General features: G+C 45.1%; 1 protein-coding gene and 1 long non-coding RNA gene across 2 annotated transcripts; one reads left to right on the forward strand and one right to left on the reverse strand.

The window, feature by feature from the left end:
• Positions 1–255: 255 nt before the first annotated feature.
• Znf697 (zinc finger protein 697) lies at positions 256–36548 on the reverse strand. Its single transcript, XM_021632362.2, is given in 5 exon segments — positions 256–5258; positions 5260–5767; positions 8087–8364; positions 11012–11159; positions 36348–36548. Coding segments are annotated over 5 exon segments (2052 nt in total). The 5' UTR covers positions 36532–36548; the 3' UTR covers positions 256–4324.
• Positions 5765–13624, forward strand: LOC132656966 (uncharacterized). Its single transcript, XR_009594806.1, has 4 exons — positions 5765–5893; positions 7586–7959; positions 8332–8469; positions 8990–13624. It is a non-coding gene; the product is annotated as an uncharacterized LOC132656966 (long non-coding RNA).
• Positions 36549–72089: the final 35541 nt, after the last annotated feature.

A 72089-nucleotide genomic window follows, 5' to 3' on the forward strand; every position in this document is an offset into this window, starting at 1 on the left:
AAAGAAAGAAAGAAAGAAAGAAAGAAAGAAAGAAAGAAAGAAAGAAAGAAAGAAAGAAAGAAAGAAAGAAAAGCAACACAGGGGTATTGATACTGGTGGACTTGGGCAGGAGGCCTCAGTTGAGGGGCTTTGGAGATTTTAAGGGGGTAAAAATTTTCAAAGTGTCTGAATTTCTTAGAAATGGCACAACTTTTTAAATTATAATATTAGCTATTACTAACATCCACTATTAACTATATAGACATCAACACAATCTCAAAGACTAGAAAAATGTTTTAATAGTGGTGTATTTGTGTTTCAAGGACAAAGGGTCAATTGTGCTGGTTAGGTTTTTTTGTTTTTTTGTTTTGTTTTGTTCTTTTGTTTGTTTGTTGTTTTTTCAGTTTGACACAAGGTAGAGTCATCTGGGAAGGAGGAAATGAGAAAATGCCTCACAAGATTGGCCAGCCGGCAAACCTGTGAGGCATTTTCTTGATTAATGATTGATGGTGGGGGGCATCCCACTGTGGTTGGTGCCATCCTAGGGCAGCTGGTTCTGAGTTATAAAGCAACTCAGAGCAAGCGGAACAAGGCTCGGGGAGCAAGCCAGCATTCGGTATTCCTCCGTGGCCTCTGCTTCAGTCCTGCCTCTTAGTTCTTGCCCTGACTTGCTTTCACGTGGGCTGTGATTGGAATAACTTAGCCATGTAATCCCTTTCCTCCGCAGGTTGTTTTTGGTCATGGTGTTTTATCACAGCCATCAAAAGCAAACTAGGGCGCCCTAGTGTGTGTGCGCACATACGTGTGCATAAATACATATGCGGATCTTAAAATGACAAATTCGGATCAGTGTCTGACTACATAGGCCAGGCTGGCCTCATACGAGCATTCATCCTGTGCCAGCCTCTTGCAGCGTGCCCACTACACCCCCCACTACGCTGGTAAATAATTTAGTTATGCCCCCATGTGATTTCTGTCATGATCACTTCACTTCGCATGAAAATGTCCATAGACAGTTTGTAAGCAAGCCTGTGTGGGTGAAACTGCATTTCAGCAAAATTACACGGACAAAGAGTCAAACGTGTGACACATACTAATGCATGATATGATAAATGACTGATAGTAATTTAATGACAAATGTCCCACATCGGCTGCTGAACACCAAAATCTGTTCAAGGAACCATCATTAAATAAAACAACCTGAAAACAAAGCAGTTCTCACATACATAAGCATACTCACACAGACTCTGGTATTCTTAGGATCATTAAATTACTCACTACTTTAACAAACAGATGTAAAATAGCACTACAATGGAAAGTGTGCACAAACTTCAGAAACAGTTCAGATTGTCTATGAACATAGTTTTTTTTTTTTAATTTTTACTTCTCACACACATGTACAGCCTCTAAACTGTAAAGAGACAGCATGGCTCAAAGGGTTGCTGTTCACCTTTTCTTTCTGCCTCAGAATGAAGTCATTTAAGCTCATAAAGTTCTCTCACTTTTACTTAGTAAAGGACAGCAAAAATAGCCTGCTTTTGACCAAATTCCACAGGAAATAAATAGTACAAATGCCTCCAACATCAGTAATGAGTTGGATCAAGGAATCTTTAACATTTCAAGCATGAACCACAGTCACAAGGGTATCCTGAAAAAGAAAATCAAACAAACAAAAAACAAAAACACACTATTAATTCTAAGACAGAAGACAAGAAATAACCACCTGGGCAGATGGAATCTCACTTAATAATGTGGGCATGTTCGTTCCCTGAAGAAATACGAGAAATGGAATCACATTTTAAATACACTGATGGCTGAACAGTTTCTTCCACTGTGGGGTTTGGCTCAAGAAAAAAATAACACAGTAGCTGATCCTCTTATTCATGGCAATAGAAAGAACAAGAGAGATAAGTCCAAAGACTTCCACTGCCATTTCTTCATACCAACTTGGATATCTACTCCCTACCAAACCTACTCTCTAAAGCTGCTGTTCCATAACATTTGATAATGTCTGTCCTGTGTGTAATGACGGTGACAAAGGGCCAAAACAAAAAGCCCATAAACTGGCTTAAAAAATACATGAAGACTGAAAAGTTGGATGAGATTTCATTGGCACACACTCGAGACAACTTAAAAACAGCTAGAAGAGGTAGATGTGAAACAACAAAAAAAGCTGGTCGTAGTGGCACGTGCCTGTAATCCCAGTCCCCAGGAGGCAGAGGCAAACTCTCTGTGAGTTTGAGGCCAGCCTGGTGTCTACATGGTGAGTTCCAGGACAGCTATGTAGAGTGACCTTGCCTCAAAACAAACAAAAAGAAGATGAAGATTGCCTACAAATTAGTTGTATTGTTTCAAGTGGATCTCACACACTGGGCACCGAGACTGCAAGAGTTAATAAATAATGGGCACAGACTCTGCATGTGCAAGTCTTCACTAAAGAATGCTGGAAGAGAAATAGTGTTTTGCAAAACTACTCCTCGTGTGAGCATTTGTTTTCTGTGAGCAATAAACAGATTAAGTGGATAAGATCAGCAAGCGATATACAAAAGCTGGGATGTTCTCCAGATTTTTTAAAGTGTTCTTAGAATGACAAAACAAACAAACAAACAAAAACTTAACCATGCTTCCCTACAGTCCTCAAAAAAGCTCGTTATTAAAACACAAATAATCAAGTATAAATCACTAGCACTCGCAGGAACAGCTAAAACTGTAAAAACAATTGTGTAATTTTTTTTTCCTCCCACTTCAACTGCATCCAACAATTAGAGACTCCCGTGAACAGCACAGAGTCATACGTGTTAGTGATGAAAACTTTACTGCTTGCCACAACACGGACTTCTAAAGGCTAATCTAGGGGAGCCGCTTCCGGGGCAGGCAACCAAAATCTGTACAAGTCATTTGCCTACAGCTCCCTACTAGAAATAGAACATAGTGAGGACACTGGAATCAGGTGACAAAGGCCAGCTTTGTCAATAAGGACATCTTTGGTCCTTCTAGGCTTTAATTCTTCCATCAAGCACAGGAAGGCTCAGTGTTCTTTACCATATAAGCCAGAGCACATAAGTCATCCTAGCAACCAAGCTTGAGAACTCAAAAGGTCAGACTCCATCATCCACAGTCCCGACCTTCAAGAGGTTTGCCACACTCCCACCCCAGACCTTTCCCAAATCACAGCTTGTAACACTGATTTACCTCACAGGCATGTAAAAACACTAGCAATCATTTAAAAAGCATAAAGCACTCTGCAAATGCAAAAGTGCCATTTTGGCATCTGTACAACTAGAAAACATTCATTGTTTGTGCTATTTGGCAATTTTGCATTTCCACCTTGCCCTGACTGTGCCTTCCATGTGTACATCTTTGTCTCTTTTATTTATTTGGGGTGGGGGAAGGAACTCCTGTTTGGATCACCTGCCCTCATTAATCTGTGCAGAAGTTGGGGTTCAGGGTACTCTTATGCAAATGAAGGCATCCCATCCTGTGAACTCCGCCTTCGCGTTCCACACAAAGCCAGCAGAAACAGCTTGTTGACTTTGGTGAACAGGTTTCTGAGGCAGCTGTCAACGGTCTTCAGTTCTGAAACCTACCCTTCAAGCCGAACTGGGTGAAGACAGACTAGGTGGTCCTGACTTACCTGACTTAGGGGTTAGGGTCATCCATCTGCCTAGGCAACCCTGACCCGACATGAAGCTTGAGTACTTTTAAGAATCAGTGAAGGACCAGGTGCAGGACTTCCTAAGAGATCTGAGAACCAACGACAGGTGAATTTCTAAGGTTGCTCCTTGAAGCAACTGTGCAGTTTTTCTGTTCAGTTCCCCCTGATGTCTCGAGACAGCAGCTAACCGAGGCTCAGAGGACAGGAAGTGGATACTAAGCACCCTCTTCCTCAGGGATGAGACCAGAGCTGGTATGCGAGGTGTCAGGGCAAACATGCGCTTACTACTCCTCAGGTGTGACAGACTTATTCCTACCCGCGTTCTACTGCACTCCTGGAACTCTAGGCAAACCAGCTCTCCCGGTTCCCACAAACATGGCAGCCCAACTCTCTCTACCCAGGCCCCAAACCCCTTCCTCGGGATCCCCCAAGCCTGCCCACCCAAGCTTTTCACTCCTTACAGTGTGTGTCTAAGTAAGCCATCGACTCCAGCGCATCTCTTCAAGAGTTACTTCAACGGTAGAGATGGGCACCTCGACACAGAAACTCTTCTTAACCGTCCCCTAAGGGGACCCCACACATCAAAAGGCTTCCCCCAGACACTCTCAGGCCGCCCCTCCCGCCCCTTCCCCCGACATCTACAGGATCAGTCACCAGGCCTATGGCTCCCAACTCGCTCGGACCCTGGCCCTAGCACAGGTGCAGCTTCTGATGCTGCGCAAGGTGCGTCTTGTAGCGGAAGCCCTTGCCGCAGCCGGCGCACTTGTGGGGCTTGTTGCCGGTGTGGATGCGGCGGTGGCGGATGAGGTGGGAGCTCTGGATGAAGCTCTTGCCGCACTCGAGGCACGTGTAGGGCTTCTCGCCCGTGTGCGTGCGCTGGTGCTGCGTGAGCGTGGAGAAGTCGCCGAAGCGCTTCTCGCACTGGGCGCAGCGGAACGGCTTCTCGCCCGTGTGCACGCGCAGGTGGTTGACCAGGTGCGAGTTGCGGCCGAAGCCCTTGCCGCACTCGCGGCACACGTAGGGCCGCTCGCCCGAGTGCGTGCGCTTGTGCGTGAAGAGGTGCGAGCTCACGCTGAAGGCCTCGCCGCACTCGGAGCACATGTAGGGCTTCTCGCCCGTGTGCACGCGCTGGTGCTTCACCAGGTCCGAGCGCCAGCTGAAGCGCTTGCCGCACTCGCCGCAGCCGTGCGGCTTCTCGCCGGTGTGGATGCGCTGGTGGTTGGCCAGGTGCGAGCGGCGCACGAAGCCCTTGCCGCACTCGCCGCACGCGAAGGGCCGCAGCGCCGCGGGGCCCGCGCCGCCCGCCGCCGCCGCCGCCGCGTGCGCCCGCCGGTGGCTCAGCAGGTGCGAGCTGAGGCTGAAGGCCTCGCCGCACTCGGGGCACGGGTAGGGCTTCTCGCCCGTGTGCAGGCGCCGGTGCTTGAGCAGGTCGGCGCGCCAGCTGAAGCTCTTGCCGCAGTCGCCGCACAGGTTGGGCCGCTCGCCCGTGTGCAGCCGCAGGTGGTTGGTCAGGTAGGTGTTGCGGCTGAAGCCCTTGCCGCACTCGCCGCAGCGGAAGGGCTTCTCGCGAGGGGGCCGGGCCAGCGCGGGCCCCGCCCCGAAGCCGCCGGCCACGCCCATCACCCCCCACCACCCCTCCGCACTCGCCCGCCAAGCCGAAGGGCTCCAGGCTGGCCACGGCCGCCGCCTCCGCCAGGCGGTGGATGCGCTGGTGCTGCAGGAAGGCGGCGCCGGGGCTGAAGCTCTCCCCGCAGTCCGGGCAGATGGTGGGCGCGTCCATGATGCTGGCCATCAGACTGTCGAGTTCCCCGAGGTCCACGGCCATGGGGTGGTGGAGCCGGTGGAAGCGGCGATGAGGCTTGTCACCCAGGTGATGGCCGCCCAGGGAGAGGTGACGCCTCCAGGGAAGCACCGGAGCGGGCAGCTGCTCTTCTTCCTCCGTCAGCCGGTTCTCCCCGGCACTTTCCTCCTCTTCCTCCTCCTCCTCCTCCTCCCCCTCCTCCTCTCCCCGAGGACTCCGGGATATGCTGTCGGATTCTGACAATCCTGGGAACAGCGCCATGTCAGCCACACCGGGCTGGGCGTCCTCTTCCTCACGGAGAACAGCCCCTTCTTCCTCACACAGCAGCCTCTCTGCAACAGACAAGTTGGCAATGGCGTCAACTAGACCTGGTGTTCAAAGGTGTTCTAGGGGAACTGCCTACAAAGAGTGTGAGCCCTGCCTTAAACTGCAGCCTCTTCCCCAGCAGTTTCCTCAAGGTAAGACCTAAAGGATAGTGCACACTGCCCCACTGCCAACCAGTCTTTCGGCAGAGCCCGCCTACTATACACCCCAGGCTCTGCTCTGCCAAATTGCCTTGCCGGAAGCCTGTAGATGGCCAGCTTTGTACCAGATGGGGACTCCGGAGATAGGTCTCCGGAAAAGAAAAGGGGAAAATTATTTTTTTTCCTCAGCCATACTTTCTATTGCTAGCGCCTCAAAACACAAGTCAGGTGAGTCACGAAAAGTAAGAGAGCAGTAGGACTCATCAGGTTCCGGACAGATCTTACAACAGAAACAAAACCATTTGGTCAGTCTGGAACAGCTTGAGATCGTGACCAGCCTCTGACATTGCAATACTGTGTTGCTGTCTACAAAGTTTATGCTCAAAAAGGAGTCAAGTGTTAAGGAAGAAAAAAAAAATGAAGAATGTGCGCTTATCTCTAAAACAGTGGTTCTCAGCCTTTCGGATGCTGCGACCCTTTGGTACAGTTCATGCCGTGATGACCCCAACCATAAATTATTTCCGTTGCTACTTCATAACTGTAATTTTGCTACTGTTATGAGTCATAATTAGACCCCCTCAAGGAGTTATAACCCACAGGTTGAAAACCGATGCTCTAAAGTGGTGTGCAGGCATGAGGACCGATTTCCATACCTAGAACCTAAAAAGCGGACTTTTTCCCCTCCTTTTTGTATTCTCTTCCTCTTCCCCTCTCCCCCTCCTTTTTGGTGGGAGGAAGAAGTCACCAGGGTGGGAGAGCAGATTTGGGAGGACTACAAAGTGAGTGTGATGGGGTACATGATGTGAAAATTCCCAAATAATCAATAAAAATATTATGTTGAGGGGGAGCCAAGTGGGGTGGCTGCTGTTTGTAATTCTTGGGAAGGCAGAGACAGGCAAATCTCCCTGGAGCTTGCTGGCCAGCCAACCTAGCCTATCTTGATGAGCTCTAGGCCAAAAAGACCCCATCTCAAAATTCTCCTAAGGAATAATGCCTGAGGATGACCTCTGTCTGACACGCATAACAACACACACACACACACATGCACACGAACACACACAATCTCATGTTTTAATTGTGTTTACAATTTTTTGTTGGGTCACATTCAAAGCTGCTCTCAGCAGGAGGCTGGACACACCTATGAACAAACTGAACTCAGCATTGGTGAAGGAGAGATGGGTAAGGAATGACAGACAGCCCAGAACTAGTAAGACCAATCTAGAAACTGGCAGAGGATATGCCAGTCTATGGCTGCTTCCTCAGCCACAGGGCTGTGAGCCCCATGGAGCAGCAAGGACTCTGAGACTTTGCCATGGGGAAAGGAATGTAACCACACAGTCCTGGCCATAGAGTGTTTCACCTCTTTTCTGTCCCTACTGTATACCCTGAACAGGAAAGAGCAACCAGTGCCCAAAGACAAAAACAAGGAAGTGGCTAGAGAGCCAGCATTTGCTTTCAGGTCAGAAATAGCAAGGGTGGTAGCCAGGAACTAGGGCGCTTGGGTAATGAGCCTCATGAACACAGGTAGGTCACTTAACCACCTGCTTATCTAGAAGGAAAGTGATGATTTAACTGGAAATACCAGTGTACTTTGCCCAGCACTGTGCTGAGTCGTTCTTGAATTTTTTTAAGAAATATTCATCTATTATGTGTGCTTTTGAGTTTGTGTGTACCAAATTTTTGCAGGTGCCAGCAGAGACCAGAAGAGGACACTGGATCCCCTGGAACTGATTCCAGGTGGCTGTGAGAATGGTACGGGTGCTTGGAACTGAACTCAGGGCTTCTGCAGGATTAGGAAGCACCCTAAACCACTGAGCCGTCTCTCTACGATCCTACGTTCCTCTTTAAACCCAAGTTGTCATGGTGCTTCCCCTGACATCAGTGAAGGAAGCCCCGGCATTGCCTGTGATTCCATTGTGGTGTTGTTACAAGTGACCACCTGAAGCAAAGGGCAGCACCCTCGATTGACTCCTTACTCATACTTACCAGAGTGGCCTCAGTAGTGGATTGAATTAAAGAAAATGGTACTCACAGGACCAACATTAGGGAAGCCAAGTCAGGTAAGAATCCTGCTCAGTGGCCTCTAGAGACCCTTAGGTCTGCAGGGTGCTGGCCCTGCTTCTATGCCAGAGGAACCAAATGCAAATGTGGGTACCACAACTTCAACGGATACTCCGGTCCTCTCACCTGAACAGACAGTGGACACTACTTCCCTCTCTTGTGAGTCCTCTCCTAGGTCAGCATCCTGTGGGATGGAGTCCACCTCCTCCTCCAGGTGGCCTCTCTCTTCTGTGTCCCGTGGATTAGAGCCCATTCCTCGTTCTCCTGGGTCCCCTTCCCGGTCCTCAGAGTTCTCAAAGTCAGAACCCATGCCTCTCTCTTCAGAATTCTGGAGTTCACACACACCCTGATTATCTTCCTGTTCCATCCAGCAAAAGAAGGGCAAAGGCGGTAACCAAGGGTCCCTGCTCAGAGAAAACATGGAGAAGGAAACATACTTCAACCTGGATTCAACCCTTTGCTACACGTGGTCTTGAGTTCCTCTTCCAATAAGACATCTAGATTTATAAGTAAGTAAGTCTACTTCCTCCCTTTCACATGTACACTTAGGAAAAACAACTGTGTGTAGGAGGACATTTGGGTGAGGGAGGAGTAGTGTCCACATCCTCAGACCACATGCCCACACTCATGTCCCAGGGAAAACTGGGACCAAAACTAGAGCAGTTCAGCCTGTGAAGTAAATGTCTGAGTGGGTGTTTGCAATGTAATGCTGAAGTAACCACTGCTTCTGTTTTTCAGTTTTACTTTAATTCTGCAGTGCAGCGGGACTGAGCATAGGACCATGAGCTCTGGACCACTGGGCTATAGCTCTAGCTACTTAGTTATTATTTGGAACAAGGTCTTGCTAATTTACCTAACCTGGCCTTGAACTCATTCTGTAGCCCAGATAGGCCTTGAACTTTCCATCTTTTGCATCAGTCTCCAGGGTGGCTGAGATTCTAGGACAGTGACCTTTTTCTTTTAATTGTTTAAAAGGCCCTTTGAGTTCATTTAGCTTCCTGACTCAGTGTTCTTGCTTTCAATCACAAGTTCACCGCAAGGAAAGCAAACTTGATCCTGCCACTGACAGACTTAGCACTCATGGAACCACCACAGGCCATGTTCACCTGGGCACACACTGGTTTGATGTTTTGCACCCTCCTTGGTATAAAAGGTAAGCAATTCTCTTGCCGATGGTTTGGGGTAGAAAAGGCTGTGATGGCCATTTTAAATCCTAGACCACTCTGGATACCTCTAAATACTGTCCCCAGAATTGGAAAAACCACTTTTACACCTAAAAAAGCAAGAAAGCAAGCAAGAAAGAAAGAGAGAGAGAGAAAGAGAGAGAGAGAAAAAGAGAAAGAGAGAAAGAAAGCAAGAGAAAAAGAGAAAGAGAGAAAGAAAGAAAGAAAAAGAAAGGAAGAAAGGAAGAAAACGCACTAATAACAATTCTCCCTATACTGTGGTGTAGACAAGAAACCAGTTTTGCTGTGTCAAAGTCCTGTGCTTTCCTCCTTTTTGTGAACCCTACCCTCTGTAAGCCTCTGACATTCTTACAAGTATTTAGCTAGTTACCGGAGGGCCTTATGGAGCCAAAGGGAAAGTACACGCAGAACACAAGAATAACCAACATTAATATGGCAATTTCTTATCTAAGACTGCAGCCTTCAAAGGCACACTCAAACCTGGCTTTGTGGCAAGGATCCGCTGTATCTCTAGAAGAAGAATACCAGGGCTGGAGAGATGGCTCAGTGATTAAGAGCACTGGTTCCTCTTCTAGAGGACCAGGGTTCAATTCTCAACACCCACATGGCAGCTCCCATCTGCCTTCTAACTTCAGTTCCAGGGGATCCAATTCCCTCACACAGACATATATGCAGGCAAAATATTAATGCACATAAAATAAAAATAAAACATTAAAAATTTTAAAAAGAATGCTAAGATGATTTAATCTGTGGCAGGTTTGTTGGAAGCAGGAGGGAAAGATGCTAGGGACTGCTATATTAGAAACCAAGCCACCTCCATAGTCTAAATACATGCATTGCAATATGCCAGCTATAAACAAACTTTAAAAGGAATGTGTGTCGGGGACAACTGGCAACCCTTCTACAAAAAAAGCCCATGTGAATCTCAAGAAGAAAGCATCAGATTTCTAAGCCCTCTACATCTCAAACACAAAGGGCATCCCTGTCGAGACTGGGTAATTGAGCCAAAAAATTTCCTTCTGCCGTCCCTCCTTTGTGCTTGCCGCTTAGCTCAAGGAAGGAAAGCCGCATCCAGGTCAAGGATCTGAGTCTGCGGTTTGAAGGACACCACGTCGACTGCTGTCCCAGCAATCCCCAAACAGGAATGCAAGAAGATGGCTGTAGGTCTGATCCCTTGCATTGGAAGAAGAGGTGGAGGGAGAAGTGGCTAGAGATGTGGTGCGGCTGACAGAGCACGTGCCTATCACACACAACACAGACCCCGGGCTCACTCCCAGGCACCCCATAGAACCACATGTGTTCACCTGTAACTGTGATCCCAGCACTCCGGAGGGGGAGGCAGGAGGATCGGAAGCTCATACAGTGACTCAAAGGGCAGCTGGCTATGTGAGAGACCCTGTCTCAATAAATAAATAAATAAATAAATAAATAAATAGCTAAACTATAAAGAACAAAAAAAAAAAAAAAAAGATGGTGAGCAAGGGTGTTCCATCTTGGCAACAAGCCTTCCATCCTCTACCCAGGCAGCCCTGGCTTTGACATAAAAAGCAGGTGTTATGGATAGAGGAAATCCCTCCAGGGGCAGGGAGTAGGGGCATCACAAGGCAAATCAATTAGCCTCTCATCGTTTCAGAAGGAAACTACTCTCATCAGTGGGAAGAAGGTGGTGCTACTTAACCTCTCTCACAGGGAGGGTGTCAGGAGGAAACTAATTAAAAAGCACTCTGGGAAACATGGAGAGAGTTCCTTAATGCGTTCAGCTTCGCCGCTGTGAAATACGGCATTATTCCTCTCAGCACAGCTCTCAAGGACACACCACCCCAACAGCCAACAGCATCACTAGTTCTCTGCAGTGTGATATACTCACTTCTTAGAGTGCAGAGACTGAGCCCTTCCCTGAAATGTCCTGGGGAAGCGGCAGTGTCTGAGCTCAGTCAGCCAACAGCATTCTGCAGGGCAGGCGGGTTCCTTTGGAAGGTGGATGACTATGCTGCCAAGTTTCACACAGATGTTTTCTGATAGGAAGAAAAGGATATTATTTCAGTCATGAACCTTCTTTGAGGCGAATTCCACATGAGACTTCTGTCCCAGGTCACACTCTTTTGCCTTCTGGAGGTTGGGCTGAACAGACAAGTACATCCCTTGAATCTGTACATACAATGCACCTGAAGGTATTGGGGTAGAGATGCAAGATGAGGTTTTCGGATATGGGGGAGGGGCTTAAAAGAGGATGGATCAATGAACACTGCAAGAGAAAAGGGGTCAATAAGTGTATCACCGGAAACTCCCACCCTAAAAAGCAAGGCCAGTTACAGCAGCCCACCTCCCGGAAGGGTGGAACATGGCAGTCCAACCTGGGAAGCAATGCATACAGCTTGAACTCTGAGCCCTTAAAGGACAGCTTCTCGGAGAGCAAGAAGCAGAGAATGATGCTCTGATTGGTGACTTCCGAGCGTCCAGAGAGCAGATCAAATTCATTGGAACTGTTTTTCTAACTTCAAAGAGAGCCAGGGCGTGTGAATTCACAGTTCTGCCACACTGGATCAAGGCAGGCTCTGCGCTCCCCAAGGAATCCTTCCTGGTCCACACCACATGGGGAGGATGGGTTAGGAAGGCTCTGGAAGAGAGAGCTCCCATCACCCACTCTAAAACAAATCTGTGATGTTATGTTATGTTATGTTATGTTATGTTATGTTATGTTATGTTATGTTATGTTATGTTATGTTATGTTAGCGGAAGACTAGAAGTCTGTACCTGCTGCCCCTTCACTTCACACACACCTGCAACGACACATCCAATTCCCCTCACACCGTCCCATCCTGGATTGTAAGCCTACGTCAGGCAATGGTGGAAGCTGTTTAGTGACAAGGAGGATAGGTGGTCAAGATATGTTACCTGATGAAAAGACACAACCTCGTTTAAAGTATCTTATTTTCATTCACACCCAGTAGCATATAGGTCAACACATATATATGCAGGCCCAGAAAGGAAAGCCCTGAGATCATTAAAATTAACCTCTGGGTCACTTCCTGGAGGCCTCTGGCTGTCGACTCTTATCTTGCCAAAATGATGCAGGCTATTTCCAGCTTCACAGACCAGAAATGAGACCAGAAGTGATTATACCAAGGCCCCACACCTGGTGAATGGCAGAGCAGGGCGGGGGATCCAGCCCACCACCGCAGGCAGCCTCTGATACTTTCGGACATCCAATTTTGTGTGCATCTGCATCTCCTACAGTAAACGTGCATTTTTTTGTCTTTTTTTTTTAAACCAGGAGAAACAGCTACCTTTATTTTCAGTGTGATCAAATACGTTAAAGGAAAAAAAAACTGTGATTATTCTAGAAGCAACAAACACACAGGCAGGCCAGTTGTGGTTCTGTTGCTCCTGAAGACCTCATTTTCGGAAGTGTTATGTACTCAACTGTGGGGTAACCAAAGTGTCAGCCTGCAGATATTCAGGCACATTTTGTTCCAACTCCTTTCCTACTCATTCTCAAAAACTAGCAACATTTTTGGAGGAAGGGCATGCTCAGCCAAGGGTGGATAATAACTAGGCACCGTGGCAGACTGGTGACTTTGTAGCCAGACTCACCCATGCTTGAATTGTCTGCTCTCAACCAGCTACTTGACTTTATGTGAGTCACATGACCTTGGAGGAGGTCTAAGTCTGTGTCCATAAAAACAAAGCTGCTGCCACCTCCTTCCAGGGTCACTACGAAGAGCCTGTAAAATCACCATTTGTTAAGGCTGATGACACATTAGATGCAGAGTGAATAGAATTTATAATTAGTTTATTATGAAGTTCCAGGTCAACTTCTTTTTTGAATTAAATTTTTATTTTTTTACATTAATTACACTTTGTATCCCAGCTGTAGCCCCCTCCCTCCTTCCCTCATCTCCTCTCATACCCCACTCTAAGTCCACTGATAGGGAGGTCCTCCTCCCCTTCCATCTGATCCTAGCCTATCAGGTCTCATCAGGACAGACTGCAGTGACCTCCTTTGTGGCCTGGGAAGGCTGCTTCTCTCTCAGGGGGAGGTGATCAAAATGCCAGCCACTGAGTTCATGTCAGAGATAGTCCCATTCCCCTTATTAGGGTACCTGCTTGGATACTGAGTGCCATGGGCTACATCTGTGCAGCGGTTGGTTCTAGGTTATCTCCATGAATGGTCTTTGGTTGGAGTATCAGACTCAGAAAAGACCCCTGTGCCCAAATATTTTTGTTCTGTTGCTCTCCTCGTGGAGCTCCGGTCCTCTCCAGGTCTTACTAACTCCCCCTTCTTTAATATGATTCCCTGAGGTCTGCCCAAAGTTTAGTTATGAGTCTCAGCATCTGCTCTGATAAACTGCTAGGTAGAGTCTTTCAGAGGTCCTCTATGGTAGGCTCCTGTCCTATTTCTTGTTTTCTCCTTCTTCCAATGTCCAGGTCTACTTCTTGACTTAAACAGTTGCACAATAAACTAAGATCACTGTCCACAGCTATGTTCCCTGGTAATACACTTTGGTTTTTTTCCCCAGTTTCAGGCAGAACTTCCCTCAGCCTTGCTGCTGTTAATAAACAACTCACTATGTGAAGACAAGAATCAAAGAAGGGGTGGCTGTTGAAGGGAGCTGGATACAGGGAAAAGTTGGTAGTTGCTAAAACCCATCATAAGGGCTGGAGAGATGGCTCAGAGGTTAGGAGCACTGGCTGTTCTTCCAAAGGCCCTGAGTTCAATTCCCAGCAACCACATGGTGGTTTACAACCATCTATAATGAGATCTGGTGCCCTCTTCTGGTGTGCAGGCACACATGCAGGCAAGAGTACTGTATAAATAATAAATGAATAAATCTAAAACATCAGAAGCACAGGACATAAATGGAAGGGTGGGCATGTGGTTTAGCAAGCCCCAACTTGAGTCCTCGCTAAGGGGAACTGCTCCCCCAGGAAGTTATTAAGGGAAAGGAGCAGAGAACAGGCAGTGATCTAGCAGGGAAGATTAATTCCACATCTAGTTCTTGGGGCTTATGGCAGCAAAGGAGCAGCAAATGCTGATGGGACGGAGTCCCAATGCAGCCAGAACTGTCACTGTGCTATGTGTCCCCTCCCTGCTTCTTCTGTGAATTCGAATGTGCGAGGTGGACGGTGTGTAGAGAGACAGCTCAGCAGTTAAGAGCACTGGCTCTTCTTCCAGAGGACCCAGTTCAGTTCCCAGAATCCACGTGGCAGCTTACAACAGATCCAGGGGATATACACAGCCATACATGCAATAAAAATAAATAAAAAATAAAACAAAAAAATAAACAAAAAAAGGTTGAATGCAATAAAAATAAATCACACACACACACACACACACACACACGCACACAAAGAGTTTGAATGTAGCTGAGTCCTTGACAAACAGGTCAGTTGATTAAGAGATTAAGTCAGTTTTACTGGAGAATTTCATCTCTATGACTCCAAATATGTCCTGTCACCTTCATACAGCTTTTCTCTTAAAGAGAAAGTACCTCCCTAGCGGTGCTCAAATCCAAGTCTAGAATTTATGTATTTTTGTGACCCTGCTCCCAGCGTTTAAAATATATATATATTTATATCTTAAAGTACTCAGGAAAATGCTCAAGAGCTTAACGCAGCCCCATCTGAAAGATATGTGAAATGCTGCCCAGTCAGTCAGTACGCCAAGAAGATGCTCCTACAGAATAGGGGGTGGCAGAGAGGGTGATCCAGTAGCTTTGGGGCTTTCTGCTGTGCTATGTTAACAACATGGTCTCTAGCCAGGGCTGGCCTTGAACTCCCTATGTAGCCAAAAAATAATCCTGGATTTCTGATCCTGAGATCACAGGTACTATCTGCCAGTTGTTTGCAGCACTGAGGACCAAAGCTAAGGGATCAAGCATGCTTCACCAGTCAACTGAGGTGCGTCCCTGAGCACAAATATTTCTAAGAAGAGGAGGAGAGCACTGGAGCCAAGGGGAGAGGTAGCCAGGAGCAGAGAAAATAAGGTTTTGACCTGGGTTTACTGACATCTTTTGCCCCCTGTAAACTATCCCTTTCGACCGGGGTCCCACCAACTTCCCATGGATGAGCCGTCAAGCTCCTATCACCCTCCCATCTTCCTGGATTTTACAGAGAGAAACTGAGACCAGAAATAGCACCGAGTGACAAAGCACTAGCAACTCCCACCCTCCAGTGGCATCCAGGATCCCCAACTGCCCTGTTGCTGATAGAGATCAGAGGCCAGCCATAGTCCCAGGCTGCGAGTCAGGATCCCACCTGAATGGACCTACGTGACTCGCCATGCTGTTGGTCCAGGAAAGAGCATAACTCATTTTAAGTGTCAACAACACAGCTCGGCAGTGGTGACGCACAGCTTTAATCCTAGCACTTGGGAGGCAGAGGGAGGCAGATATTGGTGAGTTCAAGGCAAACCTGGTCTATAGAGTGAGTTCTAAGACAGGCAAGGCTACCTAGAGAAGTCCTGTCTCTCCTGTCTCCAAATGCAAAAACAAAAACCAAACAGAACACTGAGCATGTGTCCCATCTTCTGGGTAGAGTTAGGACTCACCTTTCTCATGGCAAATGGGGGCAGCTGGCAAGAAAGCCTTCTGACTAAACCTGGAGCCTCCTGCCCAGACCTTGGGTGGACAGGAATCATGTGCTGAGGCCACTGACAGGTGGCAGGCAGCCAGGCCAGCAGAGCGGTCTTGTCAGGGACAGGAAGCGATTGCTGGGCAGTGGGCCAGGAGTGGCTCCATTCAGCAGCCTCCAGACGGAAGCGCCTTTCCTGTCTCCTACTCATCTTGGGGCCCCTTCCTTACCTCCTCAAGGGTAAGCCAAGGAGCCAGCAGCAGAACCTAGAAGCTTCTTCTTGCTGCTTCCCACGGCCCTGGCCCACCACTCTCTCCCAAGGAATAGTTTCCATACAAAAGTCCAAGCAAAGACACCCAGTCTGGAAGAAGCAGGTAAGAAAATTTCTGCCAACAGCCCAAGACAATCAGTAGGAACCAAGTAGGAATCCTAGGGTTAATCATTTGCCCATCTTCATCAGCAAGTAAAAGAGTAAACAGAAAAATTGCCCCTTGTGGGGTATGGGTCTCAGAGCCCTGCCTTCTTACTAGCCAGGGGCCAAGAGTCACCTCACTGGACAGAGGATGTCTCTGGTGAGCAAGGAACAGCAGCTTCATCTTCCTCCTATGTGTCACATCCAGAGAGGCCGACTGACCCTCCCTTTGGCTGGCTTTCACAGACCACCCAAACCCTAGAACAGCCTCCCAAGCGGCAGACTGCTGGGCAAGGTGAACCAGAAGATGACTGTAACTAAGTGCTGACTACCCTCCAGACAGAAGCCAGAATAATCTGGTTTTAGATCTGTGGCCACTGCCTTTTCACCTGGAGAGGAAAGCCCAAGAGGAGCATAGCTAGTGGTAGACCCTGAATTCAATGCTCAATGTCTAGACACACACACACACACACACACACACACACACACACACAGACAGACAGACAGACAGACAGATATAGAGAAACACACAATGTCCTTAAGGCAGATAGTTCCTATCTAGGGTAGGACCCCTCAGTTTGCACAACTTGCCACATGTCAGGCCTCCACCATGTAACTACTGTGCAACTCCTTGTAGACAAAATAAAAATTGGTATAATGCAGAGACAGATCCTAAATGATAATTAGATTCTCTGCCTTCATTTTTTATTTAATAATAGAAACCTTAGGCTATGCTCAGCAGACGCAGCGGCTGGCTTACCTATTCAATGTATTTCATAGACTCAAAGACCTTGAAAATCCCTTGAACCTTTATGAGAACAAACTGAGGCTGGGAGAGAGGGAGAGAGAGAGAGAGAGAGAGAGAGAGAGAGAGAGAGAGAGAGAGAGAGCAAATGCCCGGGTTAGAGATAGACAGGCAGATTGTTAGACAAAGTGTGTCCCCAATCTCAGTTTCTTGATGGTCCCTCCAATGCCCTTTACATCCCTTTAATACAAAATGACACTTAAAAACAGACAACTGGGACCAGGTAAGGCAACACACACCTATGATCTTTCCTGGGGTGGCTGAGGCAGGGGGATTGAGATTTTAAGGCCAGCCTACTTAGCAAGACATTCCATCTCTCCCCAAAAGATAAATCTATGACATACTTTGGCCCTCCTAAAGCCCCTGCTATATTAGTCAGGGTTTTTCCAGAGGAAACAGAACCAGTAGGATGTATGGATATTTAGAAAGAGATTTATAATAAAGAATTAGCTTATGCAGTTCTGGAGGCTGACAGTTTCAAAATCTACCCTGGAGAGCAGACACTAAAAGCAATGAGCTGGAAATATCCTCCTGGTTCAGGAAGGTCGGACTTTTGATCTAGTCAGGCTTTTAAATGACAGAAGGAGGCCCTACCACATGGTAGCTGCGAGTCTGCTTTCCTCAAAGTCCACTCTCTTAAATGCTGACCACATCCAAACCCGCCTTCCCGGACTGATTGTATGTATGGAGATGTCAAGATGACTTTGTAGGCTAACCTAAAAAATTAAAACTTACAAACTGCATGTACTTGTTTGCTCTGTGTGAGAGAGAGAGAGAGACATGTGACACACATGTGAGGTCAGAGGAAATCTTGTGGGATTGTAGGAGCAGGTTCTCTCCTTTCACCATATGGGGATGGAACTCAATTCATCTTGTGTGGCAGCATGCACGTTTACCCACTGAGCCACCTCAACAGCCCCCCCCCAAAGAAAACAAACAAACAAAAAAACACCCTCACAGAAATATCCCTAAAAATGTTTGAGCACTTACCTGTGGCCCAGACAAACTGACACAGATTAACCACCACACACACCCTAACTGAAAAGCAGCCTCAGCTAATCCCTTCACATTTCAAATTTACCCATAAAAACTTTTGTTAGTGTTACGAAAACCACAATATATACCTGGAGATAGTTTCTGTATCGTGTGATGAAGAGGACGAGGAGGAAGACTGAAGATTAATCTTAAAAATTTCCCCAGAGAGGCCTGGTATGATAGGCCTGTAAGTATAACACGGAAAGGCTGAGAGATAGGAGAACGTGGCCAGCTCGGACTACATACTGAGTGCGGAGCTACCCAGGTCCACAGAGCAAGATTCTGTTGCAAAACTAGCAAAATCCTCGGAGCAAGGGAGGGCTTCCTAGACATATGTATGGTGCCCAGCAGAAAGAGACACAGACTTGGACTGCATGAGGAGTGTGACTGATGAGACTTGGTCATCAACAGCCTTGTACGAATGGGGAACAAGGGGCTCTGTGCTAAGATTCCTGGGTGGGATCAAATGACCCGGGCAAGTCTTTCCAGATGAGCCTGTGATCCTGCTTCTCCTAGAAGGAATAAGCCTGAGAGAAATGTAGCAAAGAAGGAGAGGGGGCTGTGGGAACAAAGAGTTTGAGGCAGACATTCTGTCACCCAGCTTCCCATGCAGATTCAACAGGAAAAACTGCCATTCCCTTCTCTGCCCAAAATAACTGCATGGTGTTACTGATGAGGAATGGCTGTCATGTTCCAGCTGGGTACATTTCAGCTGGGAATGTGATGCCTGTGCATGTAATCAGCCAGGGGAGCATTTGACAAGCGGGGAGCAGGCAAAGTGCAAGGCTACCTGATGTCGACATGTGCCTGCTTCAGCAACGCTTAAAACTCCACAGCTACAGTATCTTCAACTCAAAGAAAAAAAAAAAAAACCCTCGAATGCACTTGAGAATACTTCTAAAACCGTTACTCACTCCTATTTCCCTAAAAATAACAGGGTACATAAAACCCAAATCGGGAGAAACTATAAAAGACACACGATCCAGTCTCTTTACCAAGACAACAATGACAAAAACAACAAGAAAGGTATAATAAAAAAAAAAAAAAAAAAACAGAAAGAAGGGAGCGAAGCCCAAAGGTCAAAAACTTAAGTCATATATCAACCAACCTCAACACACATGCTTACAGAACCCAACTTAACTTAAGAAACCGCAAAATCAAGTTCTAAGTGGCCGGGCAGTACACGGAGAGACAGTGGCACTAAAAATCTAAGGCCAGCCTGAACTACACAGTGGGACTCTCCAAAACCAAAACCAAAGAAAACTACGAGACAACTAAGGAACTGTGACGCCTGATTAGCTATCTGATATCAAGAATTGTTCGTCTTTTACGACAACTAAAGAATTGTGATGCCTGATTAGCTATCTGATATCAAGAACTGTTCATCTTTTACAAGGCTGGTATTTGAATAAGTTTACAGAATTCTTTATCTTCAATATATGAAATGTGTACAGATGAGATAATAATGTCTAGAATTTGCTTCAACACAATTCCAAGGAAAAGAGAATTAGATGGGCGCAGATAAAACAGGAAAGGCCATCTGTAAGCCACTGCTAAAACGTTGTATACGTCTGAGGCCATTATACTACTCTACCCACCTTTGTATTTGCCAGATAGAGACCTGTTTATACTCACAGGTCAGTGCTGCTGCCGACCTTACCCAGAGAAACTTCTCTCTGCAGTGGGCAGCAGTTAATGCAGAGGCTGATAATTGATTATAGCACTGAGCGTGTCAAGCCCCACCCCACCCCCAAGGCTCAGTGAACATTGAAGAAGAAGGTAGAAAGAACGTAAGAACCGATGGTTGCGGGGGGGGGGGGGGAGGGTGTTGGAGGAAGGATAGGTGCTGTGAAACACTGTCTTCAGGACATGACATGACCTTTGCTCTCACGGTCTCACTGCAGCTACCGTTGCCTGTACTAGGTCAAGTCCCCAAGATCAGTCAGCACCCAATGGGTGGCCACCAAGTGGACTCAGTGGGTTATTAACCAAAAAAGAGGTCAAGATGGGAGAGGGCAATGTGTTAGGGGGTGCTGAGGAGGAGTGAGACAGAAGTGGGGGCTGGAGGGGGAGGCGGAATTGGTACATATGACCAAGATGCAGTTTTCACATGTATGAAGTTGTTAAAAAACAAAAGATACTCTATAATAAAAGAAAATAGACCATTTTTCTCAAGTTGAGATAGGGTTGTATTCATTCAAATTCTGAGCCAAACATAATAAAACATTAGAGATTTCCATAAAAAGAATGGCCTGTTTCTATAAATTATGACAGGGCAGGATTGACCACTATACTTAATACTGAATAGAGCTCCTGGGAACAGAGGCATAGGGACAGTGAAGTAAAGAAACTAGGAGGAAAAAAAAAACATTTGATACTTTCTGATGTTTTATTTTTACATAAGCTATAAAAAACAAAAAAAAAAAGGTGTTGTCAACCTAGAAATACAGCTCAGGTGCTGGCAGCTCTCACTGCTCTTGCAGAGAACCCAACTTCAGTTCACAGCACCCTGTTCAGACCACTTGCAACCACCTCTAATTTCAGCTCCAGTAAACCCAACACCCATGTCTGGCCTCTGCCGGTATCCATATACACGACATACATTCACACAGACATAAATAGATACATAAATAAAAATTAAAAAAGGAAGGAAGGAAGGAAGGAAGGAAGGAAGGAAGGAAGGAAGGAGAGAAAGAAAGAAAGAAAGAAAGAAAGAAAGAAAGAAAGAAAGAAAGAAAGAAAGAAAGAAAGAAAGGAGCCTTACCAGCTGCTATGTACAGAAAATAACTGGGGCCCTGCTTCTACTTTCGGCCACATTTGCATTGCTCAGGAACCCAGAAAAGAACGCTGTCAGCTCGGTGCTCAGGTGCTCACTGGTTTCTGCCACAAGCTCAGCAACTGTGCACGCAAACACCAAGGGGGAGGAAACCGGGTTGAGAGTCCAGGTGACAGCTCTGCAAAGAAAATGCTTTAACTCTGGGACGGTCACACAGAAGAAACAAGGTGAGTGTCCTGCAGAGGAAGCCCACTAGTAACTGACATGATCTTCTAAGTGGATGATGAACGTGCACATAGAAGAAAAGACAGATTATAGCAGTAGCTTGTGAAAAACGGGATCTCCATGAGACAAGCACTAGTGGGAGAGATCTACTTCACTAGCTAAACCTGGGAGCTTTGTTTGTCTTGTTTCTGCGACCAGGTCTCACTGTGTAGCCCAGGCTGGCCTCAAACTCTTGATTTCTCCTGCTTCAGCCTCTCAGGTGCTGGAATTATGAGTGTGTACCACTATGCTCGGCTCCTGGGAACTTTTAAATGTAGATCATGTCCTCATTGGAGAAGCTTAAAGGATAAAACCAGGTTTAGTTATTCTCTGTCACAAACAAAGCAGCTAGAAAAGATGTCTCCGCTTCAGATAGCATAAGCTCATAGTTAGTTTCTGGTACAGAGATGTGCCCACAGGACGCGGCTCGCTTCCAGACGTGACGCATCTGTCTCGGAAGTGTTCGGGGCTTGTTCATAACTTGAACACCAGAGTTACTAGTTCATTCATCAGGCACTGTCTGCTGGGGTTCCTCATGTTCCTACTAACCCCGGCTCTTCATAATCCAGAAAGGAGTGGCAGTACCACGCACACTCAGAAACAGAGTAATGGCTTATTTTTCTTTTCTCTTGAGCATTGCTTAGAGGCCCTCAGAGTCCAAGAGCCCCCTGTAGATAGGTTCATCTAGCAAGAAGGCCCACAGCTTTTCCTGGGACTCTGAAAGGATTCACGGAACAAAACCAAATCAAAGTAAAACCCTATTATAAGCCGCTACCCCTGCTATAAGGGCCTCCTGATACATTTCCTCTCATTAAAATATTTCAGAAATGGGCCAAGGTGGTTTGCAGAAGAGGTGGGAGCAATTTTACCATTATGTTGGGAAGATAATTGGTTGGACTCGTGGAGAAAAGAAAATAACAGCAGCTTATCCAAATCTACGCTGTAACAGACAAAAATACCAGCAGCTTCAAACGGGATGGAGCAAGACTTGTCAAGGGAGTGCAAAGAGCCTGAACACTCTCGCCACGTCAGCTAGCGGCCTGTTGTGCTGTAGCAAGGCAATGGAGTGGCAGAAGGTTAAGTGAATTGTCCAGAAACACACAACTGAGTGGCAGGCAAGAACCTAAAACTCTGCCATATCAACTTGTGCTCCAATCACCCTTGCTACATCACCCACCGTAACCAGTATCCCTTGGCTCTCATACTGGCAATGCGGGCCTTCAGCATTAGTAATGGGCCTGCTTTTTCACTTCTGCTGTATAACAGGCACCCTCAAAGGAAGCTGCTCCCCGAGCCTCTAACACGATACTTCTCTGGGATATACCTGATTTCCATATTTGACCCTGAAATTTGTAGCTTTTGTTAGCTGCTTAATCGGGCTCCTTCCAGTCCGGAAGCCTTGTTCAACATGCCCCATGTGTTGGAGAAAGCACAGGCTGAGGAATCAATAGGCCTGGGTTCACACTGCAGGTCCTAGGACAGTGGCTGTGACACTTACTATCTCTTGCCTTCAAGTCTCAGTCGCCTCTTCAATACAGTGTGTAAAAAGAATTTAAATCCAGTTACCATATGACAGGGCAAACAATGCCGTTACTAAACATCATATCCTACCAAGTTAAAAAAAAAAGCTTTCAGAAATTAGTTATACCTTGTTGAATTGTTCACAAAGGGGTCTCATAAACCTACTAAACAAACCAAAACAGGCTGTTACTAATGACACTGGTTACCCTCCACAGCCCAGAAAGCAGGACTCTGGTACTGAAGGCACCACTTACTTAAGACTGACAATCATCGTGATAGAAGGTGAACATCAAGCTCACCCAGCTCTATGAACCTTATAACTTACAACAGGAGCCTGTCTGTAAGATATACTGATGTAACCGCGGCACAGATGGTATGGGAGTAACAAACCACTCTTTAAAATTTGAATTTAAGGCCCACTTCATGAGAAGGACATTGTGAATGAGTCCAGGAACCTGAGACAAGACAGGTCATGGGCCCTAGCGAAAACCATAATGCTATTATTCTGCTAAAGAAACACAGTTATAAAATGACTCGAAATGGCATGCCCCTACACAGGTTGATCCGTACATACTGATTTGAGAAGCTTCTTCCCGCAGCACATGGGCATTAACACAGAAACCCACAACTGAACAATGTGCAAAAGCATGAGCACTCAGCTCTAAATGAGATGTCCATATCAAATGCCTCACTTCAAGGCTCAGGAATCTGTGGGGAAGCAGAGGCAGAAAAAGCGTATGAGCCACAGGTGGTAGATTCCTCCAAGGAAACCGTGTCTTCTAAATCCAACAGCGCCGATAAATATGAACTCACAGAGACTACGACAGCAAACACAAGGCCTGCGTATGTTCAGCCCAGACAAAATCCCAGCACAGAGCAGACAAAGTGGCGCAAACCCCCACCCTTAACCAAAAAGACATCTGTAACTGACACCTTCTGGGAAAGGATCAATCAGTTTCTCCCAATGCAATGACAGTGGATGTGTCAAGGTAGACCTCACGCCCAGAAGCAGAAAATCAACACAGAACAGAACAGACTATGTTCTTCTCCGTGCTTTGTTTTTTTTTTATTTTGTGTGCACACACGTATGGTTATTATGATTTGGTGGGCTTTTGTTTATCTTGGTTTGTTTTTGTTGTTCTTTGGAAAGAGAGAAACATGGAGCTAAGTGAGGGGAGCTGTGAAGGTACGGGGGAAGAGAAAGATTATGATCAATATATAGTGTGTATTCTTTTTAATGTAAAAAGTCACCTTGAAAAGTGTAAAGACTAATTGACTCCTGTGATTCACCTGTCTGGGCTGGGTCCTATCAGAAAGCAAGCACGGCTCACTTCCTGAAGCTTTGCTTGCGGTTCCTCCTGACAGAGCTGGTTCTGTTAAAGCTGCCTTTGTTCGCAGTGGTCAGCCCCAAAACCTGGAGCCAACTCTCACTATCACTATCGCCTTTTAGTCAAAACAGTTCCATTCCCTTGTTTTGACTTTTCTCCTCTGTTTCAGTGACACCTTCACTGCAAAGGACACTCAGCACTAGATATACATACACGCACCAACAAGTCTCTGCAGAATCAATCCTAAAACACACTTGCCACTGTTTATTCTCCTGCTCAGGAACGCCTAAACATCACACAAGCACAGAAGCACAGGCTTGAAGAGCGCAATGGCTGAACTCAAGACTCCTTGCCTCATGCCTACAATCCCATAAAAGGTGCTTTCTCTGTGCTGGCTCAGGCTGTCCTTTCCCACCTGTGGTGGTCGGACCTCAGCCTCTGGAGCCATTTGGCAAGTAGGTAGGTATTCTACCACCAAACCACACCTCCAGCCAGCCCTGCTGGAGCTCTCTGGGCCTCTGTTTGTTTCATTTATAAATTAGGGGAAAGAAATTCAACTTAACGCACAGAATTATTGCTAACAGTTCGGTTCAGACAGAATTATTTCACTGATTTTCATTTTCATGACTGACACGTTTCATTTACAGAATACTTTATCATTTCTGTAGCCAAATTCACCTAGGTAAGACCTCGAATGTTTAATAATGTGTAACCACCACACAAATGGGGAAAATATGTTTAGTACTTCTAGACCAACATGTCTGCTAATTTCTATAAAATGATAACTTCACATAGACCCTGGGGCCTCGAGGCGTCTTCCCTCATCCTATCCTAGATGCTCGTAATTACGGTCAGCTGACTAGGGATGTAACTTAGTGGTAGGATACTTACCTTGCAAGCAAACAAATATATGTGTGTATATAATAAGTGTATAATGATTCACACCTAAACACTGGCTCTCCCTTTCCCTACCACCTCTCAACTAGCTGTAAGTTTGTTTGTTTGTTTTCTGTAAATAACTTGGGTTTTATTCACTTCGGTGATTCCACCACAAGTTCTCAAACGTTTCTTGAAACATATAAGATTCTGTATAATCATTTCATTGCCCCTGCCTCAAAAGAAAGAACTAAGAAAAAAATAGGAAATCCAGTGACCAGGCCAAAATCACATCAAATAAGATAGAACCATAAAAACAACCTGTTTATACTAAAAATTTTTGTTTATTTGTTTCCTTGCTTGTTTTCCAAGACAGTCTCCCTATACAACTCTGCTCTCCTGGAACTCCCTCTGTAGAACGGACTGGCCTCACACTCACAGAGATCCTCCTGTCTCTGCCTCCCAAGTGCTGAGATTAAAGCCACTATGACCAGCTAACTTGCCAAATCATCCCCCTACAGAGGCAGTCATGACAAAAAGTGGTAGTTAACTTCAAAGACTGACAGAATTATAGCAAAAAGGAATTCCACACCACTTGGTCAAGTATTATCATCTCTTGCTTATATCAAATGGCCCAGCATAGATAGTTCTTCCATCCTATCTGTGCTTAATGTTAAGTGTGTCTATGTGATGGGAAGTGATTCTCTCTGACAGTTCGGTTTTGCTTTCCTTGCTACAATTAGAAAGGTATATATTTCCTAATTTCTCACGTTCCTACATCCAACTGTCAACCAGGAATATCCCTTCTCTAAGGCACTAGAGTTAAGCCCTGATGCCAGAGGTGGTGCCTGAGTTGGAACAGAGGTTCCAACTCTCACTGATGTTGATGTTAGCGGTGATCGGTCCAGCGACCACACATACTTAAAGAAGTGTGGAAAGATTTCAAGGCCACATAGGAAGTGGTGACCAGAAATAACCAACAATTGACTCAATCAATAAACCCAAGTGCCTCTTGGGGAGTAAAGAAATAGAAACAAAAAGGTTGCTATGGTAACCAAAGGCTGTTTACAGTCTATTGACATTGTTCTTTTTTATGTTTGTGTCTGAGGATTTTACCTGCATGTACATATGTGTACCATGTGCTTACCTGATGCCCTCTGAAGCCAGAAAAGGGTACTGGATCCCCTGGAACTGGAGTTACAGGTGATTATGAGCGGACAGGACACAAAGTGCTCTTCAGCACAAAGTGCTCTTAACTGCTGAATCATCCCTCCAGACCCCCATTAAGAAATTAAAAATAAGTACTAGTAGGTATTTCTTCAAGTCTAGCTCATAGTTTTGTCTCCTGTTTCTAAGATAAAGAAGGTTCTGTATCTGGCACACACACACACACAGAGAAGAAAGAGATGAGGAATGTTCCGATATAAATATAGAAACAAGTACATGTTGGGGTGACCTTCCTTCTCATTGAGAAGGTGTGTCTCTGCGTTTTCAATTGTTGACTACTATACCAGCAGAGACCTAAGTGCCAGCAGAATCTTGGTATTGTCACTTCTGTGGCCCATCACCAGCATTGTATTTCCAAATGCTTGTTCTTCCACACCTGCTAAAAAACATGAAGGTCAAACAGCCCTCTATAGCTAAGGGCAAGCTAAGACACATATCAGGTGTTGTCTTGTTGCTGATTGGTTGTAATCAAGAGTTGATGGCCAATAGCTGGGGAAGGAAGTACACGACTGGAACTTGTTGGCAGGGAGAGTGCAGCAGGGAGATGCAAGCTGAAGCAGGAGAATGGAAGAGGACGTGGAAGGGAACAGACACAGATGGGAGTAAGGAGGCAAAGAGGTAGCCACATGGTAGGTCGCAGTGATAGAAGAACTGGGTTACACAGAAGCTGTAAGACTGCCCCAGCAAAATGCCTAAGCTTTAAATTAGAAGTCTCCATGTCTTATTTATACCTTTGGCGGGTCCGTGAAAGTCCCAAAATATCTGATGCTCCATGTTGGGTGCTACTTGTAACCAGTGTTTGCTATTTTGTAGGTCCCTTTCTCTCTTCCAACCTTCTCCAACCCTTTACTTCTTCCCTTTTAACCTCCTAATACTAGATAGGAGAGAGAAAAGATTAGAGAGGAAAGGGGGCGTTGTTATCATTACACTACTTCTGGCTGTGTTTTAGGGGTGTTGAGTTCCTTGGGGCAAATTTGATCCTTAACGTCAGGGTATTTGATTTCCTCTTCTCATTTCTTTGCCCCTGGCTCACCTGACAAACAGCAACTAACAGCATCCAACCACCAACCAGCCACACACCTATGGGCTCTAGCATTAATATATCCTGAAAAGTCCCCAGAATTCCAAACATCACACAGGACCAAAAACTAACCGCAGGAGGCAAGACCACACCCCTGCCAGAGTATGAGGCAAATCATAGTCAGCTACAGCAAAGCAGCCCCAAACCCCTACACCTGGGATTAAAATGAAAACATATTCCCATAACATTTCTGTGTGTGTGTGTTTTTTTAAGAAAACAAAATTACAAAATTCTCAAAATCTACAGAGTGATCAGTCTTACTACTCAACAATAGGTTGGAGGAGATAGCTCAGTCAGTAGAATACTTGCTCCACAAATACAAGGACCTGGGTTTAGTACCCAGCACCACAGAACAAATCCAGGAACTGGAATGCTTCCATAATTACAACAGTGCAGAGGTAGATAGGAAACTGGGTAGTTTCCTGCTGAAAAAAAACTGCATTTTCCAGCTTCCCCCGTGAACGACAGAAACCACCCCATAAGGCGTTGAATCCCATCTTCCTCTGTGAGCATTTAGGCCATCTGCACGTGTGGGTGACAAAGATGCCCACTCACCTAAAGTAAGACCAAGCCTCCCTTTCTTTCCACCTTCCATCTCTCCACAGCTGCCTCTTAATGATGTAACACGGTGCAGTACACTGTAAAAGGATCAGGATCTCAGAGTCTGCACCCACGTCCAAAATGTCTCAAACAACCGAGAGGCATGTAACAATCACTCTGCCCTCGATGTCTCCTGAATTGATACACGAGGATGCTGTGAACATGGGACCAGCATACTGGATCAACTGGCCATGCCCCTATACCCCAGAATTCAGTTCTTCCCCCTAGCAAAAGCTAATTCCCTAACCCACCCTTTTTCCAGGTCCAGATGCCAGGTGCTCTGTCATCCAACTCACAACTTGGGAAAGTTATTCAGAACTTCCAAGGCATGCCTTTGACAGCTGGTTTTATAGCTGCAGAATCAACAAGGGATTCTATTAAGTGATATTCCAAGCCTTTAGATCCTTCAGAAGGAAAGGACTTACATCAGTGGTTCTCAAGCTAATGCTGTGAGCCCTTATGTTGTAGTGACCCCAACCATAAAATTACTTTTGTTGCTACTTCATAGCTATAATTTTTGCTACTGTTATGAATTGTAATGTAAATATCTGTTACATAGGATATCTGATATATGACCCTGTGGGATCATAAACCAGGGACAGAGAACCGCTGACATAGACAAAGGAGATTCTCCCCCAGCTGGGTTCACCTGTGGTACTTTGAGGTTATAATCTAGTCTCTACTCAGATAGACAGCTCCAGGGCCAGTGTCTGCAGCTTGAAGTCAACAAGGACACAGCTTTGACAAGGAAGCTTGAGGAGGTTTTCTAAGAAATTCCAAAGAGCCAATGTCTGTTAAAGCTCATTTAATTTCACTGCTGTCAGTAGGTGGTGATTTAGAGATCTGTCCATCGGCAGAAGGACAGAAGGCTTTAGCCCTCTTTGTTAATTCAGTCTATGGTGTAAATTATTTACTACAGAACTGACATGACTGGCTACTTTCATGTTTCATCTGTATGGAATGAGAAGGTGGAGATTTTTAACAGTTCTGGTAATAGGGTTAGTTTCAGAAAACTTTATAAAGTGAATCACTTACTGGCAGGGCAGTCATTTACTTGGGTAGTAACTTAGGACGTTCTGGAATGTTCTAAAGAAGTGCCTGTTGAGGAGAAAACAAGGCAGTCACTGTCTCTGGGAGTATGTTTAAATTGGAAATCATTTCTTTGGGGGAAATACAACTTACAATTAAATTGTCTCTTGGAATACAGGTATAACAATTGGATGTTAACAAAAATATGTATTGTGTTCTCAAATACTAAATGTGGTTATTTAAGGCGGTAGTCCCAGTTTTTAAAATACTTACCTTATCAAATTGTTTCTAACAAAAAAAATTTATTTTATTTTTTTACTTAAGATACTGTTTTTGTTCACTGAGTGATGACTGGTATTGTTAATATTTAAGACAAATATACAAAGTTCATCATGTGTAAAAGCAAGGAATTTCTCTTAGACACTTTCTGTTCAGTCATCTTTGGATGCTGACTTTAGCTAACTTCTTTTACACAGCTTCTATTTGCCCATTCCTTATGCAGGGGTCTGACATAACAGTTACCTTTTCCTTCTATAGAACTCTGGTACATGCTCCAGCCAGTTGTACAACTGTACTTAACTTCTGTTAATCTTGACACAAAAGCTTTCCTTGTGTAACTTTGTCTCTTAATGTTCCCCACAAAGTTGGACAGTTATTGCCTTATGACTTAGGTTCTGATCTTTGCCAATTGTTAAATTTTATCATCGTCCCTTGGATGGACCCTCTTCTGAGATGCTCTAAGTGGGGTTCCTCTCATCGCCCTCTGTCAGCCTTGAAGCAGTTACTGAGAAATAGACACCCTGAACCCCCTAAGAGCAGGCTGGGTGACCTTTAAAAGGAAGATAATGAGCCATGAGCCATACAACTCATCCCTCTTCTTCTTGTCACTCTGACATTATTTTGGGGACTCAGAACTAAAACAGCTGCAGCCTCTTTTGCTTCGATCTGCCTCAGTGTCTCACCAATTCAGCTTAACATCCTTGAGGACCAACTGGATTCCTTGACTGCTGCAGCACTCCACAATGAGAAAGGACCAGATCTGACTCCTGAGATGAGATTTGTGCCATCTCCACAAACAATGCTGCTTCCACAACTGCACATTCTAACTGGTTTGAGATGGAGCCTAGAGACAGAGACCAGGAAAAATTCAACCACGTGCCCCCTCTTATGTATGGGCTTCCAGCTCCCTACTACCCTGGCTCCTCCCCTGGATCACTCTGTTTCCTCCTATTACCCTCATACTTACGTTTTTACCCTCCCTGACTTTTAAATGTTTTACTTATGGAGCTACACCCTATACCCCAAAAAAATGTCCCACAAAGGTCTCCCAACAGCTCTCATCCTACACCTCCATCTGTTCCTGATACATCTGCAAAAAAGACATTTTAGATGTTGTGGAGAAACTATGGCTAAGAAGGACATTCATCCCTTTCACCTCAGGCCAATGCCTTCCATTACTCCTCTGCTTCCCCCTGTTCCCTTCCTTTGATACTCTGGTGCTCCCTGCTACTTCAGTCCCTTATTTGGATGCAACGGGCCAGACAAGGGGATCAGTCACCGTGAGGCTGAATCAACTCTACGTGCACTTTCTCTACTGGCCCACTCACTCCTTCCCATCTCCGCATCCCGCAAGCTTCCCAGAAAAATCTGTTTTACTCTGTAACAAATCAACTGCTTATAGTTCTCTAATGATTATTTTCCAAGACTCTGCAGGAATGCAGGCCGATGACGGCATGACCCACTGCAGCCGATTAAGACTCTTCCCCCACTGCTATGTGACCAGAGGGTTCCTTCAGTGGACTCAGAACTACTCCCTCCAACAAAGGACTACACTTCCCAGCTTCCCTTATGGCTTCTCAAGTGTAACAAATGTACCATACTGGTACCGGATGTGGACAGTGGGGGAGGCAGTGAAGGGGCGGGGGCAGGAGGCACATGGAGACTCTGTACCTTCTTCTCAACTCTCCCATGAACCTAAAAACTGATCTAAAAATGTCTTTTTTTTAAAAAAAAATTATGTATAGTTCCATATATGGTTATTTTCTAGTTCAGACACTTTTAAAGCATTTGTTCTTTCTCGCATTTCCTTGTAAAAACCTGATAGTACCATCACACTAGACAAGAATAAAAATAAAAATGAAATATTTTAAAATATAATACATGTTTAATAAATATTCAGTCAGTAGCCATCTATTAAATGTTCCATAATCTACCACTCTTCCAGGTGTTGTGTTGCCAGATATCATGTCTATGTTTACATCCAGTTTTCAAAGCTACCTACCATTGTCAGAAATCTGTATTAGTATCAGCTGAGAGATTACCAAAAGCTCAGGGAAAAACTGTGATTCTTTACCAAGGTTCCCAAGTATAACAAAACAATCAACAACTGGAGAGACTTTTCAGGAATGCCCTTCATCAAGCATCAAGCAAAGCGTGCTAACCACATGACAGTGTGTGGCAGAAATAAAACCCAGAAAGAAGGGTTGCTTGTGATTTACAGTAGGATCCTAACGAAGTTCTCAGAAGAAAGGCCACTCCTAGCCTGTGACTGCACCGAACATGACTTGCTGTGTAGATAGACAGCTATCCCATGAACTTCCTGCCAGAAGACAGGTCCAATCTCAAGACAGCCCTTTCCACCCAAGGAGGAGAGGCTGACCCACTATCCACACTTGCTGAAGTAAAGCCCAAAGCCATCCTCAATGCTACTCTTCCCATTCTCTCAGGGATATTAATAGAGATGCTTCTTCGCTCCAGCCTTTCTCTGTTCTATTTCCCTCCTTACTAGCACTCAGGGAACCCCTATGATTTTCTTAGATCTGCAGCAGAAAGGCTTTTCCTAGATCTAGTGAGGATGGGCATGCCAGCAAGAACATGACTGAAGCAGTGGCCCCACCCATACACCTGGAATCATTAACCTCCATCATTCACGTCAGCACAAACACAGAAAACGGCATGCCACAGCTCTGTTCTGCATCTTCCCGCCAGGGCTTAGCAGTCAATCCCATTGAAAAAACATGAGCAGTAACTAAGAAAATCAATTTCTTCCTGGTCCTCCTACAATAGAAGCCAACTGCTGGCATGAAATGCTTCGTGCCTCTGCTTCGGCATTTTACCCATGACTAATAATTCATCATGACTAGAGTTCTGAAAGTCCACCACATGCCATGCTGTGTCCTGGACACACAGTTCCTGCCACGTGCTGAATTAAGTTCTCATGAAGAAATCAATGAAACTCAGCAATTCAGGCAACGCATGAGACTGAAAGAGAGGTCAAGGCTCTAGCACAATCAAGCCAACCTACCCAGAAAATAAGAGACATCGCCTGGAGAGAACAGAAAACAATTTGGATAAGCTGGAAGAAAACAAAAACAAAAAAAGAAGAATTCTGAGCACATTTCTGTGCTGAAAGGCCTTATAGATTCTAAATTTGGTCTTTCTGAGTGATAGACATAGGAAATTAGAGGTATGGAAAAAATGTGGTTTATTATTGTTGTTTAGTTTTTAATAAAAAAAAACTGCACTTCTCAGAATGAAAGTTGGTAGGATGACTTCAAAAGCCCAACAATATTCCCAGCAGGGAACCTGCAAACGTGGAGGGCTTTAGAAAGAGAAAGATCAGCAATCTGGCAATCCCCTCCCACAGACAGAAGTTCTTAAAGCTGCTGTGATCAACAGAGCTATATTCCAGTGCCTCTCCAGTTCACTATCTGTCTGGGGCTCCAGGCAAGTGTCTTGACGTCTCTCTGACCTCTGGCTTCCTCATTTTTAGAATGGAGAGAACATCAGGTATCAGATGGAATAAGGCAGCACATGTAAACTGTCTAGTTTATCCTGTGTATGTGCACAGGTACACATGCATACATGTGAACGGGACAGTCTTGGTTGTCATTACCCACCTTTTTACAGGCCAGATCTCTCGGCAAACTGGAACTTAACAAGGAGGCTAGGCTGGCTGGCTTCAGGGATCCTCCTGGCTCATCTCCCCAGTTCTGGAATGACATGCACATGCCATCATGCCTGGCTTTTTTTTTTTTAACATGGGTTCTGGGCATTGCACCAACTAAAGCACGCATTTCCCCAGCCCCAAATTTCCAGTGTAGTCACTGATGTATTAAAAAATGCACTCAGTAAACTGTGACTGCTCTAAATCACATGAAAAACGAGCAAAAAGAAAAAAAAAATTACTTGTCAATGAAATCATACTAAGTTGGAAGGAAACAAGGTCTGAGGAGCTAATTTACCCTGTTCTTCTACATGCTATATTTTGGCAATAATAGACAGCTTAAGATTCAAGAAGGAATCATGTTTCCTGTCTGACTCAGTGGCAAAGAGTGGGGCAGTCCTTGGAGTCTAGTCATCTCATAACCACGTTCACAACTGAGAAGGAAAATCACCTTCTTCACTGTAGACCTATAAAAATAACTGACTGCACACTTGCTTTAACCCATTCCATACGTCGCTAGCGTCTGAAATTTAGGCTGGCAAAGAAGCTCAATAACACAGTCCTCACGAACATCTTTTACTAGACACCATGACATTTTTAGAGCTTCTTAAACTTGCAGAAAGGAAAAATATTGGTACACCATGACCTAGAGCCTTCATTTGCCCTGTTGCAATGATTCCTAACAGGTCTATGAAAAAGTCACGGAAGCTTTACTATAGCAACCAAGTAAGAGATAAGCTGTAGTGTGGGCTCAGGATGTAGCTCAGTAGAAGTCCCTGCCAACCTTGTAGCAGATCCTAGAACCCCCAGTATAAAACGAGGTGTCCTAAAGTGTACCTCTAATGCCAGCATTCAGTAGATGGAAGCAAGAAGGACGGGAGCTATGGAGCTGTCCAGTCATCCTCGGCTACACAGTGAGCTGGAAGCCAGCCTGGCCTACATAAGAGCTGATCTATAAATAAATCCTAATGTGTGTATTCTTTCACAGCTTTCATTTCTTTGTGAACTTCAAATCAGGCATCCTTCGTGGGTCTGCTAGTTAGAAAGCATCAGGCAGAAAAAGTCATTGTCCTCAAGGATTTTATAATTTAAAGGGGGGAACAAGATGAACAGCTCTCTTAACAGACAGGGAAGAGGTGTCACCAGAATAAAAAGTACCATGAGGATAAGCTTAACACTAAGCAGGAATTCTTGAAAGGCTCCTAGGAGGGAGTTAGGGATAGGAACAAAAAGAGTGAAAGGCAGTGCAGGGATGTGCTACAAGCGTGTGGTTTGATCTAAGTATCAGATGCTCAAGAATGTGTGATGCATCTTTTTTTTTAAGATTTATTTATTTTTTAATTATACAGTATTCCACCTGCATGTGTGCCTGCCGGCCAGAAGAGAACACCAGATCTCACTATAGATGGTTATGAGCCACCACGTGGTTGCTGGGAATTGAACTCAGGACCTTTGGAAGAACAGCCAGTGTTCTTAACCTCTGAGCCATCTCTCCAGGCACCACCCCCCTCCCGCCCCATGATGCATCCTTCAATGAAGGCTGTTTGCTGCAAGGACCAGCAGATAATGTAGATACAATGAAGAAGTGGGTAGGCACTGGATATGTCCAGAATTATAAATACCAAATTAAGTTATTAGCCTTTGTCGTTTTATATTAACACTAAATAACATGTGGTATGCTCAGAAATGTGCCAAGGGGCAAAGAAGAAAGGAGAAGCGATGTCTCAAACTGCACTGGAGGCTCCCACAGAGGGCTGAGATCTGGACTTCTTCATGCTCCTGTGTTGTCCCTTTGGAAGCATACAAGCTCTTTGCTTGTCTTAACTGTATCCTCTTTGTAACCAATTTTTATGCTTTCTCCTTCCTTTCCCAGGACACTAAAAAATTAGGCAGACAAGTAGATTCTGGAGAAATCCAAAGAGCTTTTGGCAAGAGGAAAAGGAAATGTTATGCAAATCCATCACTCTCAGACATGCAGCCTCCAGTGAGGTCACCCTGGTCCCTTCAGTTTAGCTGCAGCCTCTGAGTTTTCTGACTTCTTGTCACTCGATCCTTAATCCCAGGAGTTTTTGACTGCCATCATGTTTCTCTCCAGTGACCTAGAAGGCAGCCTGACTCTCACTGTAGGGTCTTGGTTCAGTCTCAGGTCATTTCATTGTCTCTTGGGCTGTCAGCTTTCCCAATCCTACGTCCTACACACAAAGCCAGTGTGTAACTGGAGACTTTTCCCAGTGCTGACCCTCTTTCTCCATCTCATCCCGACCCTGGCTGCCTGGGCAACTCGTTATTTCACTCCAACCTCGTTCACACGCTTCATGCATCTAGCAATGCCAGTGAAAAACCTTCCTCCCTCTTCAAGCCACTTACCCAGGGCCCAGAGCATCCTCTTCCCGGTTAGCCTTAGGTAATCCCCCTCCCTACTCACGAGGCATTCCTTTGGTTTCCAAGTGCACAGCGCATTAAGCAGAAAGCATGCTGTGTCCTTAAGGAAAGGGATGCACACTTGTACACACGTGGAAGGGCAGAAAGGCAACAGAGGCAGGTGAATTCCCTTACAGGCGTCACACTCGGGCTGTGTTCAAACTCGCCCACTTGTCCCCAGCAGCTCTCAAAGCCCACAGAGTTGCTAGCCTTGCCCGGTCGCATCTACCGCAGCAGTCTCTTGGGAAGAGACCCGCTGTGTGGGAATGCTGACAGCCAACGGAGCCTGACTCAACAGGCAAGATTACAGCACTGCCAAATTAAACTGTGCCTCGTACTCCTGTGGAGGGGTAGCTGATTCACTGGGGTTGGGGGTGGGCGTGAAGATAATGGGAAATCATGGGAAGTTCCAGAGGAAGTATCAAGTCCCGTTCTAGAGGCCTGCTATTGTGTACTCGGGCTGTGAGGTACAGCCAGGGACCCTGTGTCACGGCTCCTCTTCACCCCCCCCCCCCCCCCCCGCACACCAACACATGCCTCACCTCAGGCCACCTGAACCTCAGTAAACCCTCTGGCTGCAGGCTCCAGCTCTGTCCACCACCTGGCCACGACCGGCCACCGTGGACATTTGTGGCTAGGAATTCTAGCAACGCCAGACAACGACCCCTCTTGGGCCACGAGCCGCCGCCTAGCCCAGCCTTCCATCCTCGGATCCTTATTGTGCCTTTTGCCCAGTCTGGTAGCAGCCCCCAAACCGTATTCCGAGCTGGACGGACAGATGGGAGGAGCTGGGAACAGACACACATTTCACGGGGCCAAAATGAACCTGCCTTCCCTCGCAAAGTCCCCACCCTCGGCCCCTTTCCTCCCCGTGGGGCTGGGGGCGCTGACTGCGCAGGCAAAGGGCGCACGATCTAAGCCGGTGCATCGCTGCACACAAAGCCCTTCACCTTCTGCTTGCTTTGCAAGCTCCTCCCTGGGCTTGGTCTCCCAGGGTCTCTGATGCCCCCTTCGGTGGTCTGTGGGACGGTCCGACTCGCTCTTGCAGCGCAGCGCAGCCTCAGCCTCCTCCTCCCCGCCCCTCGCAACAGAGCCCAAAGAGGGCTCAGCCGGGTTATAGGGACGCAAAGGCTCCCCACGAGTCCATGGTTCCTGAGCCTCCAGGGTGGCAGAACACGGTCCGGCGTGCGGGGCACAGCTTCGCTCCGCAGCTCAGCTACGGCACACACCCCAGCCCCGAGGTGGTCAGCTCGGATCCCCGGCTCGCCATCCCCAAAGCGGGCGAGCCCAGCCGCGACGGTGCTCCTACCTGCGGTGCGCCGGGCGGCTCCCAGCGCACTGCCAGAGCCTGGCGCCCGCGCGTCTGCCCGGAGCGGCGGCGGTGCGGCCGCGGGCTGGCACTCGGGCTCGCTGCCCGCTGCCTCCTCACTGAGGCTTCCTGTGGGGCTGGACAAAGGACATTTCCTGGGAGGAGCGGGGAATGTTCCCAGCATGCCTCGATTTGTAGTTCACGGAGACTTCCTGCCACCGCAGCAGCCGCGGGGGCTCCTACTCGGACCCCAGGACTGGAGGAGGGGCGCTCCGTGCGTCCCTGGACACGGTCCGGCTGTAGCAGCGCGTGGCCGATGGCCGACCCACCCGCCGCCGCTGGCAGAGCCGCGTCCTGCAGGCGCGTGGTGGCCGCAGCCGCTCGCTGCCCCGTGCGCGCTGTGCGAGCGGCCTTTTCTTTAGAAATGAAGTTTGTTATGGGTTCTCTTTAAGTGGCTTTATTATGGCTTTTTTCTTCTTCTTCTTCTTCCAATAGATGGGCTTCCATTGGAGCAGGTTGAGCTTGGGGCACACTGATGCCCAACCTCGCCTGAAACTCATCTGGACAACTCCCGGCAATTCTTCCTTAACTTCAGGCGTGTGCCAGACTGAGTTTGTTGTGTTTTGTTTTTTTTTTTGTGTTGTGTCTTAATTTACCTTAAAGCCCTTTGCATGTTAGTCAATTGCTCTGTAGATACTTTTCACTTGGCTGTGGCTCTACCCGGGTGTTTCTCAACCTGTGGGTCGAGACCCCCTAGGGTCGCCAAAAACCATCAGAAAATAGATGCTTACATTATAATCCATAACCGTGGCAAAATTACGGTTATGAATTAGCAACAAAAATAAGTTTATGGTTGGGGTCACCACAGCATGAACTGTATTAAAGGGCCAAGCTCCACTCAGTCGGGATTCTGCTGTGGCCTGTTAAAGTAGAAAAAAAAAAAAAAAAAAAAAAAAAAAAACTTGACTGTTTTCATGGGATACAGGCTCAAGATCTTAGCATTTTTATTCCCCAAAACCATATGGAGATGATCATTCCCATATCTGGCCGGTGACGTCCCTTTCCCTCTGCCTGCCGTTAGCCTCTTCCCAGGCTTCTTTTCAAGCAAAGTAATTGAATTGAGAGATAGAAAATAAACTTCATGAATTAGATATGTGAGAGTCGGTATGCCCTTGAATTAGGGACGTTCTGAACTTTTCCTCATTCATCTTTAGGATTCAGCGGTCTGAGGCGGGTGAAGCATTGGATGGAGCATGTGTTTTGGTGGGCTACCAGAGAGGGACGCTGCTTCCAGCCCAGTGGGGTCTGTAAGTTTCCTCTGAGTTCCCAGCAGTTGGTGGGGATCAGGACCCTGTGGGAAAGTCAAGGCAGGACCACGTAAAACCTAAATGTCTAAATGTCTAACAGCCGTGCTCTCCAAAGGATGGTGTGAAGAGTATGGTGAACTAATCTAGGAAAGGACAAGTCCTAAGATTCTCTAGAATACTTGGAAACTAATCTCACCATAGCCAGGAGCAGTGGCACCACCCAGGGTACTGGGGCAGGAGGATGTGGAGTTCAAAGCTAAAGTGAGCTACCTAGCAGGATCCTGGCCATACGTCCCTACGTAGGCCATCAGAAGGTCACAGTGACCTGTCTTTCCACTTGACCTCTCACACTTGGAATCTGCGTCAGTAGGGACCCTCGAGAGAGGACTTCAGTCTGTATTTCAGAACAGATCGTCTAAAACAGCTGCAATCATTCTTGGAGAGACCTTTCACCAGGATAAGCCGTCTGGTTTGACTCAAGGTGTGTAATTGATAAAGAGCACGTGGGTACGATGATTTACTTTCCAGAAGTCCTTGTTGGTCTGCTGACTGTCCATCTGAACTACTTGCGTGAAGTACTGCCCCTTCACCTTTGTAGCCAAGGGTGCTGCCTTGTGGTGCTTAGGCCAAGAGGATGGACTGAACACTGTCTGCCCTGCCCTCTCGGAAGCTCTTTGCTCCCCTTCCTCTAACCACTCTTTGCTACACCTCCTACCTTTGCTGACGATGCTCCACCACCCCTTATCCCACCTGCCCCTTCTCTTCCTTCTCTTTTTTTATTTCCGGTGTACTTAGTTCATTATTCTGGCAAGGTTGTTTCCTTTTTAACATATCCGTGAATGAACTCTCAACAGTGACTTCGCTGTTGTAACTAAGTCCTGTGAAACCTACAAGGTCCCCTGTCTGCGGAGAGTGTGTTTGAGGTGGGGGGTGACATTAGCCGTAAGAGCGGCCCTTTGCTTTCTGACTCACAAGGGTCTCTGAGCTCCTCTTCGGGTTATTTAATGAGTAACTAAAGGTACGTGCCGCTTTCAAGGGCCCACACCCCAGTTAACAAGGTGGAGCTCACACAGTCACTGCACAGCATCCACGACCAGCGATGTAGAAAACTCTGTATAGTAATTTGTGTTCCCAGAAGCTTCTGGTCTGCCCCTAAACCCCTTTGTCCTTCTAAGGCAGCGGTTCTCAACCTTCCTAATGTTGCCACCCTTAATACAGTTCCTCCTGTTGTGGTGACACCAATCATAAAATCATTTTCATTGCTGCTTTGTAACTGTAACTTTGCTACCGTTGTGAATCATAATGGAAATATCTATGGTTCTCGATGGTCTAAGGCGACCCCTGTGAAAGGGTCGTGACCCACAGGTTGAGAGCTGCCGCTCTAAGGGATGGGAATAGGAATGAGAAGGAGAAAACAGACAATGAGAGGCACAGTTAAGGTATGAACTTCCTTTCTGAAGGACGGTGACATCGGTGGGAATGGACTCAAAGCTAAGTGTTGTTCCTGGCGTTTTCTTTGTTTGCCCTTCAGAATGCACAGATCCTTGGGGGTGTTCTGATTTGGGCTTGAAAAGAGGCAGATGGTAAAGACAGAGGGCGAGAGAAAGGATGAGGGATTAGCATTCAACAAATACTTGTTGGACTAACAAATTCCTGCAATGTAGCCTGACTGGTGATGTTGACATTGACATGAATAAAGCACACATTCCCACTGAGACGCACAGAGTCTGAGAGCAGACAGAAATGGCATTCCTTTCTCCCTGGTCATACTCCCTCCCGTCCTTCACATCCCCAAGGGAAAATAATAATGAATGAAGGAAAGGAGAGAATCAAGCCTCCCTGATGCTAGAGGACAAGCTTTCTCTGAACTAAGGATAGAATTTAAAAAGCATGCAGCAACTTCAGAACAGTCGAAGCCTCCAGAGATTTGTATTTTATTTGTCTTTAGACAAATATTTTACCCTACTTTTGCCTTTTATTTTTCTTTCTGATTCTGGGCATTGAAAAAGGAGCCTCTTGAATACTAGGCAAGTACCCTATAACAAAGTAACATTACAGGACACTTTTTTTCCTTAATTCAAGGCTGTGTCTCTCACTAAGTCCCCCAGGATGGCCTTGAATATTTATGCTCCTCCTGCCTCAGCCTCTGGAGAAGCTGGGCTAGCCAGCCTGAGCTCCCAGGCCCTGATCATTTTGTTACTTCACCATCTTGAAGCACAATAAATAAGTAGTCTCATCTCTGCTTTTCATAGAGAACGACTGAGCTTAGAAAGATTGGCCGATGACATTTTTAGATTAAATAGCTCATGTGGATATTTTTGCTACAGTTACCGTAGGTAAACCGGAAGTAAGGTTTACTGGTGGTGAGGGTTGTTAGAGAGAGGGTTGCTATACATGCCTTCTCAAATGCAGGGCCTGACACTTGGTCAAGGGATGACAACTGGGGATATATTTGATCCTTCAGTCATTTGGAATAAGCCACTGCCAACCACCATAATATCAAGTTTATCTTCATTAAACTTGCTAAAACCCCACTTTTCTGCGATGTGGAACTTCTGGTGGCCAGAGAATCTGAATATGACCCATGCATGGGGCTTTGTTATATATTCTCGGTTTTACAGCCTGGTGGTGGCAGTCACAATGACACAGCCAGTGTTGAACCTTGACCACTGTGCTCTGGAGCTTCCCAAAGGCAACTGTCATACTGGTCTGACATCTAAACTGGAAACAGCTTGAGATCAGAATCACGGACATCTCCTCTAAAGGGTTGTCTTGACGATTGTCTAGGGAAGCCATTCATATTCCAGTAACAGGTTGTACACATGACCAAGGAGACTGCTTTTGCAGCCACTGCAGAGAACACCCAGGAGTAAAGGAGCCAGGGTGTAGATGTTTTAGAAGCTTTCAAGTATAAAGGAGACACCTGTTATTTTTCTTAACCTCATAAGTAATCATCTCCCCTTTACTGAATAACAGCACCTTAAAGAAATAACCCCCAAGTCCCTACAGTTTAGAGAGAGAGAGATGTTGCCCACTTCCATTTCAGTGGGAGGGTGTGACCAAGATGTACCTGTTGTAATGCTAAACAAGGGACAGAATGATAAACAGAAGCAAAACCGAGCAAAGGGAGAAAGAAAGATCCAGGAAAGTCTTCATGCTATTTTCGGATTGTGGCTAAAGCTTATATACCCATAGAATTTTGGGTTTTATAAGCCCTAAACCTTCCCTTCGGGGCTTGAGCTATTTTGAGTTAAGTCCGGTGCATTGCAGCTAAGAGTTCTGTTCAGCTGGAAATGGGAAGTTGTAGTGTAGCAATTGTCTGAGGTGTGGATGGGTGAGAATAGGAAGGACCTGTCTGTGCCAAAGTGAGGAACTGGAAGTCCTTGTGATGCGATGGCCAAGGCAGTGAACCAAAAGTGTCAAGTCAGCATCTGAAAGGTGAGTCAGAGATGTCTCGACAGATGGATTTTAGAGGAGTTCCTCGATGATAGTTTTTCAAAGAATCTAAAGAAGGGGCCATGTGAAACTGGCTGCTGTAGAAGCAGAGAAGGAGGAGTGACAGCCTGGCTTCCAGGTGCCCATTCTTCCTGTCACGAGAGCTCCTAAGATGAACTGCCAAAAACATTGATCCAAGCCAGGCTAGAAAGCAGCCCTCCCCCGTCCCCTGCACAGGAAAGATAGGAAAGTAAAAACTGATCCTGGGAAGACTGATTGCTGGGTCTAGATCAACTTCCTCCTGCTTCGCCATCCGTGCCTGAGGAAAGGAGGGGTTGACCCCCTTTTCAGTAGGATGACCATATAGTTTGTTATGCCAGTGGGGTGATCCTGAGTGTGAAGGGGGGTGCTATTAATAATTAGATGTAATTGATATCGCTTAAAGCAGGTTACGCTAATTAAAAGAGCTGTCACTAGGACAAGGTCTTACATCAAAAAGCTGACCCTTCAGTCCTCCTCACCATCAGACAATCATTTCTGCTTGACTGATTTTTTTTTCCCCTTGGTGGAGTCCAAAATGGCGGCTAGCCAGCTGAGGACTAGCCTTTCCTTAGGAGACAGAATGACAAGGCTAAGGGTTAGAACACAGATGAGTCCTCTACTCTGAAACGCAATGGCCAGTGGTGGCTAAAGCCATGCACCCGGAGAAGAGAGCTGTGCAAAGTTCCCATCGCTGTCCAGTCAAGGAATGTAGTAAGAATCCTTCAGGAAAGGGAGGCTGGAGGTAAAATTGGAAATTGGCCAGAAACCTCTCTCTTTGGGGTAGGACATTTTTGCTTGTATGTGGAGGGTGGTGCGGGGGATCGAACCCAGGGTCTTGCACATGCTAGGCAAGCACTCTACCAAGCTATCCCCTTTTGTTATGTGCTATTTTGAAGCAGGATCTCACTGTATTTCCCAGACTTAAACTTTAATCCTCCTGTCTCAGCCTTCCTCACAAATAGAAGCATCTAGTTTTGTTAAAGTTTTTGTTGGTGGTGGTAGGTGTTTTTAGTGCTCATTTGCTTTATCTTTCTGTGTGTGTGCATGTGCATGTGTGTGTACTCCTGCACCACATACATGCAAGAGCCTGCAGAGGTCAGAAGAGGCTGTTAAACCTCAAACTGGAGTTAGAGATGGTTGTGAGCCTCCATGTGTGTGCTAGGAACTGAGTCCTGGCCCTTGGCAAGAGCAGGAAGTGCTCCTAGGCACAGAGCCTTCTCTCCAGTGTGTGTGTGTGTGTGTGTGTGTTTAAAGCAAGGGTCCCACATAGTCCAGGCTGGCTTTGAAATCAAGATCCTCTTGCATCTGCCTCTTCAAATACATGGACCGCAGCCCTTCCGCACTACACCTGGCAATTTTTGCTGTTTCTTCTTACCGGGCTGAAATATTTCCTGTGGGGGAGTCTATGCTGGATGTTGGCCTGCTTCTTCATCTCCATCAAGAGTTCTATTGGTACAAATACTTATCATTCTTAGAAGAAAACAAAAGAACACCTGACACTGTTAGGTGGGTGCCTATCATTATTCCAAAGAGCTGAAGCATATTGAAGGTGATCTAATTGTTGTTGGGGGAAAACAGAAAGTGTTTCCCTCTGCTGACTGCATACAAAGTGATTGCATTTGTAATCTAGCCGTAGGCTGACAGGGAGCTAGACACCAAAACAAGATTAGACAAAGTTCCCTTTCAAGTGTGGGTGAATACACTCTGTGTATGAGGAAAATGGTCTCTTGCTGTCCTGCGTAGACATTTTAAACATACATGTACACGGGATGTCAAGCCAAGGGGTGAACCCCAGTTGGATGAGGGCTCAACATCAAGTTCTGCTTTTCCTTGTTGATAGTAGCCTGGTTTTTCCTCTCTAAAGAACCACTTCTCTCCAACGTGAGGCCTGCCTAGAAGAGGGAGTTCCTAAAACACATACTAGCTCACACCATCAATTCCTAGCACTGACCCCCCCCAATCAATGACCAGGAAGCTAAGTCTGTCTGTCTCTCTCTCTCTCACTTGTGTGTGTGTGTTCACGTACATGCAAGTATGCATGATGTTGTCTTTGCCTCTGTCTGTGTGTATATGTATGTGAGTGATGCATGTTGGAAATGCTGATCAAAAACATAACATAGGCAATGGAAAGATGAGTGAGTGGTTAATTGCACTGGCTGCTCTTGCAGTGTTCAGTCCCCAGCACCCACACAGCACCTCACAACTACCTGTAACTCCAGTCCCAGGGAACCTAACAACTTCTTCTGACCTCTGAAGACACCTAGGCACACACGTGATGTACATTATAAAGAGGCAAAAAAAAATCGTGATACACATAAAAGTAATAAATCATTTTTTCAGAAAAAGAGTGCTTATACTATTATTAAAAAAAATAAGGTAACACATAGGTGAACACACTAGAGGATCTACCCTGTGTGCAGAGTCAAGAAGAGAAAAGAGCAGAGACAAGAGAGAAATGTCTTTGAGTTGAACATATCTGTCCCCAGTCTGTCTTCCCTGTTGATGTGAATCAGTCTTCCTCCCCTGCCATTTTGTTTTTATCTAATATCAACAGAAACTGTTCCAAGTGACCTCAGAGAGTTTGAATTTGTGTGTGTGTGTGTTCGTGTGGCAATAGTCCTCAGGAAAAAGGGGCCAGGGAGAACAAGTCAGCCCAGAAGGGTGGGTTTTAGGGAGCAGCAGCTAGCTTTTCCTTGGGGGTTACATTATGCTTCCACAGTCATCATTGGAGGGTTCCACCCTGCAGGATTGAAATGGTGTGGGACACTGTCCATCCATCAGGGCTTTGCTGTTAGGCAGGCACAGCTGCGTTTGCAGTACCCCATTGGTTCATTTGCTTGAAGAAAGAAAGTCTTCTGTGAACACAGGGTCTCAAGTATACTAAGCATTCTACCAACTAAGCTACCTTCCCCAGCCACTGGAAAATGGTGTTTAAGCCTTAACGTTGCTGTTAGCTTGACTGGCTTATTAGGTAAAATGTAGCTCAGGCTTGCTTTGTTTCCTCAAGGCATTTAGGATTTCTCTCTTAAGTCCTGAGAGTTGCAAGCATTCCCTGACACACTGGGACCTTTCCCCCTCTCCTGCCTGGAGTCAGCACTCCAACCACAGACCAGCCTTTCTTTCTTTTTCTCTATCTCTTTCTGCTCCCGCCCACCACCCCCAAGAGCCAGAGTTACTCTGTGTAACAGTCCTGGCTGTCCTGAAATTCTCTTTGTAGACCAGGCCGGCCTCCTCCAGCTCTGGGAGATCTGCCTGCCTCTGCCTCCAAGCGCGGAGAGTAACAGCGTGTGCCACCACACTGAGCTTCAGACTAGCTCCTTCTCATCCTAACCGGCCTGTTCTGATGGAGAGTGTAGCTCAGTGGTAGGGGAGGGAATGACTAAGCTCAGTGTCACCTCTGAGATCCTCTGTGACTCTCTGTTAGCCCTTTGTTTTCCTCATATTTGAAATGACTTAGTCTTGTTTATCATCTATTTTGACCAAATGAAATTAAAGACCATGTCTTACTCAGGGTTCTGTCCAGTAGTTTAGCATGGTAGCCCGCTTTTGAAGTATAAACTCCCTAGAACCCTGACTGACTCCTAACAATTATTATTTCATAAGCAGTTATGAGGAACATAGAGGTTCATCTGTGGGCTGCTTGTTTTGCATATGCTTTTCCAAAGTAAGCTTATTATTGAAGTCTACACTACGAAAATGGGTATTTCATGAACATGTTCGTATTTTGAAGTACATCTTGTTCCCCAGAGCAGACTTTGGGGAAATGGAAGTGAAAGCATTTCCCATGTGGTGGAAGGAATTGGGTGGGGGCGGCAGTGAGGAATGTTATCACTGGGATGTGCCTGGCTGATTGAGGGCCAGCCTGAAAATAGCTACATTGTTTCCCATTGCAAATGCCCACTACTGGGTGGGCTTCATCTAGGCTGGGACCTCCCATCCTCAGGGCTGGGAAGAGGAGACTGTGAGTCACAGGAAAACCCAGACTCGAGAGCCTGCTCACCTCAACACTCCTGAGACTAAGTGGATTTCAATTCCTGGATATTAAAGGCAAACCTCTATCTGATTTGATAGAGAAACGTGAGGGGCTCTGCTGCCAGGAGGTGACTCAGAATCCGAATGCCCTGTGTCATTGCTTTTCAGCTTGGCGTTGGAAACGGATGACAGCCAGCAAGAGTAGAGATACTAAGATTAGAATGAAGAGTGCCAGCTGTTGTTTGCAGAGGCCATAATCGTCTGTATAGAATTCACCATAAGCCAGATGCCCTCTCGCTTATTTCAGTCTGTGCAAACAATCTTGATTTTTTTTTTTTAATGTAAGGAGAGAAGAGCTTTGAGAAACTGTTTATCCAAGGTTGCTCATCAGTAGGTATTGGAGACTGAAGTTAAAGCACAGGACAAGAATTTTCACCATATAACACAGCAGTTCTTAACCTGTGGGTTGTGATTCCTTTGGGGGTCAAATGACCCTTTCATGGGTGTTGCATATATCCTGCATACCAGATATACACATTACAATTCATAACAGTAGAAAAATTAGTTATGAAGTAGCAACGAAAATAATTTTATGGTTGGGGATTATTAACAACATGAGGAACTATGTTAAAAAGTCACAGCATTAGAAAAGTTGATAACCACTAATAGGAACATTCAGAATGGGAGTGTGAAGGTGAGGTCCAGGAAATTCCATCCACCCACCCTGTGTAATCCAGCCAGCCAGCCAGCAACCAGAGACTCACTGTATTAGTGTATGTCTGCTCTCTTTTCTGTACAGTGCTTGATTCCAGGGGTGGCAGTATGAAAGACAGGGGAATTTTCGGAGAAAGTGCCAGATTGATTTTCAAAGTGGTTGTATAAGTTTACATTCCCACCAGCAATGGAGGAGGGTTCCCCTTTCTCCACATCCTCTCCAGCATGTGTTGTCACTTGAGTTTTTGATCTTGGCCATTCTGATGGGTGTAAGGTGAAATCTCAGGGTCATTTTGATTTGCATTTCCCTGATGACTAAGGACATTGAGCTTTTCTTTAAGTGTTTCTCTGCCATTCGATATTCCTCTATTTAGAATTCTCTGTTTAGCTCTGTACTCCATTTTTTAATTGGATTAACAGAAGCTGGAAATAACCCAGATGCCCCTCAGTTGAGGAATGGATACAGAAATTGTAGTACATCTACACAATGTATGTTACTCAGCAATAAAAATAAAATAAAAACAAGGAAATCATGAAATTTGCAGGCAAATGGTGGGAACTGGAAAAGATTATCCTAAGTGAGGTATCCCAGAAGCAGAAAGACACACGGGGTTTATACTCAATCATAAGTGGATATTAGATATATAATATAGGATAAACATACTAAAATCTGTACACCTAATCAAGAAGGAGGACTCTGGCTACCATGTTCAATCCCCATTCAGAAAGGCAAAGAGGATAGACATCAGAAGAGGGAAAAAACAGGAAACAGGACAGGAGCCTACCACAGAGGGCTTCTGAAAGGTTCTACCCTACAGGGTATCAGAGCAGATGCTGAGACTTATAGCCAAACTTTGGGCAGAGTGCAGGGAACCTTATGAAAGAAGGGGGAGATAGGAAGACCTGGAGAGGACAGGAGCTCCACAGGGAGAGCAACAGAACCAAAATATCTGGGCCCAGGGGTCTTTTCTGAGACTGATACTCCAACCAAGAACCATGTATGAAGATAACCTAGAACCCCTAGGACCCCTGCACAGGGGTAGCCCATGGCAACTCAGTCTCCAAATGAGTTTCCTAGTAATGGGAACAGGAACTGTCTCTGACATAAACTCAGTGGCTGGCACTTTGATCACCTCTCCCTGAGGGGGCAGCAGCCTTACCAGGCCACAGAGGAAGACAATGCAGCCTGTGCTGATGAGACCTGATAGACTAGGATCAGAAGGAAGGAGAGGAGGACCTTCCCTATCAGTGGACTTGGGGAGGGACATGGGTGGAGAAGGGTGAGGAAGGGTGGGATTGGGAGGGGAAAAGGGAGGGAGCTACAGGGGGGATACGAAGTGAATAAACTGTAATTAATAAAAATAAAAATAAAAAATGAAAAAAAGGAAAAATTGTTACCAGAAATGGAAATCATCTCATATTTGAATACAAGATTTCCAGAAATTTAACTTCATTCATTCATTGCTTTGTTTGATTTCTTCTGTTTTTTTAAGCACAAACATCTCAAGATATAAAATAGTCATTTTTGTTTTGTTTTGTTTTGTTTTGTTTTGTTTTGTTTTGTTTGAGTCAGCACCTTATATAGCCCAGGCTAGCATGGAGCTAAGCAATAGCCAAAGCTGGCCTTGAACCCCTAATCTTCCAGCTTCCACTTCCCAAGCATTTAACCAGTATTTGCTGGGTATGGTGGTACATTCCTATAATTCTAGCACTTGGAAAACCAAGGCAGAAGAATTATGAATTTGAGGCCAGCCTGAGGTACAAAGCAATATTATGCCTCAAAATACCAATAACGGATAAAGATAGATAGATAGATAGATGATAGATAGATAGATAGATAGATAGATAGATGATAGATAGATAGATGATAGATAGATAGATGATAGATGATAGATAGATGATAGATGATAGATAGATGATAGATAGATGATAGATATTATACAGATGATATGTGTAACACATCCCTGCTGTTGAGGAATTATAAAAAAAAGTATGTGGAATAAATGCTAGAAATTACTTGTCTCAGTTATTTTTTTTTTTATTGGTGATTTGCTTACAGTTTGAGAGGGAGAGGCCATGATCGTTATTGTGGTGAGCACGGCAGCAGGCTGGCAAGCACGGTATTGGAGCAATGGCTAAGAGCTTACATCTTAACAGCAAGTTGGAGGTAGAGAGACAGAGACTGGGCCTGGCATGGACTTTTAAAGCCTCAAAGCCCACCCTCAGCGACTCTCCTTCTCCAATGAGGCCACACCTTTTAATCCTTCTCAAACAGTTCCACTCACTACCCGCGCATCGAGCATTCAAGCAGATGAACCTGTGTGGGCCCTCCTCGTTCTAACAGCGTCAGTCTCCACAGCTCTAGTCTCCCCGTTCTTCCAGGGACTTACGAAAGACCATTTTTTAGGGTATATGTCTTGAACGAGACTGTGTAGCTATATACAAGTAGGTATAGAGTGTGGGTGAATATGAGTGACTAACGCTTTCCAGCTGCAAGTGCTAGAGAAACTGAAACAAAAGACAATACCTCGGAAATAAAACATCCTGCTATACTTAGTGCCTATGCAAAGCTCGTGTGAGAGCATAAAGGGGAACTTTGCTTTTATTGATGAACCCAGTAATAGGTAGCGCCACCGCTTTGTATTGAAGGGTATTGATTTGAAGAACCGTTCACTCACCCAGGGTTGGCTCTGGATCCTGAGGCATCTCCAAGTGGCTGAGTCTCCACTCTTGTACTGTGTGGAGGCTCCGTGTTTCCTCCCGCTCCACTTCCATGCTCATTTTACTGATGTATTTCAAGCCCCTGCAGACGTCTGTAGTTTCCATAGTCTCTGCCAACATATGTTTTATTTTATCCTCTTTTCGTTGCTTTATGAGATGTTTTGTGCAATTTGCTGCTTTCGTCATCCCAACTGGACTCAAAGTTCTCTTTTACAGGGATCATTTTCCATTTTGTTCCTGATTGACGCATTATAGCTATACATATATACAGGCTATAGTGTTGTCACACTATATGTGTCATTCAACACATGAATAAAATTTCTGATGAATGTATCAATTGTAATTGGCACTTCTATCTCCTGTATTTGAAGACTTCAAAACCCAGTCTTGTAATCCTTGTAATGTACAATACATTTTTGAAAAGCCAGACCTGTGTCTGAGAGCCTTCAAAGCCTTCTCTTTTCGGTCCTTACAGGATACATCATGAACTGATGTGAAGTCACATATGTAACGTGGGAAATAGAGGCAAGAAGTCAGGAGATCACATTCATGGTCAGCTATATAGCAAGTTTAAGGCCAGCCTAGGATATATGAGCCCCTGCTCACCACCTTCTCACTACCCCCAAAACAAGTAAACAAACAAAATAAATAAATAGATAGCACAAATAAATAAACAGATAGCACAAACCATAACTGCCTTTCTGTGCCATAGAACTCACTCTTCCTTTGGGGGTGTACTTGCTGCCCTACCAGCCTCTATCTGCTTCCAGTTTCTATTCCTTTACAGGTTGGATAACCCTTTCACAGGGGTCACGTAGAAGATATCCTGCATATCAGATATTTGCATTATAATTTATAACCCTAGCAAAATTACAGTTATGAAGCAGCAACAAAAATAATTTCATGGTCAGTGGTCACCACAACACGAGGAACGGTATTAAAAGGTCGCAGCGTTAGGACAGTTGAGAAACACTGGACTAGGGACAACTGTCCACTCTTCTTCTATGAGCTCAACTGTTTCAACTTCCATGTGAGTGGGAATGTGTGGCATAGGGATCTTGCCCTGGATTGCCCTCTGCCTGTCTTTTCCACCCCACTTGGTCATGGAGTAAGTTTCCAAGTCTCTGGAAGAACGTGATCCTGGACAGATGAGATGGGCCAGTGGGTGAAGGCAATTGCTGCCAATCCTGATAATCACAATTCAGTTCCTTCGCCCCACATGATGGAAGGAGAAAATGAACTTATAAGTTGTCCTCTGACTGCCACAGAGGACACACACACACAAATATAAATATGAATTTAATAAAAAAAACACATTAAAACAAGGTCGACGACCTTCCCCTTTCTTATCTGTGAAACTCAAAGTCCTTTGGTACTTGGCCTGTGGAAACCTCTGTCCCCTCTGCTTCAGCAAACCTCTTCCCAGACCTGATCTCCAATACAGCCTTACCCAGTCCTCCAGTCAGTGTCCCAGTCCCTGTTTCTCAACCAGAAATCCTTTCTTATCCATGGCTTCAACAACATCAGCTTTCTTACTTACTAAGAAAGCTGTGCTTGCCTCCCCCACCCCAGGGATCGCTCTATGAATTTGTTCCTGTAGGTAGCTTGCAGACACATTAACCGTGGCCAGTGTGTTCTTTAACAGCTGTTTTCTTTACTAAGATTTTTTGTTAGTTACATAGTTACTGAGCCCAGCCATACAGTGGACACTCCTGTCCCAGGAGCTGTGTCACTTCTTGGGTCATACCAGGATGTTTTCCTCGGACAGGTCTTCCTTGTTTGCGATATTTTATTCGTGTTCATTGTTAAATAAACCAGTTTATCAACTTCAAAAGGCCAGCTGAAAAAGGAACCAACCAACCTGTGCTCCCATTAAAGATAAAGAGAAGGTCATTACATCTATGGAAGACCTTTTAGGTTTTGGGAAAAGAAATACAGGGTAAATCAAGAGGCAAGTGGTGACTGTTGTGCCTTTAAGCCACACTCTGCTGCCGTGTTTGGGTTTCCTCCATGTGAAGAGACTCGAGATTGGAAAAAAGCTTATGCCTAGCCGGGATCTCATCGCAGGGTGAGACTGCTACAAAGAATGAAGTTTCGAATGGGTTTTGTGAAAGTTGGCTGACCAAGGATGATGGAAAGAGATGAAAGCTGGAGTTCAGCTACTCAGGGTTGATTCAGTTCACACCTGTGGCCAATTCTTATAGTTTCTCTATCTGCACTCTGTTTCATCAGCCCTCAGCCCTCAGCCCTCATCCTGGGCTGTACGTGGGGTTTGAGCCTGGAACTCAAGTGTATGCATGCCTGGCTGCAGGAGTTGTGACGAAGGGAATGTATAGTGACCACTAACACTTAGTGAACCCCAGTAATGGATGGTGGACCTGGAGGCAGCAACATTTTTTTTTCCCTGTTAAGGGCCAGATAGTAAATATTCTAGACGTTTTTGTCCTATGGGTCTTCGCCAGCTTCTCCACTCTGATGCTGTAGGGAAGAAGTAAAGCAGACAATAAGAAATAGATTCAACATGATTGTGTTCCAATAAAGCTTTATTTGGAAAAGCAGTTGGCCAGGGCCAGGACCCTGACACCCCAGTTTACTGGCCCCTGGATTGAACTGTTGAGAGTCTTTGGATTTCAATGCTTTGCTTAACCGTGTCTAGTGTTATTCTTCAACTGTTGCTTTTTAAACAGATCATGTTTTAAAATGTGTGATAATTTTTTTAAACTAAAAGAAAGGGGTAAGAGGGCAAGGCTCAGGTGAAGCCTGTGGGAAACCAGAAGTACTGGATGGGCTGGCTACAAGGTAGCAGGAGGAGGAATGTGTTGTCAGCTAAGCTTATTCAAAAATCCCCGGGGCACTTCGCTAGCAGACCAGACTAGGTGATATTTCTTAACTCTGTCTCCAGCTTGGAATCCCATATCTGCCCAAAGCAGTATTTGGAAAGAAGGAGAGGAGGTGAAATGCCTGGTTTTGTGCTTCCCATGCCTCCATTAAAGCACAGGTGCTGTAGGCAGGGCATTCATCATTGACTTTCCTAGTAAGCCCTCGGCTCCCGATGGGCCACTTTGTGGTCATGTTGTCTGACACAGCCAGGTGAGAGGGCTAAAGCACAACCATAGCTGGGCAGGGTCCAAACCCGCTTTCCCTTAATATTGAGTCCTGGCGTCTGTCTAGGGACAGAGCTTCGAGAAAACGGTGTCGAGTAACTATGAAGCAAAGATGTTCCACAGTCTCAGCTAATAATTAAATAAGTTGATCCAGCAGCACCCCAGGACACAGGCAGAGAGAGAAGAATCTCTGAAGCTTCAAGGCCAGCCTGGCCTATGTAGTGAGGTCCAGGATAGGCAAGACTACATAGTGATACCCTATCTCAAAATAAGTAAATAAATAATAAATAAGTAGCCACTGCAACTTTTTAATGATTTTATTAATGTAGATATAATTATACATAAAAATGAATTTCGTTATGACATTTTCATATATGCATGTATTTTATCATTTTCACCCTACCTAAACTCTCTTGACCTCCCATTAATGTTTACTGCCTAATTTACCCTCACCACCGTCAAATCCAGCAGTTCCTACTTTCTCTTCTATGAGGACAGCGGAGGCCAGAGAATGTTAGTAACCTGAGCTGCTAACCAGCCCAGAGAGGTCTGACACATCTTCCGCTGCTCTCCTGGGAGAGGCGCCTTCCGCTTACAGTGAGAAAAAGAAAGAAAACTCTGGCATCGTTGAAGCCTGAAGGCTGTGCAATCGAAAGTAGAGGCATGATGCTTATTCCCTTGCATCTGACCCCTCAGTTTTCTTCTTTGTATCATGCTTTTCACCCCATACCCAGAACTGAACATTGTCCCTTGACCATGAAGTTGTGTGGGAGAGCCATCAGGGAGGCGGAAGGCCATTAGTGTTATCAGCTTGCTGTTATATAGTCCAGTGCAGAAGCCTGCTGCTGTACACTATGGGTGTGCCCCATCCTCGCTGGCAGGGAACTCACAGCTGACTGTGGAAAACGAGACATGCATATGAGCAGGTGAGCTGAAACAACATGCAATTGACCGTGCTTCTTACTAGACAGGAAAGCATGCCGGGAGCCGGGGTGGGGTCGCCGGGGAAGGCAGGTTCTGAACACTGAAGATGTTTATCTGGGAATAGCGGCATCTTGAAATGGGTGTTTGGAGATAGAGAAAGCACCAGATGGACCTTAACTAGGCTGAGCAGGTGAATTGGGGAAGGCAAGCCAACATCAAACAGTGCATGGCCATTTGATTTCATTACAGTGAAAAAGAACAGCAGTGCCCAAACCCAGGCCGATGCGGCCTTAACTCTGAAGGCTGCTGGGCAAGCCAGGCAGAAAGACCGAGGGCTTCAGGAAAAAAGGTGGAGATTTCAAACCACATCCCAGATCTGCCAGTCCCCAGCAGTGTGACTTCGGGCTGCTTGTTTAGTTTCTGTGTCAGTTTATTCATGAGCGAAATGCGAACGGTGCTTTGTTTCCGTGGACCAGGCCGTAGCTGTTGTCATTTCTGTACGCCACTGTTTTCTGCCAGCGTGCAGGGAAAGCCCATCAGCTGTACATAAACAAGCAAGCATAGCTGTATTCTAATAAAACTTTATTCACAGAAGAGATTGGCTAGGGGAATTTTGTCACAGCTTGTCAATGTCTGCTATAAAAGATCGTGAGCCCTTTTCTGAAGAGAAATGGAAGAGGAGTGGAGGGGGGCAGAAGGGAGGTAGGGTGGAGGGACTAGGGAAAGAGGAGAGAGGGGACACTGGGGTTGAGATGTAATAAACGAAAGAAAATAATTGTATTTCTTAAAAAAAATAAATAAAAGATCGAGTGAAATAATATCGACAAAGCAGTTACTATGACACAGAATTGAAGCTGGGCCTAGTGGTGTTTATCTTTAATTCTAGGACCCCAGAGTCAGAGACAGATGAACCTCTGTAACCACAAGACCAGCCTGGTCTGTGTAGTAAGTTCCAGGCAAAGCAGGGCTACAGAGCAAACCCTGTCTCAAAGGAGAAAGGAAGAATTTAATTAGCAATTGCAACATTTTTAATGATTTTTATTAATGTACACAAACTTGGGTTTCCTTATGATACTTTCAAATAAACATATATTTTTACCACCTTCTTTCCCACTGCCCTCTCTTGTTTTCCCATTCCCTCTATCCCCTCCTGCTTCGTGTCTTTGTCAGGGGTTATCACCCAATGAGTTTGATGAGTTCAGTCGGGATTGCTTACTTGGCTGGAGCATGGGCTCCTCACCAGTGGCTAGATCATTATAGAGAGTGTCTCTTCCTCACCCCCCCCCCCTCCCACAACCACTAACCATCGGTAAATCCTCAGGGAAGGGCAGGTCCTGGTCCTCCACCCCCACGACAGATGGCGGTGGGCCCAGTCTTGTACTCATTTCTCACAGACAATCAAAGCAACTTCGAGTTTGATACTGCAACAGCCTGAAAGACGGCATTCCACAGCATCCCTCGACTTCCACTCACTGTTACACTCTTGTGTCCCTTCTTCCGATCCTCCCTGAGCCTTGGATGTCACTTTTAGGCCTGAAGTTTCAACGGCCTCTTATCTCAGCATACCGACCAGCTAAAAGTCTCCGCAGTAAAACAGAAGCGTCTCTGGCAAAAGCTGAGAGCAGCGCTAATCGATGGGATTAAACATGGGAAGGTGATTTGGTTTAGCAGGACCTTCACCATCAAGGCCTATGACATCCCCAGGCTTGGGCTTTTGGTCGTATTTACAGCGCTGCATTTCAACTTTGACTGACTCCTTTGCCCCTTTTCTGAACGGCTCGTTCCCTGCCACCACAGTGCTGTAACTGATACCGATGAACATACGCTTTATCACTCGTTTTTCTGTTGTGCTGGCCATAGCAATATCCCCTTAAGATGGACTTCAGTTTGGGCAGTCAGGGTCACCATTTACTAACAATGTAAGGAAAAGAAACATTCCTTGGTTTACGATCACAAATGACAAGCACATCCAGATCTGGGTTGAGAAGACAGGACAGGAAGACAGGAAGGAATCTGTACCCACCATTCAGTCTCTTTCCTTTTGGGCAGGGGGGGCGGGGGGAGGGAAGAGGCGCCTGAGCTCCCCCTGGTGAATATGGCATGGAACTGTGCAAAGGAATTGTTAGTGGCAGGGCGCCCCCTCGCGAAGATAGCCGGGAATTATCAGTTCTGCCCATAGCTACCATTATATTACTATACTCAAAAATCGAGTTTCAGCTGGATTGGTTATTCACACCTGCAATCCCAGATCCCTGGGCAGCTATGGAAGAAATATCTCGAATTGGAGGCCATCCTGGACTACATAGCAAGACTCTGTCTCAAGAAGTAAACCCAGGTTTTAGCACTCAAGCTTCTTTGAGAACGTTTAACACAGCAGTATTTTTGTAGGTTCTCTCGTGATCTCTTCACCCTCCCTCACTCTCTCTTCTTTTTTGGTACTCTCTTTGTTGAGGCAGGGTCTCACTATGCAGTTGGGGCTGGCCTTGAACGTGTGACACCCCCCCCCCCGCACCAGCTTTCTAACTCCTGGGACGATAGGCATGTACCACATTACATAGCTCTTCGTTTTCCCTTATTCTTGGCGAAAACACTTTCACTTCAGACTGTTCTTCACTGAAGCCCGTCTAAGGACCAAATCCTCACACCATCACTGTCACCAATGTACATATAATATTTGAGCAAATGGGCTGACCAGCATTTATGTCCTTATTCTTTAGCTTGGCTTAAATGACAAATCTCCCAGGTAAGTGTGTTTCATTAGCTAGAACTCTTATGTATTTCATTCTTTGGGCATTTAGGATAAGAACTGTCTACCCTTGTTTGGTTTTACTCTAAAAGCACTGAGCTTTTAACCTGGCCTAGAGACCTGTCCTCATAAGTACCGAGGCCCTCAGGCTGCAGCAGTCATGATGATCTTCTGGGGTGGCCTTTATCACATAGTTGATTTCTCTAGGAGCCTGACTTCTATGCTGATCTGGAAAGCCAATGGGTGGGAATTGGTGGGCTGTGTTAGGCACGCTGCTAGATATCCTAGCCAAGAAGGACCAGGTCTGCCATGTTTAGGTAACTGAAAGTGTAGGCCTAAGGTTGCTTGGTTGTTTTGAGACAGGAGCTTGCTTTGTAGCCCTTCTAGGCTAGTAATGGATATGAAGGCCACATTGGTCCTGAGCATGCAACAATCCTCCTGTCTCAGTCACTTGAACACTAGAAATTACATTTTCTCAATGTAATTTTCACAACTTCACAATTCCCAGCATGTATTTCTTCCTCTGTTTACCATTCCACATTCTCAGGGAACTCATGAGACTTAGAAGGGCAACAGTGTGGCAAAGCTTTAAATTTTATCTTTAGTCTCATATGACATATCTGCCAGCATTCTCATTGAGAGAGCTGGGCATGAGGTTGCCATGGCCAGGGCTCACAGAAGATGGAGAGAAAGAAGAAGCAAACCAATAACTAGAGATGCTAAGCATGACAGCGAGCAAAGGAGAGGCAACAGCATCTCTGGCTTAGCTATGACACTAGGGCCCAACTTCCAGGAATTTCAGAGAAAAACCAGCCAAAGACCTGGTGTTTCCACTGAAGTTATACATCTTTGGAAATTCTCAGAATTACTTAGAGAAGTAAGAACTACAAGAAAATAGCAAATGCCTAGCAGTTACGAGTGTGCAGTTAAGGGTGTGAAGGCTGGAGATGAGGATTATTATTATAAACATAACCTCTGGCTATCATTATGCAAAACTGCCCGGCAAAACTCGAGGCATACAAACTGTAATCACGCTGAGCTATTACAAAAACAAACTTGCTATCAAGTACAAGTTCTTGAAGAAAAAAAAAAAAAAAAAAAAAAAAAAAAACGGCCTGACCAGGAATCATGGCTCAATGAGATTTCCAAGAAAATATCTGGATAACCCAAATCCAAATCAAGAAATAGAATTTCAGCATTACCCCAGAGGGCTAATCACCCGAAGCTCATCACCGTCTTCATAGAGATTCAACATCGGTTGGCATTCTCTGTTCTGAGCTTGAGGCAAATGGCAACCCATGTAATTCTTTGTTTTCCTTCTCTGACTCAACATTATGTGTATGAGCATCACCCATGCCATGACATTAGGCTGTGGTTTGTGTTTTCAGTCCTGAATGGGATCCCATTAGAAACATGCAGAACTTACTCATGTATCCTATTTCAGGAGGTCATGTGTGTTATTTTCAGTTTGGACTTCTTTAGGCAAAGTATTGCCATGGACTTCCCACTATATGGACCTTTGTAAAATTTGGTACATTTCTGCTGTGTGCAGCTTGAGAGAGAGCAACAGAACCAAAAATTCTGGGCCCAGGGCTCTTTTCTGAGACTGATACTCCAACCAAGGACCATGCATGAAGATAACCTAGAACCCCTAGGACCCCTGCACAGGGGTAGCCCATGGCAGCTCAGTCTCCAAATGAGTTCCCTAGTAATGGGAACAGGAACTGTCTCTGACATAAACTCAGTGGCTGGCTCTTTGATCACCTCTCCCTGATGGGGAAGCAGCCTTACCAGGCCACAGGGGAAAACAATGCAGTCAGTCCTGATGAGACTTGATAGGCTGGGGTCAGAGGGAAGAGGAGGAGGACCTCCCCTATCCGTGGACTTGGGGAGAGATGAGGGAGGAAGGGTCGGATTGGGAGGGGATGGGGGAGAAAAAAAGAAAAAAGTAATATTTTCATATAGATCATACCAACACATTCATATAGACACACTTGTGTGCAGGGACACTTGCACATGTAGCCAGAGGTTGAGACCAGATGTCTCCCTGAGGCAGGAATCTCACTTGGATCCAGAGCTTGGGCCTTGGTGTTTCTAAGGTGGAGAGTGATCAAGGGAGACATCTGGTCTCAGCCTCTGGCTACATGTGCAAGTGTCCCTGCACACAAGTGTGGCTATATAGATGTGAGTATGCACACATACACATATGAACATACCACAAACTCACACATACAAATGAAAATCCACAAACAAAAGGGAAAAATTCTCAAATTAAAAAAAAAAAAATCACATCCGCCCCCTGGCAATGGGCAAAGAGACCCGTGGTGACAGTGTTCTTCTGTTGGTTAGAGGGCCAGGGCAGATTACAGTCCTTTGGTCATCCTAGCTTGGTGACCAGAGATGTTTCATGCCTAGGGCACATAAAATCCAGAAGGGGAGGTGGGGACAGGTGGGAGAAGGGGAAGAGAGGGAAGAAGATGAAGGAAAAGAAAAACAAGATGACAAAGAAGAAAAGAAAAACAGAAGGAAGAAGAAGAAAGAAGAAAAAGAGATCACTCATCTGGGTTGGATGGATAAGAGCCTTTGCCCACAAAGCTGATGGACCCCTGGATCCCATGGTGAAAGATGGAAGGAAAGAATGGATCCTAACTGGGCATGCTGGGGCATGCCTGTAATCCCAGCACTCAGGGAGGCAGAGGCAGAAAGATCTCTGTGAATTTGAGGCCAGATGGACTACAAAGTGAGACTAGGACAGCCAAGGATACACAGAGAAACCCTGTCTTGGGAAGAAGAAGAAGAAGAAGAAGAAGAAGAAGAAGAAGAAGAAGAAGAAGAAGAAGAAGAAGAAGAAGAAGAAGGATCTTGAAAGCATACCTCTGGCCACATGTGCATGCATACTCACACATATTTCTCACACAATAATAATAATATTAAAAAATCACACCCCAAAAGGGAGGACCAGGAAAATAGCAAGAAAAGACTGGATCAAACAAAGACTGAAACCCAGCAGGGGTAACACCAGATTCTGCAGTTCTGCGTCCAGCATCTGGGTCACACGGTGCCATCCTGCACCCTCCAAGGGGGCTTCTGAGGCCCCTGCAGCTCTGTCAACTGCAGTCCATGTGGCCGAGTCCTGACATCCTCCACCGCTTGTCTTCAGGTTTCCCCAGCCAGCATCCCATTTTCCTAGCATCGCCAGTATCGTGGCCTCTCCATTAGGGAAAAATAGATGTATTTAATCAAATTACACAGTGACTGAGCACAGCTGGAAGAGGAGAGATGTGTGTCTTTGAAGGATACCGGAGTAGTAATGAACTGGAACCAGCCGTCATCCAAACAGGAATTTCCTCCTGAGGGCACCCTCGATTTGTGTGTTCCGTTCTATAAACCGTGCCGCTCATCATCGGCAAATGAGCGTGCAGCACAGAGGGGGTGGGATTTGTGTTTCTATCCTGGGTATCTCAGTGAGTTTTCCACGGGGTTCTGGAAAGTGAACAGTTAAAAGAACTAATAGACTAGAAAGGTACGCCTGAAGCAGAAGTCACTGTGCTGTTTGTTCTTCCATATGACTAAAACTGCTTTTTTTTTTTAATTTTTTTTAATTGTGGATCAGTCCTTCTTTCAAAGGACCCAGATTCAATTCCAGTACCCACGTGGTGGCCTACAACCCTATGCAATTCCAGTTACAGGGGTTCTGATGCACTCTTCTTACACATAAAATAAATAATCTTTTTTTAAAGTATGTTTATCCTATATTATATGTCTAATAACCACTTATAAGTAAGTATATAGCATGTGTGTCTTTCTGCTTCTGGGATAACTCACTCAGGATGATCTTTTCTAGTTCTCACCATTTGCCTGCCAATTTCATGATTTCCTTGTTTTTAATTGCTGAGTAGTATTCCATTGTGTAAATGTACCACAATTTCTGTATCCATTCCTCAACTGAGGGGCATCTAGGTTGTTTCCAGCTTCTTACTAATACTAATAGAGCTGCTATAAACATGGCTGAGCAAAAGTCCTTATTGTATACTTGAGCATATTTTGGATATATGCCTAAGAGTGGTATAGCTGGATCTTGAGGTAGCGCTATTCCTAATTTTCTGAGAAAGTGCCAGATTGATTTCCAAAGTGGTTGTACAAGGTTATGTTCCCACCAGCAATGGAGGAGGAAGAAGCTAAACAACAAGGAAGACCCTAGGGAAGATGCTCAATCGTCATTCAGAAGGACAAAAGTGATAGACATCTGAAGCAGGAGAAGACAGGGAACAAGACAGGAGCTTACCATAGAGGGCCTCTGAAAGACTACGGATAGAGGTACCAAAGTAGAGGCTGAGACTCATAGCCAAATTTTGGGCAGAGTGCAGGGAATCTTAGGAAAGAAGGGGGAGATAGAAAGACCTGGAGGGGACAGGAGCTCCAAAAGGAGACCAACAGAGCCAAAATATATATATATAATAATAAGAGCCCTGGGGGCCCTGAAGAGAATGATACCCCAACCAAGGACAATGCATGGAGAGCACCTAAAACCCCAGCTCAGATGCAGCCCATACACTCAGTCTCCAAGTGGGGACCCTAGTAAGGGGATGGGGGGGGCAATCTCTGGCATGAACTCAATGGCAGGGTCTTTGATCACCTCCCCCTAGGTGGTACAGCCTTGCCAGGACAGCAACCAGTCCTGATAGGTTAGGGTCAGATAGAAGGGGAGGAGGATCTCCTCTTTCAGTGAACTAGGTAGGGGCATAGAGGGAGGGGTAGAAGAGGGAGGGAGGAAGGGAAGGAGGCAGGAAGGGTGAGATTGGTAGGAGATGAGGGCGGGGGCCACAGCCGGGATTCAAATTTAATAAATTGTAATAAACAATAATTTAAAAGAGAGCGAGAGAGGTTACACTGACTTTTAGAGCGCCACCTGGTGGGCATATTTGTAATTTTCAACTGGATGACAAACTCGCTGGGAGGACCAGGTTTTGTTTCAGTTGCAGCACGTTGCACAGCTGGCTCATGATAGGCAACCAGAAATCCCATTTAAAGAGTAAACGCTGGTGGGAATGTGAACTCCTACGGGGGAGGGGTGGGGAGGTGGGGTAGGTAGGAAGCTGACAAACAGACTTCCAGGTTTCTCTGATTGCAAAGGTCAGTGCAGTGCTGGAACTGAGCAGGAAAATCTGTTCCACCTGAAAACCCACACAGGTTCCCGGAGGTCACGAGGAAAACCTGGAAAAATTTTCCCTGAACCCCAGTCAACGTCTCATTAAAGAATGGACACAGGCCCTCTCCCCAAAAGGAACGCGAGGTGACTTAAAATTGTCCATATCACTTTAACACTGGCCCCAATTCCACAGTGCCCAGCCCCCACAGCATCCGCAAGCAGTTTGCCTTCTATTGGAGAGAGCTTCCGCTGAGAGGCCCGGTGACTAGTCATATATTTGAAATAGGACTTTTAGCCAGGCATAGGGCTGCATGTTTGTAATCCCAGAATTTGGGAGACAGAGGCAGAAGGAACTCTAAAAGTTCAAGGTCACCCTAGGCTACAGAGTGAAACCAACTCAAAAAAAAATGAAAGTTGAAAGAAAGCTGGCAGTGGTGGCATGTGCCTTTAATCCCAGCACTCAGGCAGATCTGAGCCTGAGTGGTCTAAATAGTGAATTCTAGTCCAGCCAGGGTCATATGACCAGTCCTATCTCAGAAAGAAAGAAAGAAAGAAAGAAAGAAAGAAAGAAAGAAAGAAAGAAAGAAAGAAAGAAAGAAAGAAAGAAAGAAAGAAAGGCGAGCTGGAGGGATGGTGAGAGACCAAAAGACTAAAAATTAGCAGCTATTATTTAAGGCCTGAACTACGTGGGTGGAGAAGTCCAGTAATGCTCTGAGTGGAAGGACTGCCTTACTGCATTCTTTCCCCACCCACTAGAGATACAGTTGCTAGGAAACTGGCCCATCCCCCTAGGAAGGGTCACCAGGTCATTAACGGTCTGGGGACCTTCCTATAGCCAATCAATTCAAAATGTAGCATTTTGACCAATAGATGCTTGCCAGGCAGGAATTGCCCCTGCCTTGGGCATGCTGGGAGGGACCAGAATCTATATATCACCCAACTAACCTGAGCATGGGGTGCTCGGCTCTCACCGCTTCTGTGGTGGGAGATGTGGGCCCAAGCTGCAGCTTGTAATTTACAATAAAAAGAACCTCATGTATTTACAGCGGAGTCTAGTTATTCCTGGTCTTTTGGTGTTCGTGAACTGGGCAGAACAATGGCTCAGAGGTTAAGAGCACTGGCTGCTGAGTTCAATACCCAGCAATCACATGGTGGCTCACAACCATCTACTCTGAGATTTGGTGCCCTCTTCTGGCATGTAGGCATACATGTAGGCAGAATACTGTGTACCTAATAAATAAATCTTAAAAAAAATAGAAATAAAAGAAGGGAGGGGTGGAGGGAGGGCAACAGAGAGAGAGAGAGAGAAGTGTTGGGAGCCGGTGGTCTTCCAGCTTGCTTTTTGATATTTAGATCTCAACGGAAAGACTGCTTTCACCTTGGCCTTTACCTTCACGGAGACAAGAGGAAGTATCACCAAATTCCTTAAAAGCTTGTTCCAAATTCCTTAAAACGAGCGTCTGTGTGACCTTGAACCATAACTGCTTTAGGAAATTAGTTTTAGAAAAGGACTATATCCCCTACAGGGAAGCAGTTTTTGAAAAGAAGTTAGGCATTTCCATGTACCTTTTCTTTTTTTATTAATGTGACTTGTTTTTGCTTTGCCTATAAAAAATGAACCCTGGAATAAATCCACACTGCTTCAGTCATACTGACCGCCTTCTCAAGCCATCCCACGTGTAGTGTGATTTTTTTAAAATTATTTCAAATCCTCACTCCCCACTCAGGTACTGTTCAACTCTGCCAGCCGGCTCCGGCAGTTTGGCACCAAAACCAGGGACCTGGGATGGGGACGGGGGGAGCAGTGAAGGACAGCTCACAGTGTTGTCTAGCTGGGATCATAAAGGGGTGTGGTGAGTAAAATTGAGAGTAAAAAAAATGGGACAAGGCAGTAGTGTCATGTTTTTTATATGGTCTATAATTAGAGACAGTCTGTTTCTGTGGCACAAGACAAAGAAGGTGAAATTTTCAGGGTCAGAGAGAAGGAGGAAAGACAAACTTGAGATAAAATAGGATTAAACCATTGGCTCCTCCTGAAGAGTTCTATGTCTCTTCTGATGACGATAATTCTTTGTTAGGAGAAGACTCTGAGAAGACTCCTGATGAGGTTGCAGGTCTGGAGGATTCCGAGAGATGTCCTCCAATTCAGGCTATGAGTGTTAAAAAACTTGAGCCTTGGCAAAAAGAAATTAAGAAGTTGGAATGGGGCTTGGAGGAAATAAACAGAAAAATTGGAGGATTAACAATTAGGGAAAATGAGGCTCAGTTCCCCACTCCAGCTCCCTCATTGATTGCAGGCTTGGATCCTCCTCCTGAGATGGCTACAGTTGCTACAGCTCAAAACAGGAGTGGGCCTTTTCCTTTGTCCTCTGCGTGAGCAACTGTATCCCCGTTACAAGCTTCTTTACAACAAGCTATGCAGAAAGGAGAAGAGATAACTGAGTTTTGTGGCTTTCCAATTATAGAACAACCTGATGGACAGAGTAATAGGGTGAGAGTCCATGTTCCTATTTCTTTTAAACAATTAAAAGACGTAAAAACGGTATGCTCTCAATATGGTCCTACAGCACCTTTTCCTCAAGCTCTGTTAGAATCCTTATCTACTGAGGCCGTCTGCCCAGGGTAGTGGCAGAAATTAGCAAGAGCATGTTTATCAGGAGGGGATCATTTACTAAGGGAGCCTTACAACCTGGACTACCTACCCCTTCTGCTATACCCAAAGATATTTTTAAGATTACATTAGATTTAGAAGATTGTTTTTATACTATTCCTCTGAGAGACCAAAAGATAAGCAGCGATCGTTAACACTATGTAGAGTAGGCGCGGTATAGCAGTAAGTTCCCTGAGGGGAGAGCTACCTCTCTGCGTTCTTTCCCCACCCACTAGAGATGCAGTTGCTAGGAAACTGGGCCCTCCCCCTAGGGAGGGACACCTGGTCATCAATGTTCTGGGAACCTTCCTATATAGCCAATTGATTCAAAATGTAACACCTTGACCAATAGATGCTTGCCAGGCAGGAATTGCCCCTGCCTTGGGCATGCTGGGATGGACCAGAATCTATAAATCACCCCACTAACCTGGGCGCGGGGCGCTCAGCTCCCACCGCTTCGGCGGTGGGGCTGTGTAGGCCCGAGCTGCAGCTTGTATTTTACAATAAAAAGACCCTCATGTGTTTTGCACCAGAGTCGATTCCTGGAGATCTTTTGGGGGCTCGTGAATTGGGTATAACATTTGGAGGTCCCACTGAGATTGCAGGGCCCCCCAAGACCTCAGGACTGATCCGGAGGGTCTCATTACCAGCTGGTGAGTGTGGTGTCTGTCTCAGTCTCCGTCATTGTCGCTTTGTGCGGTGTGCAGTGTTCCATTGGTGCCTATTTTCTGAATTCTTTTCTGCCTCGAGGCATCTGTATGAGTGACTAATGTGATTTGGACAGACATGTCAAACAATCACGGTCACTGAAGTTGGGAGAGACGTCCCCCAACTTCATCAGTATCTGGAGGTGGTCTAGAGCCACCCACCACTCTGAGGCTTTTGTGGCAGAGGAGCCAGAGTGAAAATCTGAAGGTCTGTTTTCACAGTACCTTACCCAGGAAGGGACTTGGGCCCATCCTGGAGAAATTTCTGTAAGAGTCAGTCAGTTTTAGTCCCAGGAAATTTGGCCAGCTGGTGGATGTTTTTGTCTCAATGTCTCTGCAGTATTTGTCTGTCTACCTTCCGTTTTCTGTTCTGAAAGGCCTCACAAAACTTGTTTAAATGTGTGCCTAAGTGTTTTAAATCCCTAAACACATATGTATAGGTTGCCATGTGGTATAAAGGGTCTCAGTGTCTCGCTGCCATCTTGACTTCACCATGTGATTTTATAATGTGACTGCCATCTTGGTATGGATTAAAAAAAAAAAAAAAAAGGAAAACCTTGGTCAAATAATTCTCATTTCCTTCTAGGTTAAAAGGATGAGATATTTTAAATTGGTATTGGTTTTAAAAATTGTCTGCACTGGTAAATTCTGGTTTTAAAATCTGGTTTTGATTTTAGAGATTATGTTTATGCCTTGTGACTTCTCTCCTACAAAAGGGGTACTTTGTTTTAATATTGCAAAAACGGGTTTTAAAAAAAAATGTTTAAAGTTTATCAGGCATTTGGGTATGACAATGACTGAGAAAATTGCAGTTTTTAAAATGTATCTTGTGGAGAGCTGTTTGTTTGATAAGCTGCTTTGTTTATAAAAAACATGTTTATGCCCTGTTCTTTACCTTGAGACAAAGGGGAAGTTTCACCAAGTTCCTTAAAGCTTGTTCTAAGTTCCTTAGAGTTTGTTACCTTTATATTATATGATACAAGAAAGTTATTTTTAAAAAAAATTGGCAGTTTCAGAACTCCTCTTTATAGTAATGTAACTTGCTTTTGCTTTGCCTATAAAAAGCAAATCATAGACGCTGGGCTCCAGCAGGATCATGTTAAAATAAAAAGGATTTTGATGAGAGTTTTTATGTTGTCTGAAAAGCAAGAAAGAGAGCAAAAAGTAAGCATGTCTGATTAAGCCAGAAAAAGGAAGCTAGAAACCTGAAAGTATATAGGATGTTGCAGAAGGTTAGTGGATGTGTTATAAAAAGCCAGAGAGTTAATATGATTTAAAAAAAAAAAAACTATATTTAAATATATTATACTTTATTTAAAGGGCTGGTGATTCCTCATTACAAAATGTTTTTTATGCTCTTTTAAGGGGAAAAAATTCTAGCTGGTAGGTTTGGTATGGCTAAAATAATTCTTACAGTTTAAAATTGTTCTGTACTGTTCTGTTATGCAGCTGGTTCTAAAACTTATTTAATCACTAAGAACTTTTGGTTGTGGGGGATTATGGATGCTCCACAGTGTTTGCTGTATCAGCAGCACCTAGTGGCTGTGCTTGGTGTTGTCAGTCGCAGCCTGTGCTAATGCTAGCACATGGCCAGCCACCATGATGGTTCAGCAATGGAGAGCGCGTAAAGCTGTAGTTTGGCGGCCATGTTTGTTTAGGGATTCCAGCTGAGTTCGGTTGCACGTGGCCAGCCGCCGTGCTGGTCCGGAGATAAAGAGGGTGGAGCCGTATCTCAGTTATGTTCAGTCATATTAGTGCTAAATGCAAAGCTTTTTACTGTTCAATTTTAATGCAAGTGGTAGGAGCAGCAAGATTTGCTAGCGTCTCTATAAACTGTATCAGATTGAAAGGTTTGCTTTGATTTTAGTTCAGAAAGAGCAGATTTAAAGTCATGCTAAATACTGCAGTTGAGCCTTACCTAGTCTCCTTGTTCAAGTTTTTTTTTTTTTAAGGTTAAGCCTAGAATGGGTAACTATGAAGTTTGCCTATTTGTCTTAAAATAAATACTTCTAGAACATACATCTCAGAAATATGCTAAAATTAGAGATAATAACATTCTGTTTTATAGGACAGTTTAGAGCAGATGATAAAAACAGAGTAACTCGGATATGCTGGCCCTCAAGCTTGTCAGAAATCTGAATATGGCATTTTAACGTGTAAGCTTATTGTGACAAGAAGTCCCAAAATCCTGGCAGTAGCTCCCCCAAGGTCTCCAAGAAGATTTGGACACAACGACAGATGACTGCAACTCTGGATTGTGGTATGCTAACCACTGGGCAATACTGCCTCAACTGGCCCACTGCTGAGGCCCAGCCAAAACTGTGGACACCTGGAGTCAATGTTTCACATTGCTAAGGGCAAGGTGAGGCCATTCTCTCGTTTCTTTCTCCACAGAAACAGTCTCTCATCTTATGTGCCTGGCAGAACTGCCTCTGTTCAGGATGCCGTGAGACAGGAGACAGGGACACTGCCTAGGTAATGGGCTAACTAGTCACCCCTGTCATTTTGATTGGCACATGGATTAGTATTTATTTAGCTTATAATTTATCCTTCTCAGGTCTCTGAACACCTTAGCTATGCTAAGCTTACGGTAGCTTTGCAGCTAGAGAGAAGACAATTAGATCGACTGTTAGCTCATTGATCAGTTCATTAGCTAGAACCACAGAGTACTAGATCTCTTATTTAAAAGAAAGACAGGTTTGCCTTGCTCACAGGACTCATGTTAGTTGCCTGTGTCTTAAGATAAATAAATGGAGCTTATGTAGGATCTGAAAATATAGGAGTTTAGGTTGTAAAAATCTAGAGTGTTGTTATTTAGTTTTAAAAAGGTTTCAGGGTTGATAAATACAAAAGATTGGAGAGTCTAAGTAGTTTTTTTAAAGGTATATAATTATAAATTATAAAGAGATAAAAAATATTTTAAAGCAGATTAAAAATGAGAGATACTTTAGATCTCCCCCCCCTTTGCTACTGTTGTGCTTATAAGATTTTAAAAGTTCAAAGTTTTGACATTGATCAATAGAGTTCTGATAAGTTAATGGAGCATTGACTGCTTATTATTCAGTCACCAGGTTTAGATTTTAATTTCCTTTGTTGGCTTCTAAAGATAGACTTAAAGGTGCTTCTCGTGTGTTAAAAACATGTTTAATGTGTTTATCTGACCCAAAAGTCATAGCTTTTACTATAGTATTTTTAATATCTGCCATTTCTGGAGTAGATTTTGACACAGGAATATCTTAAACCTAATCCTTCTAGTTGCTTAGTTAAAAAAAAATGTCCAAGCTCCATTCGTGGCTAATTACCAACAGCTATGCCCACAGAAAAAAACGTTACTGTGGACACACTTAGGTTGTGTATAAAGGTTATAAAACAAACAGCTGATACTCATTCAGTGGGATGCAGTTTTACCTGTTACTCTCAAAATGTTTGAATTGCTGATATGTTACTTTTCTGAGTATTTAAAATTGTATTATTTCCTTTTGTGTACTAAAATTTCATATGAGTTTCAGGATGTGACCTGGATCTGGCATAGCTCAAAAGGATCGCAGATGAAATTTTCTCTGGTCTTTCCCATTTAATAGACAAATTTTAACTTCTGTCTCCAGACTAAATTTGTCTCAGCAGATTTTCACCTGTTTAACTCTGTTCCCGGATCAGCTGTGGACTGCAAGCTGAAATCTGGACTTCCTGGAAACTGACCTGATTGCTCCCTGCCTCTTCAGGTGGATCAACGAACCAGATGCTTGGGACTTCCCCATTGCCCAGCCTTTGACTGGCATTTCAGTCTTCCTAGCCCCTGATGCCTACGGTCCAACGGTCAGCTCGAAGAAGCTCCAGAAGATGGATCTACACCCAAATCCCCCCTAGAAGGCTGAAATGCTAAGTCAAAAGGGGCTCCCTGGCATTAGCTATTATCTTGGGCATCTGCTTAGCTGAAATGGACACTAATATTACAGCAACTGGGCTAAAAGCCTAGAGAGACCCTATAATAGTTCTCCTTGACTTACTACCCCTATATCTACCCTGAAGGGACCCCAGATCCCACTATAAAAAAATAAATCTATAAGATACAAGGGGTCATATCTGGAAGACCATATTTGGGTCTTCAAATCTTCATGGGAAAGGGGGAAATGAGAGACCAAAAGAACTGGGTATAACACCTCTTGCTCCTCAAGATGGTAAAAGATTTGCTTTTAGGGTGCCATTAGTAAATTTTAAAGAACCTATGAAGAGGTATCATTGGCCTGTATTACCTCAAGGTATGGTAAACAGTTTAACCTTATGTCAAAAATTTGTGGTTCAAGCTGTTTTTAAAACTAGACAAGCATATTCTTCTGTGTATAGTATTCATTGTATGAATGATATTTTATTGGCTCTAAAGAATGAAGGGATTTTGTTAAGTGTTTTCACACAGAAGAAGCTTTAAAGGATCAAGTTTTAGTAGTTGTACCAGAAAAAGTACAGAGAGAGCCACCTTATTTATATTTGGGACATAAATTATATCCTCATATTATTATGCCTCAGAAAATTCAATTAAGAAAAGAACCTAAAAACTTCAAATGATTTTCAAAAGTTTTTAGGTGATATTAGTTGGCTTAGACCCCATTTGAAATTAACTACAGGAGAGCTGAAACCACTTTTTGACATTTTAAAAGGAGAGGCTGATCCTTTGTCAAAAAGGGAATTTACCAAAGAAGCTGGAAAAGATAGAATTAGCTATTGAAAAAACAACATATTCAATATATAGATTATTCAAAAGAATGGGGTGCATATATTTTGACTACCGTTCATACTTCCACTGCTGTATTGTGGCAAGAAGGATGGTTATTATGGTTGCACTTGCCTGTTTCTCCTGTGCGAACTCTAACGCCATATTATGAAGTGCTGGCTAGTTTAGTTCAAATGGCTTGCATAGTATCTCAGAAGTATTTGGTAGAGTGTTGCGACCCGCGTAATCGTCTTGCCAGCAAGAACGCACGCGGACAACAGGATCCTTCTGCAGCAAGCTTTATTACAATGAAAAGAGGAAGACCCCGAGCCCCGAAGAGGTGCTGTTTATATAAGCCCTGCTCGCACCAGAGTGGTGTGAGATGACGTATCATCCCCTGATTGGCTGCTCACCCATCACCCCATATGATGCCCCAGGCTGGGCTCGTGACTTGGCGCGCTATTGCCGAACAGTCATGTGCTCTAGGACTTGTTTACCAGTTTTGAGGGCGGAAGCCAGCGCCATGGCGACCAAACCCCAGCTCTCCACATCTCCCCCTTTTTTATTTTGTTTGAACAGTAAGCTTCCTACTGTCAATACAGCATTATGCCAGAAAGTCAACGTCTGAGCCTGGTGGAAGGCAATGCTTCAGCCGTTGCCCGTCATTGGAGCAACCTCCTCACTGTGAGGCTGTCCTGTCTTAGGTCGGTGAAGACTTATTTGCACTCTTCCGTCACTGACTTTCCAGATCGTTTGGCAAGAGAAAAATTGTGATTTACACCCATCCCCGTGCAATGGGAAACAGATCCCCAGGGAGTGCAAGGGCTATAAATCCAGATTGTGGCATGTGCCTGCAAAGACAGAGGCAACCTTGTCAAACATTAATTTTTCAGCATGGATAACCAAATATTGGGGGAGGTGGCTTGCTCCAGAGCGGCTAGCGCCTGTGCGATCACCACCTTGTCACATTTTTGTTGGGTTTTGAGTTTGCAGAACAACCAGAGGACAAATATTAAACCACAGCACAGGGCAGCGCCAAACATCCCAACGCCCACCCATTCCTTAAAATAAGAAAAGGCAGAAGAAACCCAGGATAATAAGCCATCTGTGAGCGATAAATCCACTCGAGTAGAATTAATGGTCACCACCACCGCCCTTAGCTCTTCAAGCGTTTCTTCAAATCCTTCTGACCAATTTCCTGCAAGATATAGGGACAATTTCCTGGACAAATTAGCGGCTCGGGTAAGATCTTCATATTGTACACTGGTAATACAGAGTGCTCCTATTTTTCTTTCACACCCTAATTGAGCCAATTGAGATAAAATATCTATTCTTCCACAAGATCCAGACGCTGGTTAAGAACCATCAATCCGTCTTTTAATTGTGCGCTAGCAGATGCATGAAGGTTTATGGCTTCAGCCACACCTGCCGACAATTGATTTACTGTCAAATAAGGCAGGGCTAAATCTTTATTGGACGAGAAAAAATTATGAATTATGTCTGACCGGCATAGGCTTCGGGAATGCAGACAAAATGGCCCAATGTTGTACCCCCACAATACTAGGAACCCGATTTAGAAGGATCCAAGCAAGAACTGGAATTAGTTGCAGGTATATTTGTTGAAAGATCATCTTCAGCTGCCGCGAGCTTTCGCGTGAGGTGCTCCGGTACCCAGAATGGATTATTTTCTTCCTGTGGGAAAACACAGACAGCTCCCCTGGATCTTATTAAAATAGGATCCGGGCCTTTCCATTAACCAGTCAAGACATCCTTCCATTTGACCATTTCCTTAGGCCTATCAGGCTCTACAGGGCGCGGCTTACAGCCGGTGTTAAGGCTCTGGGTGAAGAAATATGAGCATCCCCTTCCAAAATATCAAATAGGGGTTTTAATTCAGCAGAAGGAATCTTTAAAAACGGCCTAAGCCAATTTATATCACTTAATAATTTTTAAAAATCATTTAAGGTATGTAAATGGTCCCTGCAAATTTCTATTTTTTGAGGAACTATTTTGTCCAGGTAAATGACCGTTCCCAAAAAGGAACCTACCTCTGAAATCTAGACCTTTTCAGTGGCAATATGCAATCCCCATTGCTGCAGGGTTTTTTGCAACAAAGGATATGCATCTTGCAAAATGGCTAACTCCTCATGGCAGAAGAGAATATCATCCATATAATGAATCAGCAACAAGGAAGGAAATTGCTGTCTAACTGGTTCAAGAGCCATCTATCTGCACATACAATTGACACATGGTGGGGCTATTAGCCATGCCTTGAGGTAAAACCCTCCATTGATATCTTTTATCTGGTTTATGATGATTAACAGAGGGTAATGTAAAGGCAAATCTTTGTCTGTCTTGTGGGCACAATGGAATGGAGAAAAAACAATCCCTGATATCTATTATTATAATTCTCCATTGCTTAGGCAGGGCTGAAAGCAGAGGCAAGCCTCATTGCACTGTTCCAAATAATCACATCTGTGCATTAATAGCCCTCAAATCATGGAGAAGTCTCCATTTTCCTGATTTCTTTTTTTATAACAAAAATGGGTGTATTCCATGGAGAGGCAGAGGGCTCCAAATGACCAAGCTGAGTTTGTTCTTCCACTAATTGAGTGGCAGCCTCTAACTTTTCAGAGGAAAGGGGCCACTGAGGAACCCATACGGCCTCCTCTGTGAGCCAGGATATGGGCATAGAACCCTCGGCAGAAATCTGGCCGTATGCTCCCCAATCATAATTTGTCTGTCGCTGAACATGTGGACCTTGTCCTGTTAGTAGGTCAAAGGTCCAATTTTGTTGATTGTCCTCTGCATTAACATTAGCCCTAGCCTGGGACTGACAGGCATCATGCCATAAAGCTTTCCATTCCAAATATACTCCCATATTGGGGAGGGCAGCTTTTACTACAGTCTGCCAATCATTTGGGGTCATTGCTGTAGAGCCCAGCCTCTCAAGCTGCATGATTGTAAAATTAGCATCCACCCTGTACTTGTTAACTGATTCTGCCAGTTCTTTGACTAGGGGGTAGTCTATAGACGCGTAGACACGGCCTCCCTCCACGTCTTCGAATACTGGAAAAGTCTGAAAAATTTTATGTCTATCTTTTGTTGAAAAGAAGGAGTCAGGGCAGTACCTCCCGATGTAGGGAGGAGGAGGAGCACTAGGGACAGCAGGAGCGGCCGACCAAGAAAGTGCATGCTTCCTGTTTCTCAGTAGTGGCCGCTCATCCAGGTGGTATCGTTCTTCCTCATAGCGGGCTGCTTCCTCCTCTAGATCTGACTCCTCGGAGGGACTTAACTCCTCCAACTCAGAATTGCCAATTTCTAAAGCCTCTAGTTCTTTTGTTGGATAGAGAGGCTCCTTTTTAGATATTTTCTTCTCCTTATCATGTTTCTCTCCCAGGGTGTCCTTTCCCTTGCCTTTCGCTCCCGCGGCTTTACCGTCCATGGAAGAGTCTTTATCCTTAGGGACATCTTTAGAGACATCCTTTTCCTTTTTTGTAAGAGCTCTTAACCTTTTATCCCGTTCTGTTTCTGATGCTGTCTTGTATCTCCTCCAACACTTC

The sequence above is a fragment of the Meriones unguiculatus genome, chromosome 10 (genome assembly GCF_030254825.1).
Source record: "Meriones unguiculatus strain TT.TT164.6M chromosome 10, Bangor_MerUng_6.1, whole genome shotgun sequence".
NCBI lineage: Eukaryota > Metazoa > Chordata > Mammalia > Rodentia > Muridae > Meriones > Meriones unguiculatus.